The following is a 72,089-nucleotide window of genomic DNA, read 5'->3' as shown; positions in this document are numbered from 1 at the left end:
GTGAGTGCACAGGGATATTTAAAAAAGAGGGGATGGGAGGGACTCTTTTGCGCAGAAGAAAGCCAGCTTACAAACGTAAAATGAATAATAGAATTGAAAAATCACTGCTCTGGGCTTCCCTGGTGGCGCAGTGGTTGAGAATCTGCCTGCCAATGCAGGGGACACGGGTTCGAGCCCTGGTCTGGGAGGATCCCACATGCCGCGGAGCAACTAGGCCCGTGAGCCACAACTACTGAGCCTGCGCGTCTGGAGCCTGTGCCCTGCAACAAGAGAGGCCGCGATAGTGAGAGGCCCCCGCTTGCCGCAGCTGGAGAAAGCCCTCGCACAGAAACGAAGACCGAACACAGCCAAGAATGAATAAATAAATAAATAAATAAATGTACTATTCAATTAAAAAAAAAATCACTGCTCTACAACCACCTCTATTATCAATTCAGGCAAGGATTATCAATGGATGTGAAGCCCATTATGTAAATGTTTGTGGGGGAACAAGATAGTCACACAGTCTTCACGTGTTACCCACAGATGATGCGTTCAATACAAACAGGGAAAAGGTACTTTTACAATGGATAAATCTGACACATATTGTGTTAAAGAAGAGGTCAGCCTTTGGCTCATCAACGATGGGATCGACGCACATGGCATGCCTGCTGATGTGATGCAAGGAAAGTAGAAACCGTCACCCACGTAGCACTGAAGCTTCCAAAGAACGTTCAACCTGATACAGTCACGAGGTAAGAATCAGAAAAATCCAGATCAGGAAACGGTCTACATCTGCAAGACAATTAGCTGGATTCTTCAAAAATATCAATGTCATGAAAGACAATAACAGACAGACCTAGGGCCTGTCCTAGGTTACAGAGGACGAAAAAGAGGCCTGGCAGCCAAAAGTAAGGGGGATTCCTTGGTTGGATTCTGGATGTCACACACACACAGAGCACAGCTGTAAAGAACATTTTGATGACAATAGGGAAATTTGAATGAGGACTTAATAATATTCTTGTGTAATATTACATGTATTTCATGTGATAATCATGTTGTAGTTGGGAAGGAGAATGCCTTTGCTCTTAGGAGACACATAGTGGGGAGTTTAAGGTGAATTATCATGTTTGCAGCTTATTTTTAAATAGTTGAGAAAAATGGAAATAAATATACACATGTGTGTATGTGTGTATATATATATATATACAATTACGAAATACAAATATTTGGGAGAGAAATAAAGCAAAATACTAATCTGTTGAGAATTGGTAAATCTAGATTAAGGACATGTGAGTGTTCATTATATTACTGCAACATCTTTGTAGGTTTGAGAACTTTCAAAATAAAACATTGGGGAGATAAAGAAGAGTTTAAGTCTAATGGGAACTTAATTAAAACAAAGTCATTCCTTTCCTTGTAAAGGGACGTATAAACAGGCCTGGGTCACAGTGTGAATGAGATCGACTCTTCTTCCTTCACACACCTCACCTTGTTAGAGATCTGGCCTTTATGTATAGCATAAGAAATTACAATGTTCATCAAAGTTAGGGTCACTTAGCTAAAAGGAATGACAAAGATACTATCTGTTCTAATTCCTCAACTAAAGGCAAGTAATGGAAAAAACATATTATGATTAGTCATTTTTGACTTTCCTCTTATGGCTCTCATTAATTTATCTTCGTCTCTACCAGTGAGCACTCGGTGTCAAAGCTGTGTGCTGGGCACCAGGGCCACAGAGATGACCAAGATGGGGCCTGACCATCTGGAAGCCCAGCTCTCTAGTGAGAGCTAAGTCACATTGAGAAACATGTAAACACACCTTAACACTTAACGAGTTGCCCCAGCTTGTATGAATTTTTTTAAGAAATCATACTTTCATAAATTTTATAATATTAACTATTTGGTGTCTGAAGCATCAGTCTACTAATGTCTGTAACAGAAAAAGGATGTGGAGGCATGGCATTCTTTGAAATTGGCAGGTTCTAGCCTTTGTTGTCTGCTGAGATGAAACTGTGGCTTGGAATGGGGGATGTAGACGTGTTTATCTCGCTCTGTAGAAATGTTTATTAAAAATCTCTCAGCTCTCTCGTCAGGAGTGGCCATCTGAAAACCAAGAGTAACTCCCTTGGAGAAAGAATTTGCTTACTGAGAGATAGAAGCCAAGAGTGTCTCAAATTTGTGGCGTGGTACCCTGCATGGACATAGTCCCTTAAGAAGACAGGGTTATTTCTAAGCTAAGTGGACGGAATGGAGAGGTTGATAAGACAATGGCTGTAACATCTGTCCCATCTTCATCAGATGGTTTATGGAACCGGTCTAGCTTTCTAAGTTGGTGTTTCTTTTTTTTTAAATAATAATAATTTTAAAATTCTCATTTATTTTGAAAATGGGTAAAATTAATATTGAAATTATGATGAGGAAACATATACACTGTGTTGACATAGATACTATTCTAGTTTTCAATATATTTATCTTGACAATCCAATGTACATGATCTTTTTAAAAATACATGTATGTTTTATTTAAAATTTTTATTTTATATTGGCATACAGTTGATTAACAATGTTGTGTTAGTTTCAGGTGTACAGCAAAGTGATTCAGTTATACATATACATGTATCTATTCTTTTTCAAATTCTTTTCCCATTTAGGTTATTACAGAATATGGAGCAGAGTTCCCTGTGCTATACAGTAGGTCCTTGTTGGTTATTTTTTTAAAAGTACAAGTTTCTTTTTTTGTATTTAAAGATTTATTTGTTATTTATGTATTTATTTTTGGCTGTGTCGGGTCTTAGTTGCAGCACACGGGATCTTCGTTGAGGTGTGCAGGATCTTTCATTGTGGTGCAGGCTCTTCGTTGTGGTGCATGGGCTTCTCTCTAGTTGTGGTGTGCAGGCTTCAGGGCGTGTGAGCTCAGTAGTTGTGGCGCACGGGCTTAGTTGCCCCGAGGCATGTGGGATCTTAGTTCCCTGACCAGGGATTGAACCCCTGTCCCCTGCATTGTAAGGCGGATTCTTTACCCTGGACCACCAGGGAAGTCCCTGGTTATCTATTTTATTTTATTTATTTATTTACTTATTTATATTTTTGGCTGTGTTGGGTCTTCGTTGCTGCGCGCGGGCTTTCTCTAGTTGTGGTGAGTGGGGGCTACTCTTCGTTGCGGTGTGCGGGCTTCTCATTGCGGTGGCTTCTTTTGTTGTGGAGCATGGGCTCTAGCTGCGTGGGCTCAGTAGATGTGGTGTGCGGGCTCAGTAGTTGTGGCTCACGGGCTTAGTTGCTCCTCAGCATGTGAGATCTTCCCGGACCAGGGACTGAACCTGTGTCCCCTGCATTGGCAGGCAGATTCTTAACCACTGAGCCACCAGGGAAGTCCCCCTGGTTATCTATTTTAAATATAGCAGTGTGTATATGTCAATTCCGAACTCCCAGTTTATCCCTCCCCCCCCATCCTTTTCCCCTGGTAACCATAAGTTTGTCCTCTAAGTCCGTGAGTCTGTTTCTGTTTTGTAAATAAGTTCATTTGTATCATTTTTTTTAAGATTCCGCATATAAGTGATATCATATGATATTTGTCTTCCTCTTTCTGACTCACTTCACTTAGTATGATAATCTCCGGGTCCATCCATGTTGCTGCAAATGGTACTATTTCATTCTTTTTTATGGCTAATGTTTCATTGTATATATGTACCACATCTTTTTTTATCCATTCCTCTGTCGATGGACATTTTTAATTCAATAAAAATGTATCGAGCACCAGTGAAATGTCAACACTATGTTAGATACTGGGAATGCAAAAATAAATAAAACTAATTTCCCACCTTGGAAGAAACTACAGACCCTCGAGATGAAGGGAAAGAGGAAGCAGACACGTAAACTAAATAAGTGTAAAGGTGCTATTCATCCTATAATAGAAATACAGGGCTTCCCTGGTGGCGCAGTGGTTGAGAATCTGCCTGCCAATGCAGGGGACACGGGTTCGAGCCCTGGTCTGGGAAGATCCCACATGACGCGGAGCAACTAGGCCCGTGAGCCACAGTTACTGAGCTTGCGCGTCTGGAGCCTGTGCTCTGCAACAGGAGAGGCTGCGATAGTGAGAGGCCCGTGCACCGCGATGAAGAGTGGTCCCCGCTTGCCGCAACTAGAGAAAGCCCTCGCACGAAACAAAGACCCAACACAGCCATAAATAAATAAATAAATAAATAAATAAAGAGTGGGTGAAGGACTGAGAGTCATCAGAGGGGACCCTGAAACCCAAGAGTACCTGACCCTCCTTCACATCACAAGTGAACTCAATTGAGAGTCTTAACTGGTAGGACTGTTGAGGGTCCAGAGTGTATCCAAAGGCAGACAGCCAGCAGAGGGTCACTACCGTAGTGCCATCTTACAGCTACCTGGTATGTCTCCATTCAGACACTGATGTATTAGAAAAAGCTCTGGAATTAGGAAAGCCGGATTGAGTTCCAATTCTTCCATTTGTCATATGACCTTGGGCATGGCGTTTAACTTCCGAGCCTCGGGTTTTCATCTGTTAAATTGGGACTGGGGTAGCGTATAATGCCTGTTATACCTATTTCATGGGGTTGTGGACAGTCAGATAACACATTTGGTAATGATTTGTGAACTGCAAAGTGCATTAGAATTGAAGGGCTCTATAATCACTCTTGGAGCTTTGGAGTTTACCTCGGCTGATAGTCTTGGACCAGAATGGAAATGGAGTAAATCGGCGCAAATTGGGGCCAGAGTGTGTCCAAGGATTTGCTCAATTTTCAGTCTTTTCTTTAAGTGAAGGCCTTCTTGAAGGAATGCAAAGCAGGCAGCCGGGAAAAATATGCTATTTTATTTCCTTGTTTGACTTTTAAACAGTTAATCCCTTATAGTTGTGAATCAGCTCCCTCACGAGGCTGGGCTCATGGGTACCAGGTCAGCTGTGTGATGGAGTAGATGCTGCTCAGGGCTCTGGCCAGGTTCCCTTAGATCCCTGTATTCTTGGACTTCTGCTGGGTACTCATCTCCCCCTGCCCTCCACCCCCTTACTACCCCCCTCCCACTTCAGTGTGTCTGGGGTTTTCACAGCCCCCCATTCTTTCTGGAGGGCTGCCCTTGGGCCACTGGAGCTGCTTTGTCCACTTACACAGAGTCCAAAGCACCTGGAGTTTGCATTCCCTTTCTGACCCCCAGTCCACAGCCTGTAGCCAAAGACCAAAGGGTGCCACGCCTAGCTCCCTTGCCTTGAGCAAGGATTAACCCAACCCCGGGCACAATTCGTACGTCAGAGCTCCCCTGCAGGATCCGGGAGGGGCGGGGCTTGACCTGAAGTGGCCCCTTCTTTGCTCCGTCCCCTTTCCTATGCTGCTTCCCTGCCCCCCCTTTCTGGTTTTCCACGGGGGTGCTTCCCTAATAAACCCCGAGCTTATGCTTCCTCCTCTCAGGGTGGGGTCTGCCTCTGGGGCACCTAAGATAAGGACACTAACTTGAATACCTGAAGATATTTCCACCTGCTCCCTTCTCATACCAAACCATTTGGTATTAAGTTTCAATGTACATAAATAGTTTTGTTCTTATTTTCTGTAATTTTTATATAAAAGTTAGAATGGTGATATGGAGAAGTCTATGAATAAATTGATAGACCTAACCTAGAGTCGTATAAAATATCCCTCACAATTTTGAAAGTCTAAGCCAAAACATTATAATTATGCAATGTTTTGGTTTAAACCTATAGTGTGAATCCCATGTGTTAACGCATGCTGTGTGTCAGACCCTGCGATCACTGCTTTGCATGCATTATCTTATTTCATCTCCTTAGCAAATCTATAAGGCTGGGCTTATCCCCAACTTACAGATGAAGAAACCGAGGCTCTGGAAGTGAGGTAACTTGTACCAGGTCACACAGTAGGTGGCTGAACACTGAGTTTGAACTCTGAAACCCATGCAGTTGCCATCAAATTTTATTGCATCCAAATGGATAAAATAACAAAAAACATTTCAATCCAGTTTGTTCCTTGTTAATTAGAGTTAAACAGGAATGCGTTCTTTTGCAGCATTCTTGATTTAAAGTTGTTCAAAATCCCATGAAAACTTTTATACAATGTAAAGTGTTGGAAGTTACTCATAAATAATCTTTTTCCTTCTGAGTGGTTTGGAAAGGAGATCGCTCTAGTAGTAATGAGAGATCCTGTCATGAAAGACTCCTGGACAGTCTGTCTAAGTGAAGATAGAATTCTTTGAAAAATGATCATTTTGGTATTTTAGGCCACTTAAGAATATTACATCAGTTCCCTTTGGACATTTGACTGATGAGATAGTAGAAAAGTTGAGAAAGACAGTCCTTTGAACCACTAGACTCTTTGTGTCTCCAGCTATCTGCACAATGGATTAAATAGTGCTTTTCTTTTGAGAGTGTTTTAAGAATGATTAAACATACTGTTTTCATAATTTTAATCAGTTTTCCTATTTCCTTGGCCCCAGGAAAGGCTATGGGTAGAATTCAATCAGGCTGAGAAAGAGTCACGATACTTGCTCTGGGAGTTGTTTGAAAATTCTCAAAGGACATGTGGTCAAGTCCACTTTTGTGTGATGACAGATGGACCATATATTTCTCTAAAAAGTGAGCCATGTCTCTGAAAAGGCTGCTAAGTTATAGCAATGAAAAATGCAGAAGTTTATCAAGAGGAATGGTGTGTAACCTTACAGAATACACGGCAGCTAAATAAAAAGTGTTGCAGGAAATACTGAAAAAAATATCCATGTGCCAATGGAGGAGAAGGCTAAAGGAAAGGAAGGTTCAGAGACAGCCTGGCCCTGAAAGTCTGATTTAGCCTCTTGCCTGCGAACTGAGCACGTAAATGAGAGAGGCATGCTCTCCAACGTGCTGAGTGGCAAAAAATTAAGAACAGCTGAGTTTCTGTGAGAGACAAAATGGCCTTCCAAACCCCACTCCTTTCTATGGGAAGTAGCTGCACAAATGTTTTACCATTCCATAAAATTTCCCAAGCATGTGCTTGCTTCAGTTGTTTTTAATGTGCTTCTTGAATACTGTACCTGAAACAGCTTCTGTAGACTGGTAGCTGAGATGTGTGCGTTTTAAATGGAAGTAGTCCTGCGAGCCGAGGTAGCAGGGTGGGCGTTTGTGAGAACAGAGGCATGAACGTTGACTCATTTAGAAAAACGATGCATCCCAGCGAGCCAGAGAAACAATGGGATGGTGAGGAAGAGACGGAGGAACGTATAGAAAAGAAACGGGGACCAGAAAGCTGAGACGGAGGTTGAAAGACATTGGAGGGAGGTGCCAAAAATATCTAATCAGACTTGTGAAGGAAAGCTCCAATTTCAGATGGTACCTTTTTAGTTTGAAATCCATCCTCATGGACTCAGCAGACCTCTCTGTGTTTTCCAGTTTTCCCTGTATTGGATTCTTTGGCCCATTCTAAATCTTTAGCCTTCCATCCTCAAAATTTTACTTAAGATGCTTCAAATCTAGGTAGATCTTGCTCAGGGAGAAACATATCCAAATTCATATGACAGATTTGAAATCGTATTTATTTAAATAGACACTCTATTTCCATGAGACTACTCTGGACACTAAAAAAAAAAAAAGAGAGAGAGAGCGAAAAAAGAGCCCAAGTAGCTCTGCTCATTAAAATATCTCTTCCTGTGTGTGCTGAGAATGTCAAATGGCCACTGCATTCTCCTCCAGGGAGTTTATAATCAAGCCCAGGACCCAGTTAGATGAGAAAAAAAAAAGGCTTTTTTTTTAGTCTTAACAAAGTCATATTCTTTCTTCCACCAATCCTTGCCCTCTGTAAAAAATAAAGTAAAAATTTTAAACCTGTTTATAAAAAAAAATGTTTCCACCTATTAGGCCATAATAAGGAACAGGAGTTTTATTTAGTATGGCGGCAGAATCAAGTCATATTTTCCCTCTGTCCTGAACACATGCCTAAGGAACTCTAAGAAGCAGACTTTTTCTGATAATCATTTTTTCCTCAAATATTAAGTGTTTGTTTGCCAAATCCATAGAATGCTCAATGCCTAGCACTGTTTTAGATGTTAGAAAACATGTGGTAGATATGAGACCATCCTACCTTCAGCTTGAAATACAACAGAGAGACACACAAATCTGAGGGTCGATATGGGAATATTTTTGCATAAAATTCAGGGATGCAGATTCAAATGGCTACAGGGGCCAGACAGGCAATATAAAAGTGTGAATGTTAGCCTACGTAAGGCATCTGGTTTTGGTGGGACCTATGGTGAAACTGAAGACTTTGAAATTAAAAAAAAAAAATCTTAACAAAGCACTGACCACAAAACACATCAGATTTGGCAGATATGGCCTGCAACTCTTAAGTAGGCCAGGTCTGGCCCAGATACATGGAATACTTAAGTGATTATATGAATGACCTGGGGAGAAATAAGGAAAGTCTTAAAAATCATGCCAGCAGCTTGAAGATTAAGTAGCCTTTATCAGGGAAGGTTTTCTAGAAAAAAAAAATCATTAGGTGTGGTCTAAAATAAGGATGCATTTTACTGCATTGAAGACCCAGAGACTGCAGGAGAGCCCAGCAGACTGAAATGACCTGTTCAAACTAGTATTTCTCATCTAAGTATCCCTCTTACACCATCACATGCTCTTAGCTGGTTCTAACACATTTATTTTGAGTCTGGGAAGGACAAAGAAGAGAGATGGAGAGAAGGGATGGTGGGGCTGAGACCAAAGGGAAGGACCTTTTCCTCCTCTTCCAACCAGGTAAATAAGAGGGCTGGTTCTAGAGAAGGGCATCCAATTTCACAATCCTGCTCACCGGGGGTACCAAAATCAGCTGCACACTGCAGCAGAAGTAAAGCCAGGAGTGGAGTGCTCGTTCCTAATTCTCTGATGATGAATCAAATATATTTATTTCAGTGTCAGAGAAAAATTTCCTGAGAACCTTCTGTGAGCATTAAGATGTCATCTATTTCAAGGGGGAAGAAGGCCCCAGTCTTTCTCTCTCTGAAGGCACATTATTCTCCAGCACATTAATTGGTCCTGTTAGATTGGTTTTTGAAAGATGAAACGTTGCTGAGGAAAAATTCTGATTTCCTGGTGCAATTATCTTCTGAGTACTTATCTTTCTAGGAAAAGCTCTTTACCAAAAGCTCGTTCGTGGCTGGTTTCAAGGAAGGTTTTTTAAACTGTGTTTTAAAATAGCATTTTAAAGAAGAGATAAGAATGGTTCTGTTGAGGGTTTAAATTTTTCTTTAAAAGAATTTTAGGTGTTGGCAATTGCCTGAAAAGCAGAGGCCTGAAATAAATGAGCAGAGATGTCTCAAAAATCAGAGTGTGAATCTGACAAGTAAGAACCTCAATATCTGAAGCACCTTAGAGATGATACACATGGTCTAACTCTCCATCCAAGGCTTGCGTTTCTTCTGTGATACAGTATTTGTTGATAATCTATCCTCTGTTTGAAGTCTTCTAGTTTTGAGGAAATTTAGTCTCTTAATGAAACTCACTCCATTTTTCTTAACTTCCCAAGTCATTCAGAAATTCTTCCTTAAACTAAAAAAGATATATATATATCTTTTTATTACTTCCAGTGACTATGGTACACACTAAATAAATTTAAATCTTCTTGCAAATAGATTTCATATACTTGAAGGTAACTATTATCATACTCTAGACAGAATCATTAAATCCTGTTTCCCTTTCTGTTTCATTTTTCTAGTTCAATTATAATATTGCTAGTATAAAAGATGTGAGAATGTTTTCCGTGGTCAGATAGCTGTTTTTTCTAAACTCAGTGAGGGGCAGGATGGAGTGGATGTACATAGTATGTATCTACCAAGATCTCTCCCGGACTAGGAGTTGGAAGAAGAAGTAAAATTCGTAATAGATCTGATTTCTGGGCTTGCAACCTCTACAAATCTAAAGGAGGGCTTTACACTGCTAAGAGCTATGTCATGAAAGAGTACATGAGGATGAATGGCATGTCAACTCTTAGATGGGGGTAATCTGGGAAGACTTCATGAAGGAGGTGAGATACACTCAGGAGCTGGAAGACCAGAAGGTACATTGTCATAACAAACTGTGGATCACAATTCAGATGTCAAGAGTTACTCTTGGGACTTCCCTGGTGGCGCAGTGGTTAAGAATCCGCCTGCCAATGCAGGGGACACAGGTTCAAGCCCTGGTCCAGGAAGATCCCACATGCCACGGAGCAACTAAGCCCGTGCACCACAACTACTGAGCCTGCGCTCTAGAGCCCACGAGCCACAACTACTGAGCCCGCGTGCCACAACTACTGAAGCCCACGCGCCCCAACTACTGAGCCCACGTGCCACAACTACGAAGCCTTCGTGCCTAGAGCCTGTGCTCTGCAACAAGAGAAGCCACCACAATGAGAAGCCCGTGCACCGCAACAAAGAGTAGCTCCCACTCGCCGCAACTAGAGAAAGCCCGCATGCAGCAACGAAGACCCAACACAGCCAATAAATAAATAAATAAATAAATAAATAAATTCATAAAAAAAAAAAAAAAAGAGTTACTCTTAAAGGAGTGGCTTTCTTACTACCTGCTTAAGACAGAGACTGATAAATAAAACCAAAGCAAATTTAGGCCAAAATACTTTTCACTCTTTGACAGCAAACTTTTGTGTGTCTACAAGCTTTTGAGAATTTGTCAGGTGGTTCCAAATGTAGTTGGTATTCTTTTAAAAATAACGTAATTTATTAAAATAATAAAGGAAATATAATTGTAGCCCTAAATTTCAGTTGTAACATTAAGAAATATGAGATGGATAGGGTAACGTTAAGATACAAACAATACAGTCGAAAATACAGCCATTGAGAAAATATACAGATTAACTACCTGCATTTAATCAATCACATGAGGCAACTACTTGGATGCAGTTTGCATTGCCCATTCAAAGTATGAGAATAACAGAATTTTAGAATTGGAAAAAGAGTTAGAGTTTTATGAAGAAAACATTTCCCACCCAAAATAGGAATCGCCCAATGTGGAAATAATAGTATACTTAATTGATGGCATTGAAAATTTGTTGGATGCACCCTCCACCCACCGATTATAGTTTAGTTCCTAATTATTTTATTCAACAACACCAAATGTTGTTGGTATTCTTATTCTGAGTATACGCCAACATGGATTTTTATCTGAGTGAAATAAATTTTCTTAAATTACTTGATAACTTTTCTTAGTATGTAACAAATTCATGTAGAGATTTTAACATAAATATATTAGATTAACTATGCATCCCCCAAATAATTGCTTTATGATAAAATTAAAAACATTTTTTCACCCTTCATAAATCATTAGTCTTTGTTGAGCGTTTTCTTCAGCTTTCCATCAGTGTTTCCCCTTTGGGCTGAAACCAAGCATGGAGAATTTCACCTTACCAGACAGGCCTTTTTGGAAACCATAAGCAGTGGTAAGGGAGTTTAAGTTTATATTTAACTTCACATGCTTTTTTACCACAAATGATATAATATGGGGTACTGAGCAATCATTTTTTTTTTTTTTGGTATAATTGAGCTAGCTTGCTGGTTTGTTCAATTTTTTATGAGCCACTTACAGATTTATTTAGGTATTTCAGTACACTCTGGCTTTTATCTCCCAGAATTGAATGTCTAAAGGTTTTTTTTAACCCCCTTTTTGGGTACATAAATAAGAGGATTTCATATCGGCAAAAAATTTCCATGTTGCAAAACAATAAGGTGATTATGTATTATATGAGGTTATTTGGAACCCCCAAATATAAAGAATTTGGAAATAAAATGACATAGATCTCAAATATACTCTACATTGATATGATTTGAGACCAAATTAAAAAAAAAAAAAAAAAAAAAGAGGTGAGGGACCACGTTGGGAGGGTAAGACATTTCCTTCCTTTTTATTTCCTTATTTAAGGTTTTATGGTTTTAAAAAATGGACAAAATAGGGATTTGAGAAGTTGGAAACATTAAATCAAAAGTGACAAACTTAAACTCAATAGGAGTACCAGAAATTAAACACTGAGATTGGGATCCTGATTATTTATTTATTCACTTATTTACTTGTATGTATATATTTATTCATCACTTTGAGCCATATAGGATAAAAATTAGTATCACATAGGAATTAAATCTTTCAGAAGAGAAGGGGAGAGAAAAAAGTGGCTAGAAGTAGAAAAAATTAAGAAGTAGTAAAGAAAACTTGGTGAAAGTCTAGAATACTTATGATTACATACAGGAGGCAGTGGGAAGTAATAACTTTGATGGGCATTGCCTTTTTGTTATAGGTGTTCTGGAATTCTTTGGAAAGGTGTAGACAGAGCGAGCTCGTGGAAGTCATAAGTATTTGGAATGAAATGGGGAACAATGCTAGGGGAGCAATTGCCACTTCGAACTGCTGGAAGGTGTGCCCTGAATCTGTCAGCAAGATTTCTGTCTGGGTTGAGTTGGATAAACAAGCAGGGCAAGGAGATCAAACCTAACTAATTTTTACTCTGGGTCTTCATTGGCCCCTGGAGAAAGCGACAATCTCACATTATTTTTTATTATGACTTTTTGGCCTTCATTCTGCTTAAGTTATTCAGTGAGAGTCTTAATATCGGGGTTTTCAGCCCTCATGCCGGATTAGCACCTTCTTAGGTAGACAGTTTTTACTGAGCTGCCTACAGTTTTATCACAGCATCAACGATAATTTGTTAATTTCAGAATTTTTGATCACATCACTTATGGGATTTCACCTGTTGGTCCGTAGTTCAGCTCTGATTATTTTAGGTGATGTATTCATTCACCATGGCTTTGTGTGGCTGATTCTCTCCATGCCTCCCTTCCCCACGGTCCACTAAGTGAAGGCGCTCCTTGAAGAAACTTTAGAATAAAAGAGAGCATAAAACTAACCCCCGAAGTGTCAAAAAGGTAGAGCATATCCTGAATGACCTCTAAACAGAGTTATTTAAATATATCAAAGAGAGAGGAATAAAATAACAGCTATAACAACAAAAACATCACAAGAAGACAGGATTTGGATACCTTTTTTCATACTTTAGTGCAGGAATTTAATGCATTAATATGCATTATGGAGGATCAAGAAAGAAGGGATAAATAAGTGTTCCACTTTCCCCAGACTTATTTAAGATTAAAATAATTTTTGGCAGAGCATCTAATAGAGACAGTATTTGGCACCACATGCTTTGAGAAGTGTTGTCCTATATTAACTGATTAAAGCTTTTCACATCCAGTGAAGAGCCTTGCTTTTAATATAAGAAAATTCAGTACAAACTTCTATCTATAAGACAAGTAAGTCCTGAGGATGTAATGCACAGCATGGTGACTATAGTTAATAATACTGTATTGCACATTGGAAAGTTGCTGAGAGTAGATCTTCAAAGTTCTCAGCACAAGAAAAAAATATTATAGCTCTGGTGACGGATGTTAACTACAATTATTGTGATCATTTTGCAATACATACAAATATCAAATCATGATGTCGTACACCTGAAACTAAAATAATGTATGTCAATTATACCTCAGTTAAGGAAAAGAAAGACAGTTCAGTGCAGGAACCTGGTTATCGCACCCATGCACAGGGTTTGCCAAGTGTGTTTAGCTGTGAATGGGCAGGTCTTCATTTCCGCTCGTCTTTGGGTCTGAGATGGGCTCAGAGCTCACGGGGAAAGCCGAGGGACTCCAGCCTTGGAGGTGTGTTTTATGTCACCTGCATGGCTTTCCTGGGGGGTCTCTCTCCAACATGGAGGCAACGTAATGACCTGATGACATTTCAACCAAAGCCAAATTTGCAAATTTGCCAATTCACCCAAGAATCAGTTTACCCAGGGGCCAGTTTTCTAAATGTACTCTTTTCTAAGCACTTTTATGAGAAACAGATTCATAATCTTTAGGGATATTCATGCAGAATGAAAGGCTTTAGAATGTGTTTTTGAGAATTTTGAAAAGTCCTCGTGGGTAGGTTTCCGTGACAGTGTGTGACTGTTTAACCTGCCTCTGGCTCAGCCTTCTCCTGCTCCATATGCGGGACCTGGGCACAGAGGGGACTCTGTACTGGGGACACCAGAGGACTGAGAAGCAGAGGCAGGGACGTTGAGCCTCTGAGAGAGGAGGAGACCAAGGGTCAGAGAGGCGGGAGAGGAAGGTCAGAGGAGGGGGGAGAAGGTCAGAGAGAAGAGGATGCATGTTTAGGGCAGGGAGGAGGGTTTGATGTCTTATTTTCCTACATATTTCACAGGCTCTGCCAAGCCGTCCAGTATGAATTTCTGTGCCCTTTAGAAGTACTTTATTTTTAAAAATGCAGTAATGTAGCGAATTGGTAGATTTGAGGAATAAGGTCTTGCACGACCACTTTAGTTAACTGGCTTTTGGTGACTTTACCCAGAGCCTGAGGCCCTCGACCTGCAGTGTTATTGCCAAACATCAGTGTTTTGTTTATGATTATATTCCCAGGGCCTTGCACTGGGTCCTCTCCTCCCACCCCGAGGAAGAGGAGGAAAAGCAGGAGCTATTTGAGAGAATAAAGGCAAGAGTACATACGTCAAGGTGCGAAGTATTTAGAGCTGAGCTGTCTCTAGGTGCCACCTTGTTTGTCCTCTCCTACGCGCAGACCTACTGTGGGCAGTTGGACACACTGTTTTTGTTCGGACTTGTTTAGTGGTCTTAAGAAGGCACCTGAAAAGCAAAACAGAGACAATATGTTGATATAATGTAATTGCTATTTAAGGAGAGACAGTGCGGTGTTTGGCAGTCTTTCAAAGTATCTCTGAAACGAAATTGATTTGCTCATTTCTCCATCTTGTCCCTTTATTTATTCTATATTGTTAATAGAATTGTTTCTACTTCATTGATAAACAACTGCTGTGACTCCTTATTTAACAGAACTTGCCTTTCCAAAGGAATTTGATTGTTTAAAAATCACTGCTTTCAGCAAGTATCTCAATTCAGTTCAAACAGGACACCCCCCTGCCCCCAACCCTCCCCGCCATCTTGGTGACAATCTCAACTCTGAATATCCAGACTCACTCAAAATTCTATACTTTCATTTGCTTTCATCTCAGTGGTTTATACCCATTTAACTTTATGTTTTTGATGATTGTTGTTGCTTCCTTTTCAATAATGTAAAACTCTGTTATGAACCAAATGAGATTTTATGTATTACCAAATAAGCTAAGTTTTTAAAAATAACTTAATCTTATAATGACTTCTTTCACCACACTGCTTATAATATACAATAATGCGGAATGATTACTCTGTAGGAACTCTTTTGGAAACAAATAGTTTTTAAGTACTTTCAATGGGACACTTCAGAAATTCACAAAAATGAAGAGAATAATATAATGAACCCACATGTGTCCATCCCTCTGCTTCAACAGTTAATAACCCAAAGCCTGTCTTGATTCATCGATAGTCACCCACCCCCACTGGATTATTTTGAATTCATCCCCAGACATATCATTTTATCCCTGAATATTTCAGAATGTATTGTTATCTCTTAAGGGTAAGAATTCTTTTACAAAGTATAACCATAATACCAATTATAAAAATTTAAAATGTTGTTAATATCAACTTTTCCCTGACTATGGCATGATTTTTTTTTTTATGGGGATGACAAGTATTTATAGAACAATTATTTATTTATTTATTTTTATATTTTTTATTTTTGCCTGTGTTGGGTCTTCGTTTCTGTGCGAGGGCTTTCTCCAGTTGCGGCAAGTGGGGGCCACTCTTCATCGCGGTGCGCGGGCCTCTCACTGTTGCGGCCTCTCTTGTTGCGGAGCACGGGCTCCAGATGCGCAGGCTCAGTAGTTGTGGCTCACGGGCCTAGTTGCTCCGCGGCATGTGGGATCTTCCCAGACCAGGGCTCGAACCCGTGTCCCCTGCATTGGTAGGCAGATTCTCAACCACTGCGCCACCAGGGAAGCCCGGCATGATGTTTTTTTAACAGTGTGTTCCAATTAGGATCCATGGCAGATTGAATAGGCTTGAAATTCCAGATTTAATTTCTGCTTGTTAATCCATTCCTGTTGAAATATTACATGTTAAATATTTAATGGGCTTATTTTCCAGGTGTATAAGGACATAGAAGATTATCTGGAAGGACAGGTGTTTTTCAGAAGTCTTTTGTTATTGTTATTGTGATACTTGTATTAGTACTTGTTGTTGTAGTGGCTTTTACTAATTTGGTGTAGTTTTGCTATTAGATTTAGAATTAATCTTTTGGGCTGTTCTGATGGTTCCCAAACCTTAATTTAGAATCAGCTTTAGTTATGTTTTTACTGTGCAGTGTAATTGAATACAACTAAAGCACCCATGCAACAGTTGGAAACATATTTATCTACAAGGAGGGCTATTTATATCAGTGATTCTGGGGCAAGCTCTTCAGATTTTAATTACACCCAAGGGAGATAGCGGTACTCAGCAATATCTCAAACTTTTCATGCCTCTGGAGTTCATTACCATACAATAACTACATTATCTGTCACACCTTATTGCTTAGTTTTTGCCTTTCAAAGCTTCTTTATTAACTGCAATAGTTGGTAGTAACAGAAAACACAAAAGGGCCACTATAATTGTAAATCTAGTCCTTTATGTGGGTGGAGTGCTGAAATTATGTGTGGGAACAGTTCTTTTTTTTTTTTTTCAACTCAAAAGATGCTTGTAGTTTTAATCTAGATTTTGTTTATGAAAAATAGGCTTGAAAACATTGTATGCAGCTAAGTGGACATCAGTAATTACCTCCTTTTTCCACAAAACCTCCCAAACTTTCTCTATGATGCAAGCAATACAAATTCATTATAGAAAAATTAGAAAATACAAGTGAGCACCTAAAATAATTGTCAGAGATAACAACTGTTAATCTTTGGTTAAGGGGTTAGAATTTTTCTAATATGATATAAGGTAATATAGCAAAATAATAAAAATCAGGTATATCTCTATATTCATTTTATAACAATTCAAACTCTACACAGTATTCTTAACATGCTTTTTTCCTCTCAGCAATATATTATGAACATCTTTTCATGTTAACACACTGGTACTCAATCATTCGTTACTGCTATGTAAGAGTCTGCTGTTAGACTGACATGATATATACATTTATACTGATTCTGATTTTTTGATCTTATAAAAAACTGTACAAGAAACATTCTTGTACATGTGAGATACATTCTTGTGTATTGTGGTCCAGTTAAATTTTTGTGATAAATTACTAAAAGGAGAATTGGCAAAAGGTGGCAGTTTTAAAGGGTTTTGAATCACAATGAAAAATTGACCTCCATGGAGTTATTCCTCAATATTCCTCTAGACTTTCTTGTGGATAAAGGGATTCTGTTTCCCCTCAGGCTCACCAACTGGGTAATATTATTTTTAATTATTTTTTAATTTTTTAATCTTTGTCAATCTGATAATGAAAATTTTATCTTGTGTTTTAATGTGCATTTGTTGAATCAATAGAGGGATTTTTGGTACATTTATCGGACATTTGTATTTTTTCTACAGTGCATTGCTGCTTTGTATTTTTAGAGTTGCTTTCTTCTAGAGCATTTATAATTTTTCTCATTAATTTGAAAAGCTTTTGACATACTGAGGAGTTAATCTTTTAAATACAATACATTTTATAAATGTTATCCTACTTCATATTTTAATTTTGTGGATTTTGTTGTTATATAGAAGTTATTAGCTCTAAGAGAAAAATTTTACCAATTCTTTTTTCCAACATGATAGAGGCAGCGGTTTTATGTATATGCCTGTTTCTTGGATTTCTGTTTTAACCAACCCTAGTGCTTTAAACATATGTTTTATTGTCTGATAGGCAAGGCCCCCTCTGCCTACTGCTTCTTTGAATTTTTTGTTTTGCTTTGTTTTAAAAAATGTTTTGACTACTTGGCAAATTTATTTTTCCCAAATATTTAATTTTTTCAGATAAAATTTAGAAACTTTACATTGATTGGAATTGAAGCTGCAACTGAGTTCATTTAATAGTTAAATTTGGGTAGAAACAAGAGCTTTATTATATTAAGCCCTCTAGTGAGGAAACATGGAATGTCTCTGCAATATCCGAGTTTGCATTTTTGACTCCCAGGAGAGTATGAGAGTTTTATCTTCATGGGTTGTCTTTATTCCCTTAATAAATATTTATCGAGCACTTACTCTGTGCCAGGCGCTGTCCTAGGTGCTGAGGATCCAATGGTGAACCAGACAGTCAGGCTTGCATCCTGGCGTAAGGAGATGGAAAGTAAACATATGAGCACGCTAATAAATTTTAAAAAACCCAGAATGGGAAGTAGTAAGAAAGCCATGAAAGAGGTTAGTGTGATAGAGGGCAGTGGGGAGAGGGAGCAGCTTTAGCAGGTGGCAGGGGATCCCCTCTGGAGAGAGGATGCTTGAGCAGAGATTTGATTTCTTCTGACAAAGACCCAGTTACCTGGGAGAATATTTCTGCGGGGGGTGGGGCAAGCAAATGGGAAACATGGATTCAATTGTGCTTGTTCCTTTGGGGTCAGCGAAATGGGGTGATGGAGCAGATGAGCGAGGGCACAGGTTGTAAGGAGTTGAGATTGAGGTGGGCAGGATCAGATCAGATCTGGGAAAAGGAGCTTGGCTTTACCTTATTGCATCAGGAAGTCTCTGAAGAGCTTTAAGCGAGGGAAGGGTGTGACCAGGTACATGTTTTTAAAAGATCATGCTGGCTATGCTGGGGAAAATAGACTGTCAAATGGCAAGGGAGCACGTGTAGAGGCTTGTCAGGAGACTGTTGCAGAGTGGAAGGACAAGCCAACAGCAACAGTGGGCAAGAACAGGTCGCTTAGGTAAGCCGAGTGCTTAACTCACCGGAGGAAACTCAAGATTGTGCTTTCCCGGGAGGTGGCCTCCAGACCACCTCTGCTGCCTTACAGGGCAAGAGACAGGAGGAAAGGACCCAGGAGACAGGAAAGGACCCAGAGTTTTGGTAAGACAACTGCAGACTCACTCAATGATAACAGGTAGTTATTTTAAGAGTATTTATACTGTTTTAAGGTGAGATACTTAATTATTTTTCTAAAACTTGCTCTGAATTTTTCAATCTCTCATATCTATTAATGACTAGTAATTAAATCTATAAAGGTTCAATTTAATGAAGATGGTTGTTAATATACCTAAATTCCCCAGACTGCACATATCAGAGGAGAAAACAGCAACAACCCTGGAAAGCAATGCTACAAAGAATGAAAGAGTATCAGCCAAAGACAATTTTAGAGCTTACAGGTGCTATGACTTCACTGGGGATTAAAAAAAAATCTGTGATGGATAGTGGTGCAATTTATCTATCTACAAAAATACTTTTTCTCATTACAGTTTTAGAGAACCTAAAATTTCTATCATTCATTTCATTCTTCCTTAGTTATCATTATTAATAATTTTGCATTACTTAGTACTTTATAGTTGACACATTTATTTAATCTTCTCTGTTATGATGTCAGCTTATACTTTATTATTTTTATTTCACAGAGAAGAGAAGATTCAGAGACATGAAATAACATGTCCATTAAAGGTCCCTCAGTTGGAAAGTGGCTAACAGGTCATATAAATCCTGCCTTCTCTTTCCAAGACCAAATTATGTTTCCACCAGTCTGCTAGCTAAAGATATTGGTATAATTTTATTTTCTATGAGAACATAACTCAATATTTATGGTTATTTGTTTGAAATTAGCTCTCCTAATCTAGTAAGCAAAATCCTGAGGGCTGGGGCAGGTTTTACAGTGGGGTGGGGGTGGAACAAGCAGGAATTCTGAGGGTGAGAAGGCTGGTGATATTTGGATACGAGGCATTCAACAGCCTTGTAGGCCCCTTGGGCTCCATTTGAGACTAACCTCTGTGGTCCAAAACCCTCACCTGAGAACCTACTGGTACTCTCTGACTTATATGGGGCGGGGGACAGGAAGGTATGTTTGTGTTGGGTTGAATATTGGTCTCTTTCATTGAGCTCCTCAAATGCTAAGTTTATTTTTTTCTCCTAGGAGTAGGGCATACTTTTTAGGAATCCTTCGGTTATCTGATTAGATTTGAAAAAAAATTTATCCCTGGTGGAAATCTACCTTATTCCTAACAACATTACTGTTTGTCTGTCCTTGACATTTTTGTTGTCTGTCAGTAAGAGGAAAGTTCATAGGGAAAAGGATGGATGTAGGCCCTGATATAAGCTTGTTTCCCAAGCCACCCCAGGAACTGAGGTGTTGAAAAGATTTCTTCTCAGACTAGCATCTTTTGGACAAATTTTATCCATATTCGCTCCTCAAATTCTGTGTGAATTTTCCCCTATCTTGCTTGGCTTTGTTCATGAGAGCCTGGTTCTGGAAGACGGTTCCTCTCCAAATCTCTTGTTGGGGCTTTGTAATTTTGTAGGGGGTGGTAGGGTAGAGTCTGAGTCACAAGCTTTTGCAGCCTTTTTGACCAACTTTTCCCACTCTTAGGATTTGTCTCAGTCTAAACTTAGTTCCCGTGCCCCTTGGTTTTCTTCTAAGATATACCAAATGACAAAAGTTGTCTAGTTGAGAAGTGCCTTAGATCAAAAAGAGTATAGAATTTCAAAAATCCAATATGGTCTACATTTTCTCATAGGTATGAGGAAGTATCCAAAAGAAATTCATATTTTAAATTGTGTCCTTAAGATATTCCTCAGCCAAAGCAAAAGAACATTGTGCAAATCTTAAAACTCTCTCTCTCCCAAATCCCCTTATATCACAGCTTGGATCTGATAACCTTTACTGTACTGTTACTGCATTATTCCTCTTCCTCCATCCTATGTTCCACTCTTTCCTGTGCCTCCTTCTCTCCCTCTGACCAGTTCTCCATCCCTCCTCAACCATCAAAAGTCCTGCTGATTCACTTTGTTATGCAGCAGCAACTAACACACCATTGTAAAGCAATTATACTCCAATAAAGATGTGAAAAATAAATAAATTTAAAAAATGTAAACAATGTTTTTTTGTCTTTTTAATTTTTGTTTTTTGAGTAATTAAAGCATTTCTCATTTAAAAAAATTTGTAAACATTAAAGAAAACAAAAGTCCTGGCACTCAGTTACCTCCTGAAGTTAAGCACCCATCAGACAGAGAAAACTTCTTAAAGTTGACTGTAAGCCCTGGTCTTATCAGAGCTGAAGGACATTGTGAAGACTTGCCAAAGTTTAGACAGGATAAAGAAAAATTACCAGGGGGATTTAGAATAGTTTTAGGAACCTATAAACCAGGTTAGTTCATATGTTAGCAGAAACCTCCATGTTAAAAATGGTATGGATGGACTTCCCTAGCGGTCCAGTGGTTAAGACTCCGTGCTTCCATGGCAAGGGGCACAGGTTCGATCCCTAGTTGAGAAACTAAGATCCCACATGCTGTGCTGTGTGGCCAAAAAAAAAAAAAAAAAAAATTGTATGGAAAAGGCAGAACGGGAAACCACAAGGGTGACTTAAAAGATCCTGAACTGCATAGGAAACTGGAGGGGTTTAGAAAAGCTATAGATGGTGGACAAGGTGTCTTAGAGGCACTCCTCAAAGTCTGTTCTGTGAAAATAGATGAGACTCTAATCCAGTCCTGCAAGCGAAGAAAGGATGAGTCTGTGGACGACTTCAGGACAGGCTCTTACACACTTTCCGTCAGCACTGAGGAGCAGACGGCACAGCCAATGTGACTGCAGCTCTCTCCCCACTTTCTGTAAATGACGTCAAGCCCAAAATGGACAATTCAGTAGCGAGCACGAACTCTAATGGGAAATAACCCCCACTGCCAGAATGCCAGCATCTCTCTAAGCATTTTGAAAGAGCTTTAGGACTCATAATAAACTGATGAATTTATACATACAACAATTATAGGTTCCCATCCCGGTCATTTAACCCTGCAGAAGAGAGTCTCTCAATAGCTACGTTTAGAAACTATAAACAAAAAGAACCTGGGGAAAAGAGTTGCCTTGCATCAGTCAAGGAACTAAAGGAAGCAATGAAGCAAGTGATCAGAAAAGGTGCTGGAAGAGGGGGAATAAAGCACCTAATCTCCTATTTTGCCCTTAAATTCACAAGGTGAAGTTTGTATAAATATTAAAAAGATAAACTTGTAATTTTTAAACTGATATAGGCACTCTGATAGATTTATCAATCTTAATTCTTAACTGTTACACAACCTCACGCTTGGAGTTAACAAACTACCCATGGCATGGATATCTGCCTACAGTAAAGGTAGTATATCAACCATGTACAAAGCTAGTAGGAGGGCCAAAAGACAAAAGTAGTAAAATCATCTATATCCACGATAAGTAGTTAAGGAATACACACAAAAAAGATGCAAAATATGATGGGGGGAGGAGAGTAAAAATGCAGGGTTGTTAAAATGCATTTGAAATTAAGAGATAAGCAATGTAAAATAATCAATAGCTACATATAAACCTCATGATAACCACAGGCCAAAGATCTATAATAGATATGCACACAAAAAAGTGAAAGGAATACAAACGTAACACTAAAGATAGTCATCAAATCACAGGGGAAGAAAATAAAAGAAGAAAGGAACAAAAGAAACCTACACAAACAACCCCAAAACAATTAACAAAATAGCAATAAATACATACCTATCAACAATTACTTTAAATGTAAATGGACTAAATGGCTCCAATCAAAAGACATAGAGTGGCTGGGACATCCCTGGTGGTCCAGTGGGTAGGAATGCAGGCTCCCAGTTCAGGGAGCCTGGGTTCGATCCCTGGTTGGGGAACTAGATCCCGCATGTACGCCACAACTAAGACCTGGTGCAGCCTAAATAAATAAATATTAAAAAAAAAAAGACAAAGAGTGGCTGAATGGATTTAAAAAAAAAAACCAAAAAGTTCAGTTCTAAAGACACACACAGCTACATGTAAAGGAATGAAATTATAACATTCTCTCGCACCATATACAAAAATAAACTCAACATGGATTAAAGGCCTATATGTAAGACCAGATACTATAAAACTCCTAGAGGAAAACACAGGCAGAACACTCTTTGACATAAATTGCAGCAGTATTTTTTTGGATATGTCCCCTAGAATAATGGAAATAAAAGCAAAAATAAGCAAATGGGACCTAACTTAACTTAAAAGCTTTTGCACAGCAAAGGAAACCATAAACAAAACGAAAAGGCAATCTATGGAATGGGAGAAAATATTTGCAAACGATATGACTGACAAGGGATTAATTTCCAAAATATACAAACAGCTCATACAGTTCAATATTAAAAAAACAAACAACCCAATCAAATAATGGACAGAAGACCTAAGTAGACATTTCTCCAATGAAGACATACAGATGGCCAACAGGCACATGAAAAGATGCTCAATATCATTGATTATTAGAGAAATGCAAATCAAAATACTGGGATTAACATATATACACTACTATATATAAAATATACAGCAAGGACCTACTGTATAGCACAGGGAACTATATTCAATATCTTGTAATAACCTATAATGGAAAAGATTCTGAAAAAAAAAATATCTGAATCACTTTTCTGTACACCTGAAACTAACACAACATTGAAAATCAACTACACTTCAATAAAAAAAATGAGCAGAAGACCTGAATAGACATTTTTCCAAAGAAGACTTACAGATGACCAACAGGTACATGAAAAGATGCTCAACCTTGCTAATTATCAGAGAAATGCAAATCAAACCACAGTGAGATATCACCTCACAATGTCAGAATGGCTATCATCAAAAAGACTACATATAACAAATGTTGGCGAGGATGTGGATAAATGTGAACCCTCCTACACTGTTGGTGGAAATGTAAATCAGTGCAGCCACCATGGAAAACAGTATGGAGGTTACTTAAAAAACTAAAAATAGAGGTACCATATGATCCAGCGATTCCACTCCTGGGTGTATATGTGACAAAAATGAAAGCAGTAATTAAAAAAGATACATGCACCCCATTGTTCATAGTATCATTATTTACAATAGCCAAGATATGGAAGCAACCTAAGTGTCCATCAAGAGATGAATGGTTAAAGAAGATGTGGTATATATACACAGTGGAATATTATTCAGCCATAAAAAGAATGAAAATTTGCCATTTGCAGCAACATGGATGGACTTGGAGGGTATTATGCTAAGTGAAATAAGTCAGACAGAGAAAGACAAATACTGTATGTTATTTATATGTGGAATCTAAAAAAATAAAACGGATGAATATAACAAAACAGAAACAGACTCACAGATATAGAGAATAAACCAGTGATTACCAATAGGGAGATGGAAGTGGGGAGGGGCAAGATAGGGATAGGTTATTAAGAGGTACAGACTACTATGTGTAAAATAAATAAGCTAGAAGGATACACTGTACAGCACAGGGAGTATAGTGAATATTTTATTATGACTTTAAATGGAGTATAATCTACAAAAATTTTGAATCACTATGTTATACACCTGAAACATAATGTAATATTGTAAATCAACTATACCTTGATAAAAAATAAATTTAAAAAGAAAAACAGGAAAAACAAAAATAATATTTTTCTTAAAAGGAATGCTCAGCAAACTAGTGAACTTTAGAGTGCTATAAAGCTTCCTAAAGAGATGGCTATTATAAAAGTAAGTGCTCATATAAAAGTAGGTGCTCTTATAAAAGTAGGTGCTCATAGCTGGCATGGAGGTTAAAAAAAGAATTAAATAAAATGCCTTGGCTGATCATTATGCCAGGCAGGCAGCCCTCACTGAGAGCCTAACTAAATTTTTGGAGAGGTTCAAAAGGCTATTATAGAATGCCTGCAGCCAGCTCCAGTCAGAAAGTAGGTACTGGGAGAAATATGAGTGTAAATTGGATGTAAACAAGCTACCCCTTCTCCTCTTTTGCTGATTTAAAGCTACTTTTATCTATGTTAGTTATAAAACCACTATTTTTTTAATTTTTTTTTAATTTAATTTTTATTTTTGGCTGCATTGGGTCTTTGTTGCTGCGCGTGGGCTTTGTATAGTTGCAGTGAGCGGGGGCTGCTCTTCATTGCGGTGCGTGGGTTTCTCATTGTGGTGGCTTCTCTTGTTGTGGAGCACAGGGTCTAGGCACGCGGGCTTCAGTAGTTGTGGCACTCAGGCTCAGTAGTTGTGGCTCAAGGGCTTAGATGGTCTGCGGCATGTGGGATCTTCCCGGACCAGGGCTCGAACCCGTGTGCCCTGCATTGGCAGGTGGATTCTTAACCACTGTGCCACCAGGGAAGCCCAAAGCCACTATTCTTAATGCTGCTTTTTGCATCCTTAGTCACTGCTTTATATGAGCCCGGTACCCAGTTGCAGCTGACTAGCAAACTGATGGTTTGTATACGTTTTCGTTTGGGAGTGTATTAGCTTGCTAGGTCTGCCATAACAAATGACCACAAATTAGGTGGCTTAAAATACGATATTTATTTTCTCATAGCTCTGGAGGCTAGAAGTGCAGAATCAAGGTGCCAGCCAGGTCTGCCCCTTCTGGAGAAGGAGGGGAAATCTGTTCCACGCCTGTCTCCCAGCTTCTGGTGGTGGCCAGTGGGGCTTGCAGCTGCATCACCCTTATCCCTGCTTCCACCATCATGAGGGGAGCAGAATAGGTGACCCCAATATGCGCCACTTTGGCACATGCATTGTTTTGGGCTGAAGGTGAGAAAGACTCAGCTGACACAGGAAAAGGTTATTTGGCCTCTCCCTTAATTGCCTGAAAGAATTTAGATAGAGGCCCTGTACCAGGAAGAGAGCAAATACCAAGGATAACTTTTTACATCAGAAAGACTTATTTGCATGGCATGGCAAACATTTGTTTACCAAATATTTGCTCATCTTCCTATGAATTGTCTTCTTCCCCTTTGAACTCTGACCCCTACCTGCGTCTCCTTAACTTGGGATGGCACATAAGCCTCAATTGCCTGACTCTCTTTGTGGTCCCATATATATATAATATGTTTTTCTTCTTTTAGTCTGTCTTATGCCAATTTAATTATTAGACCAGCCAAGGAACCTAGGAGGGAAGGAGGGAAGAGTTTTCCTCCCTCACAATCCCATGGCATTTTCCCATGAGTCTCTGTCCAAATCTTCTCCCTGACAGCACCTGGTCATGGTTATTGGACCACCCTCATGCAGTACAAGGTCATCTTCATTCGATTACATCTTCCAAGGCTCTGTTAGCAAATAAGTTCACATTCAGGTTCCAGGTGAACAAAAATATTTTTTTGTGAGAGAGCACTACTTAACCCAGTGCAGGGGCCCCCCAGCCTCCCTTGGTTCCAGCTGCCTGTACTAATCGGTTGGTTTTCTGGGTAAACGAACTCAACCATTAGGTGATTTTTAGATGAAAAACAACACAACAGACTAAGTAACCTAGCCCAAACTCCCTATTGTGTTGTACTTAGAAAAGGAGGTTCCTGTCTCCACTGGAAAATAGTCAGCAAACTTTTGTAGGAGCTGGCTTTTGTAACTAGACTTTTATAGAAATAGAATTGAAAGGGGGCTAGAAAACAGATGGTGTTTGTTTGGAGGATATCTCACTTTTATAGATCTTACAAGTAAGATGCACTATTTGTTTTTGATTTACCTAATGATCTCCACACTACAGATTTTATTGCCCAGCACCAAAAACTATTCTTCGTAAGTGATGCCAAAATATTACAACATTATTTGACAATCGAGTAAGGGAATTTTGGCTGCAAACAGGTCATTGGGCGACCTCCAATGACTGGTTTTGGATTTGTAGCCTACGAGCTACTACCCATAATCTGGACAGGAACTTGTTATTTTGGTAAACTGATGCCTCCTTCCTTCCTTCCTTCCTTCCTTCCTTCCTTCCTTCCTTCCTTCCTTCCTTCCGTTCCGTGCGGCTTGTGGGATCTTAGTTCCCTAACCAGGAATTGAACCTGGGTCCTCGGCAGTGAGAGTGCAGAGTGCAACCACTGGACCATCAGGGAATTCCCTGGTACCTCCTTTCAGTGTAGCTCCTGACATCAATATAGTTTCTTCCTTTGGCCCATACATTTCTCCTTTAGGAGAAAGACGTCATTAGAAAACATAATTCAAGGAGAAAAACTCGACCTTGATTTTGAACCTAAACCTTAACATCTCAAGGGGAATTCCAGGTTACATTCTTGTCTCCTCAAGCTTCTTCATTCATGCTTTACAGAAGGCCCAGAAAGTGGGGAACACACCTAAGTGCTGTGGTTAGGAGGATAGCAGACAAGTTAGATGATACCTGCTTGTGTGAGAGGTGCATAAACTTGGCAGGTGGCGGTTAAGAATGGAACCACCGTAGCCACAGCATTGGCTTCTCAAGGGTGGACCTGTGCTGCTTTAGGAGAAGAACGTTGTACTCCCACCCCTGCAGATTACTGTTAGTAAAAAGAGCTGGAATATAGCAAAGAAATTAGGAGATTAGGTAATTTGGTTAATAACCCCCTACCTGGTTCTGCAGGCTCTTCAGACTGGGGCTGGAATCTTTTCTCTTGATTAAATCTTGGAACTCTCAGGTCTTGGCTGAGAAGTGGACGCAAACAGATCAGAATCTTTCTCTTAGTATTGATATTTGTCAGTAGTATGGTGATTAGATGTGTGATCTCCAGAATTTTAACACGCTGCTGTACAGTTGCTATCCCATGAAATGATCCAACAAATGAAATTGCCCAGCAAAAAGATCAGGAAAGCCTGACATTTATGGAGGGTGAAACAACCCCTAGCGTTATGGGTTGAGTTGCATCACCCAAAAAAGGTATGTTGGACTCTTAACTCCCAGTGCCTCAGAATATGACCTTATTTAAAATAGGGTCTTTACAGAGGTAACCAAGTTAAGATGACGTCTTAGGGTGAGCCCATATCCAGTATGACTGGTGTTCAAATAAAAAGGGGAAGTTTGGACACAGAGGCAGATGTGCAGAGGGAGAACACCATGTGAAGATGAAGGCAGAGATTGAAGTGATGCTTGTGCTAGCCAAGGAATGCTGAAGATCGCTAGCAAACAACCAGGATCTAGGGGAGAAGCATGAAAGAGTCCTCACAGCCCTCAGAAGGAACCAATCCTGCCAAAACCTTGATCTTCTAGCCTCCAGAGAGGTGGGGCAATAAATTTCTTTTTAATCCACCCAGTTTGTGGTACTTTGTTATCTAGCCCTAACAAATTAGTGCGACTGGAAATCTTATAAGTGATCATGACACTTAAAATAGCAGAGAAGGGGCTTCCCTGGTGGCGCAGTGGTTGAGAATCTGCCTGCCAATGCAGGGGGCACGGGTTCGAGCCCTGGTCTGGGAAGATCCCACATGCCGTGGAGCAACTAAGCCCGTGAGCCACAACTGCTGAGCCTGTGCGTCTGGAGCCTGTGCTCCACAACAAGAGAGGCTGCGAGAGTGAGAGGCCCGCGCACCGCGATGAAGAGTGGCCCCCGCTCGCCGCAACTAGAGAAAGCCCTAGCACAGAAAAGAAGACCCAACACAGCTAAAAATAAATAAATAAATTAATTAATAATAAAAAAAAATAGCAGAGAAGATCTAGATGGATCCCACACGGAGGTGTTAATGGTCTATCCTTCAGCTCAGGTTGAAGATACTGGGATCCTATAATTGGAACTACCTATCCCTACACAATTAACTGTCCACATTGACACAACTTCACCATTCCATTGTCTTCATTAGCATAAATTTACTATTTTAGGAAACTCTTTCCTGGGAAAATAAAAGTTGGAAATGGTTTTATTGTTTATACCAAGAAGTTCTCCAAAAAGCCATCAACTCTTCAATAGAAAGCATCAACCAAGGACAGTTTATGCCCTAAAAATCTTTGAAACCATGTCTTCAAAATCCTTGTCTTGCTAAACTACTTTAATCCTACCACCAGTCCTAAAGTATTATATCATGTCTCTTACCCAATATTAATCAAATCCCCACCCATATTAAAAGACCCACCTTGAACCAGACTGCAAATTCTCAGTAAAATCGACCTTGCCCTTCCTTGTTTGAGATACTTCCAAAGCTCTGTGGGGTGGTGGTCTACCTTGCCAAGGCTGGCAATGAACTTAGCTCTGTCTTATCAGCAAGTTGTGTTGTGATATTTAGGAGCCAACATTCTAGAGAATGAGGCAGTTTTTTAAGCAGTTGGAACTCGTAGTGATTCTGAGCGAGAGGAGGGATGGTTGAGGTAGAGTGACAAATGGTGAGTTTCAGCCATCCATGTACCTTCACGCAAAGAGAACCAAGGACCAAAGAAAACCAAAGAAACTAACAGGTGGGTGTAGTTAGAGGCGGGGGGGTGGGTCGGGGAAGTGATGACAAACATCAATTATGTTAAAAATAAATCTTTGACCTTGATTGCAATGCTATTTACTTATTGTCTCTGTTCAGGCTGCTAAAACAAATTCCTACAGACCAGGTGGCTTAAACAACAAACATTTATTTCTCAGTTCAGGAGGCTGGAAGTCCAGGCCAGGGTGCCAGCATGGTCAAGTTCTGGTGAGAGTTCTGTTCCAGGTTGCAGCCAACTTCTTGTATCCTCACATGGCAGAAAAAGAGGGCTAGCTAGCTCTGTGGCTTCTTTTTTAAGGGCACTAATTCCATTCATGAGGGATCCATCACGATGACACAAGTACCTCCCAGAGGCCCTATCTCCAACCAAATATCATCACATTGAGGATTATATTTCAGTATATGAATTTTGGAAGAACACAAACATGCAGTCGATAACACTTACCTTGCAATTTAAAATTCCTTGTAAGTATGCTCTAGACTTGCTATTCAAAGTATGGATGTTTGTGGATGAGTAGCACCAGGATCTCCTGGGAGCCTGTTAGAAATTCAGCAACTCAGTTCCTACTCAAAAAGTGCTGAATCACGGTCTGCATTTTGACAAGAGTCCCAGGCTGACTCAAATGCACATTAAAGTTTGAGAAGCGTGAGCCCAGTAGATTTCAAATGGAGGTGAGGAACTTAAATAATCAGGCCCTCCTGGGACAGGTTGTACTAGAATTTCTGTGTGGAAAGTCCCAGAAAATGAGGATAAGTTTAGGTCACCCTTGGAAATTTTTTTTAAGTCTTCATTGAATTTGTTACAATATTGCTCCTGTTTTATGTTTTGGTATTTTGGCCCTGAGGCATGTGGGATCTTAGCTCCCCAACCAGGGGTCGAACCCACACTCTCTGCATTGGAAGGCAAAGTCTTAACTGCTGGACCACCAGGGAAGTACCCCACACTTGGAAACTGAAGCAAGTAAATCACCACATTATATGTGGGATTTGTCATTACTGGAGGGAGGTAGCAGAGTAGAAAAAAGCGAAATCAGAGGATTCAGACGTCAAGTTCTCTTTTTGCCGTTTACCATCTATAACCTTGAGTTATTCTTTACTAAAATTTTGAGCTTCAGTCTTATCTCAATACAAGAGAAATAGCAATGTCTCCTCAAGGAAGGTCTTACAAGAGTTAAATGCAAATCTAGGGGAAAAGTGCTTTGCAAGCTATAAATTCTTATACACATGTAAATCTGTTAAATCATGTTATTTGGCAAGTAATTTACCATGGAGATGGTTTACAGTTATGTTCATGATAATGGTCTGTTTTTAAATTATCCATCTGTCGTCTTAAGGTGAGAAAATTTTAGTATAACTTACATTTTCCAGATATTTTCTAAAAGCTAGTTGTTGCCTTCTGTAGATTTTCTTACAGAAATAAAACTGCATGGACTGATTTCCTTCCTTCCTCTCTCCCTCCCTCTCTTTCTTCCCTCCCTGCTTGCTTGCTTGCTTGCTTGCTTGCTTTCTTTCCTTCCTTCCTTCCTTCCTTCCTTCCTTCTTTCTCTCTCTCTCTCTCTCTCTCCTTCCCTTCCTTCCTCCTTCTCTCTCTCTCTTTTCTTTTTCTTCCTTCCTCCCTCCCTCCTTTATTTCATTTGATTTCATTTAATTTCATTTCATTTTTTCATTTCATTCAGCAATTATTTATTGCCATGCACCTCACTGGAATACGATGGTGAACAGTGTTGTCAAGGTTCTTGTCCTCATGGAACTTGTATTCTAGTGAGGGAAACAGATGATTAAAAGCAATGAGAACATAATTTCAGCTGGATGAAAATTCTATGGCTAAAGTAAAGCAGAGTCAGGGCATAGAGAGCGATGGAGGCGTGTATGCATAGGAGGAAGGGCTATTGTAGACAAGGTGGCCAGGGCAGGCCTCTCTGGGAATGATTTTCCACCGGAGGCTTGAATAAAATGAGGGAGCCAGAGTAAGCTCTGAGTGAAGAGGACTTTAGATGGAGGCAAAAGCAATTGTAATGTGCTCCTCACTCACGGTATTTGAGGATGAGCAGGGATGTGGTTACTGGCCAGAGTGGAGGTAGCAGCAGGGGCGGGGGAGGAGGGCAGAGGGCACCGGCCATGGGGGGTGCGTCTCGCAGCAGCAGTAAGGAGTTTGGAATTCTTCCTAACTGTGAAATTGGGGTGGGAATTTCTGTTTATAAATAAGTATACTGCCTTTTGTGCATTTGTCTGATGTGAATTACTTCCTGAAGAGTGTAGGCGACGTTTGATAAAAAAAAAAAAAAAAAAAAATTGAGCGCTTGAACCTGAAAAGCTGAGGCCTTGACCCTGAACTTGACTAAACTGGCCATGGTGCTGCTCAGCGATGTGACCCTTTCCTGAGTCAGCCAGGTCATTGCCCTCTTAGGTTTTTAAAAAATTCATCAGTATTCTTTTCATTTTAAGACATACAAATCTATCAAAAAATTTGTCCTAAAGAAGCTAAGCAAAGAAAGAGCTTTATCAGCTCATAACTGAAGAGCCCGTAGGTAGTTGGGCTTCAGATGTGGCTTCATCCAGCTCAGTGACTGCATCACGTGACCCCAGCTCTGCTTCAGCTCCATTCCCAGTCCCCATAACCTTGCTTCCTAGAAGCTGGAGTTTCACGGCCGCAGTGATTCTGAGTCTGAAATCCTCATTCCTTGCAGTACCAGCTAAAAAGAGAGCCTCTCCTTTGACAGATGGCATGGGATGCAGAGCAGATAGGGGGAGAAGAGAGGAAACGTCTTTCTCAGAAGTCCTAGCCAGTAGTCCTTCAAGTGTCCCTGGACTGAATTCCATCATGGGTCCACTCCTGAATCAACTCTGTGGCCAGGGAGATGGAATTTTCTTATTGGCTTAAACCAACCACATCCATTCCTAGAGCTAAGGGTAGTGTCCATCCACCCAAACTGAACAACATAGGGTGGGGAAAGGGGTGACTCGCTGGAGAAAAGTCTGAGTGTGTCGGCAGAAAGGAAGGATGGAATCTTAGACAAGCTGTAACCTGTTGAGCATAGCCCTTGAGCTAAAATGGTTTTTATGTTTTTAAATGATTGGAAAAAAACGAAAGAAAAATAATATTTTGAGACACATGGAAATTATATAAAATTCAAATTTTGGTGTCCCCAGTAAGAGTGTTATTGGGGACAAGTTATTGTAACAAGTTATGCTTGTTTGTTTATGTGCTGTTTGTAGCTGCTTTCACGTTACAGCGAGAGTAGTTGCAACTGAGAGCGTGCGACATGCAAAGCTTAAGTGAAGCCTATTCACTATCTGGCTCTTTAGAAAAAAATTTGCAGCCTGCGGTACCAGACCATCTAAATTAGATTAAGCAAAAAAACAAACAAACAAACAAAAAAAACAGGAGTTGATGGCTAACATAACTGGAAACTTCAGGGGTGGACATGTGTTCAGGTCTGGCTGGAACTAGGAGCCTCAAACATGGTCTCATTGTTATTCTCACCACCCTTCCTCTTGCACTCTCTTTTTCTTTTTCCATCCTCAGCTCTGCTTTTTTCTATGTTAGATTTGTTGTCAGGGGTGCTCTTCCCAAGTGGTAGCAAATATACCACTAGACTTACATTGTTCTCACGGCTCATGAACCCAGAAGGCATGTATTTCCCAAGGGCTTTTCCGAAAGCACAGAGGAAAATTCTGCTCGCTCTGCTGGTGGAATTACAGCTCACTGATGGCATGAATCGCTAGGCCTGGAGAGGTAAGGATTTCGACCAGCCAGCCTGGGTGACGTGCCCACCCTTTCATCTGAGGTCCTGAGGCCAGAGGATACATATAACCCCGAGAAGGGCATTGGGAAATTCCCAAAAGGGGAGGAGGCTGGAAGACAAAAAGCATCAGATGATTACTAACCCCTCCCCCCTTTAAATTATTTAAAAGACGATTTTATTCTGTTTTAATAGATATTAATCAAATCACTGATTTCATTTCATAAATTTGTTTTTGAACGTGTTTCTTTCTTTCAAAAAAAAATTTCTTTCTTTCAAAAACGCCGGTTCAAGGGAATCTGCGTCTGTTTCTCCAGTCAAAGCATAAAACAAAAGGGAATGTTTTCACAGCAAACAGCTTTTCAGAGAGAACAGTTGCTTGGGCAGTTTTTTGGAGCAATGGGATTTAGATGTGGTGGAAAAGGCGTAAGGTCCAGATACCTGATGAAACTTGTCAACGCTTTTAATTCTACATCTGTTGTTGATCACACTGTGGGACTTGTTAATACGTTTATGATCATGTCGCCACAATGGGAAAGCACCGAAGTAAATGGTCGCGTCTAGTCAGGTGGGGCACTGGGTTCTTCATATATATATTTGATGACAAACAATCCCACGAAAACACGGCTGGGTTATTTCATTAATGTAACTCCTAGGAAGGCTTGTCTTTGGTTTTGTTATTCTTTGTGCCCCAGGCGTAAGCAAGTAGAAAAATTCAAGACATTTAAGCCAAGGAAGTGGCATAGTAATTAGCTCTCCCGTTAACAAAGCATCAGTTTTATGTGAAGTGCCAGTTGGGCTATCAGGGTTGTCACCCCTCATCTGGTTAGCGAGTGAACAGAAAAGCTGGCTTTTTGACATGGCATGTGCCAGAGTTCGGGTATTTGTTAAGCAACTCTAGTTGTTCAAATGGAGCAAATCCTGGGGGCGTGTAGTATCCTATGACAGTTGATGTTTCCTATCAACACTAAAGTCAACCTTTCGTAACAGTAAATTAAAATTGGAGTCTTTCCTAGTCTGTGATAGGTCTGCCCTCCCGTCCCCCCACCAATCGCCTTTGAATGAGTTGTGAGAAGTAGAGTTGCCGTCCCATGAAGCCCACAGGCTGACACACCACACGGGAAGTCTGGTAGGACGTCACGCTGGAAATGCTTCATGCTTTGATGAAATAATGACACGAGAGCCATTTAGAGTAAGCAAAGAAAATGAAATTCGGGGTAGCACAGCCAGGCGCCATTTGTAAGCTTTGTGTACAGGAACTCCCATAAACTTCAGCAAGCCGAGACCTCAGAGGGACGGTGTCTGATCCACCTTTGTATAGCCAGTGCCTGGCACAAGAGCCACATAAGTGAATGCGTGTGTTCTACGTCTGTGAATAAGTTCGCTTTGGTTGCCAAAGGGGAGAGGGGGGTGGGCGGAGGGATAAATTAGGAGTTTGCGGTTAACAGATACACACGCTACTATATATAAAATAAACAACAAGGACCTACTGTACAGCACAGGGAACTACACTCAAGATTTTGTAATAACCTATAATGGAAAAGAATCAGGTTCACATATATATGAACCTGAATCACTGTGCTGCATACCTGAAAGTAACACAATATTATAAATCAACTATAATTCAGTTTAAAACATTTTTAAAAAATGAGTATGTGTAACTATATCTCGTCATGCAGACGTCAACTCACATCTTACTGTTAGAGTTTTACACATACTTTCACTACACTAAAAGCCATGGTCCTTGAAAGCAGCATCTATTAGCGACCATAGTCTAGTGCCTTTCTTGTCAAGTATGCATGGAATATCCATTTTAAAGTGAAAATATGACATTTATTACATCAAAAATATTTTACCCACAGAAAGTCAAAAGTGTGTCTGTATAGTGATTTCTGTATATTCTGATTTCCTCTTAATAATGGCTTATGTTCTCATGGGGACTATTTTTTTATTGTCTTCATTAATGATCTGGACAGGGTAGAGGGATTTAAGCAGATGGTACCCATAACTGGTCTTTCCTTCTCAACATTTAAGATAAAATGAAGGGTGGGATAAAGCTGTAAACTAGGGAGGCATGGGATCCCAACTTGAAATACCCCCTGGTGTTTTTCAGTGGCTTTATTTGGAAATGATCTTTACGCTAATGTTTACTGGCTGGAAGTTGGGAATAACTCTCTTAGAACAATATCTAGGTAGAAAATCAATATCCCGAAGAGAAAAATACCAAGAATGTATTTAGGAGCCTTGATGATGGGTAGAAAATAGGCAAGGAAAATGAAATGGATGGACACCCATTAAAACCATCCGGATGGCAGATATCCTGGCCCAATGAGGAAAAACCAAAACCAAAACCAAAACCAAACCAAAGCGTCACAGAATTTATAGCAAAGAGTCACACAGTAGTATCTTGCCAATCGGGGTTGTATAACAAAGAGTGTTTGGTTTCTTGACTGAAGGCTCAACGAGTTTGGGGCAGTGCCCGTATTTGCTCACGGTATTTCACCCAGGATCTACGCCCACACCTGGGATGAATGAATAAACGATTTGTAGACTCAAAAACTATAGTCTCAAACTCTGCTTCGCCTGGATAATGAGTTATGAAGCGCCTGGAGATAGGGAAGCCTCCACAGCAGCTAAGTGTTGGGAGGAAACTTGTTACTTTTTTGTGTTCCTGTCCTTTTCAGCGTTTTTCTCATTTGCATTCTTTTTTCCACCTCCTCAACCCTCTTATTCCTTTTTTACATAAAAGATATTTGCAAATGCTTGCAAAAATATTGCTTAAGGAGAGCAAATTTCCTTTCAAGATCCATGTAGATTTCTGGTAGTATGAACATGCACTTTGAATAATTAATTTTTTTTTTTTAGATGAGTGTAACACTTTTCCACTAGAGAATATTGTTTTGGTTTGAGAATTTTCACATTTTCTGTAAATAGAAAAAAATGATTCTCCTTTGTGGCAAGGACTTGAAAAAAGAATTATTCCCAAATAGGTCTCATTAAGACAACAAAATCAGTTTATGTCCCAAGAGCTTCTCTCTCTGCACCATCTTGCAGGAATCCCATCTGTTTTTGACTGTTGATGTAACAGTGAAAGTAATCTTTTAAGTTAATGCCTAGCAACAAGGTGATTTAGCAGACATGTTAAAACAATACGTTTTTATAAAAGTTTGCTTGTCAAATTTGATGGAGTTTGACTAAGAAAAATGGTCAAGGAAGATCTAGCCATTAAAACTAATGTTTACCTTTACAAGGACTCTCTGTAACAGGAAAGGAAAGAGCCATCATAAACTGATGATTTAAAATGGAGAACACGTTCCTAAATGCTCATTTCATGTGAAATGGCCCCGCACTTAAATTTATTGTCAGTGAAATCATAAGATCGGGCTCACTTGTGCTCCTGGTACTATGCTAGATTCAAAGAATAATGTCTTGAACTTCCTCCTCTTTCCTTGACCTCTTTCCATAAAGCATAAGGGTGACTAAGCACCAAGAAAGTCTATCACCATTTTTCAAGCCGACGGAGCATTTAACATAAACAAACCTCGCAATTCTTTGCCGGTCTATGGGTGAAACCTTGCCAGAGTGTTTTATATTGGCTCGTGTTTGAAGGTGATCATTATTTTCTGCCTTCAAAATTATCTTAGTGAGTGCTATAAATTTAAGATATGCAAATCTACAGAGAACAGGTACTATCTGAGAAGCAAAGTGGAACGTGACAAGTGGAATAAGATTTATTACTTGAATCATTTCTAAATTCACAAGAGGATTTAAGGCAGAATGTTCACTTACCTCACTTGAAAACGGAAGAAATAATGCCCACGTTGCTTATTTCCAAAAGATGTAAGGAGCAAATGACATATGTGTCAAGTACTACACAAATGCCGGATATTGTTATATCTAATTAAATAATACTAAATAAATAATGCGAAATGTCTTTAAAAGGCTTTTTAACTGTATTATTTTAACTCCTCGAGTCCAGAACCAAAGTTTAGGTGTGTGTTGGGAAATTTGGAGTTTTGGGGTATCAGCTGGGACTGTATTTAGGTTGGATGATTTTAGCTCAAAATATCAGAAACCCTCAACTCAGTATGACTAAAACAGCAAGCTATTTGTTATTTTACAAACCAAATGGCCCAGAGTTACTGCAGAATGGTCCAGGGTCTTCTTTGCCATTCATTTTTTCTGCCCATCCTCAGATCCTCAGAGGTGATTACGTGTGTTACCGACCAGGGTTCTTGGCCTTCCCCAATCAATAGAAATTGTCTAGAGGCCAGACAAGAAGTTCAGGCAAGGCTTTATGGGGGTCCCTGCTGCAGCAAGGGAGGCGAGAACAAACAACAGGTTCCCTTGCTTGCTCGCTCCCCGAGGGCGGGTAACCTTCTTTCTTATATGGGATGAGGGGTGTGTCCAGGGGTCAGGCCAGAGCGGTAGCTTAGGTGGTCTGCCCACCCCTTAGGTGCTGTGTGTGTGCAGGGGGCACGTGCAGTACCCTCCTTTTGCTCCCGGCACCCTGTTTTTGCTCCAGGCTCTTCAAAAGTGGCAGTTGGGTTTTTTGGTCTCTTTGTATCTTTTTGGTCCAGAATTTGCTGCACATGTGCATGCACGCAGATATTTTTAGTCCTTTATAGTTTCTTTGTATTTTGTTGCTTGAGGCAAAGGGTCCCAGGTCCCAGCAAAGTGTCCCAGGTCCCAGCCTGTCCCACATGCAAAGGGAAAAAAAGGCATGATGTCTTCCTGCCTATTTACAAGGAGTGAGGAAATCTTTCCTAGAAGCCCTGACAGACTTCACATGTTGTCTCCTGACAAGAACGATGATGTCACACACCCATTCAGTGCCTGTGGGAAGAGGACTCCGTGACAGGCTTAGACAAACCGGCTCCAGCCCTGGATGTGGGTCAGGGCCCATGAACGGAGCGGGGGTTCTGTCAGAAAGGAAGGGGTGGGGGAATGAACACCGGGTAACTAACCAACAGAATCCACAGTACGTGGTTCCGTGGTCTTAGGCCCCTTCTCACTAAATTTTAATTTACTCCCAGTTAATTTTCTCATTGTTTTAATTAACTCATGAGTTTATTATTTCTCTGGGAATGACTCTTTCTTAAATCTCAGATTCATGTTGCCAAGATTCTGCTAGATACCACAAATGTGATATTTACAAAACAAGTCTCATCATCGAAACCCTCAAGCCTGGGTATCCTTGACATTGGTTACTAATGTCACCATTTTCACAGTGTGGCCGTTTAAAAACATAACCTCGAATTCTTTGACACTCCTCTCATTGAAGGGTGGGGTTTATATTCCTACCCCTTGTATCTGGGCTTATGCCTGCTTTGACCAAGAGAGTACCGTGAAGGTGATGCTATGCTACTTTTGAGGTAGATCATAAAAAGCCTGGGACCTCTTCCTTGTTGTACTGGGACACTTGCTGCTGGAGCCCTGAGCACTATGTAGGAAGCCTGACTTCACAGAGGCAGCCATGGAGAGAGAGACGGAGAGGGAGAGAAGGGGCCCAGTGAGCTCCAGACATTCACGAGTCAGCCTAGCGTAGGTGCAAGACTTGAGAGTGAGACGCTTCGACATGATTCCAGCTCCCAGCCATCAGGTCAGTCCCAGTTATTCATTCAGCTCTTCTTGGCTGAAGCTCCAGACGTTGTGGGCAGGACCGGGCCTTCCCTTCTCTACCCTGTCTGAATTCTTGACCCACAGGATTCTTGAATGGGAAGATCCTGTCTTCCAAAGATGACTGCAACAAAGTCCCATTCCAGTTGCGCTTCTGTACCGGGTCTCCTCCTACGTTGCGGCGGGGTCTGTGTCCTCTCTCCTTGAACCTGGGCAGGCCTTTGACTGCTGTAACCCCCAGAGCACAGAAGAAGTGATCCAGGTGGCTTCTGAGGCTGGGCTGTAAAGCACCTTTCAGCTTCTGCCTCGGTCTATCGGTCTCTCCCTCTCCAGATGCTCGTGTTCAGCTTCTTCCTCCCACAGCCCAGCCTTCATGCTGAGAGGACCCTCAGCCGCATGGAGAGCCCACATGTGGGTGCTGCGGGCCACCGTCCCGGCTGATCCAGCCTTTGAGTCATCCCAGCCCAGGGGGCAGATACGTGGGTCAATCGCCTTACCAATGGCTCTGTGTCTAGTCATTCCCAGACAGCAGACACCTCCCAGCTGGGACACCGGATATTGTGGAATGGAGTTCAGCCGTTCCCACTGCGCTCTCTCTAAATTCCTGACCCACAGAATCCAGTAGTATAACAGAGTGACTGCTGGTTTGTGACATCAAGTTTGGGATGGTTGGTGATGCAGCAGTGGATATCCACAATAGTAACTGAGTTAGTTGGTTATTGTTTTAAACCACGAAGGTTTGGGATGGTTTGTTATGTGGTGATAGATAACAGAACCCCCAGCTACTCAGGTTTGAAAATGTTTCACCCTTTCCTTTCTTTTGTTTCATATTCATTCAGAATTCTTATTCCATGAATTCTACTTTTGTCACATCCCTTGAATTTATCCTCTTCTTTTCATTCCCACGGCCACTGCTATGTTCAAGCATTTCCACCTTTCTCTAGATCGTTGCAATAATCCCTTAACTAATCTCCCTGTTCCCCACTTTCCTACCTACTGTTTCTCGGTCCCCTCTACCCAAACTCTCCCACTCATGGCCCCCGGGTTGTCACAGTAAACAGAGAGCTGAAGGGTCACTCTGTACTCCTGCTCAGACACTGGCCATGACTCCTCGTGGCTCACAGAACCAAGTCTAAATTCCTCATACAGCGTTCAGAACTCCCTGCGAGTCTACGCTCTGGCCAGAGGATTGTAGCTCTTTGCTACATGCTCCAGTCTTGGTTTTCTCCAGAAATGTCTTTTGCATCAGCGCCCTTCCTCTCCAGTGTCCCCTCCTCATAGTCCCGTTCAAACCCTGCCATCTTCCAATACGGTCAGTAAGACTTCCTGGATCTGCTGTGGACAGAAATTGCCTCATGTCCTTAGAAGACTTCATTTTACTACTAATAAAGGCTTCGTCACATCTGCCTCATTTTACAATTACCTCTGTAAATGTTCTGTCATCACTCACCATGTTGCCGAACGCAAGTTCATGTGCCCCACGCACAATGAGGCCAAACAAACAGAAATGTCGGAGTTTGGAGCAGAGAAATATTTATTGCAGGGCCATGAAGGAGATGGGTGGCTCATGCTCAAAAAACCCCCAAACTCCTTGAAGGGTTTTCAGCAAAGCACTTTTAAAGGCAAGGTGAGGGAGGAGTGTGGTTAGTTGTTGCAAAGTTCTTGGCGTCAGAATCCTTTGTTCTTGTTGCTGTCCAAGTAGGTCAGGTCGTTCACGATGTTCCTGTAAACCTCCAATAAAACAAATGTTATTCTCTGTTCTGCAACTTTTTATCTCTATATGAATGGACTGTTAAAGGACAGAGCCCTGAGAATAGGCTATCCTGTATATATATATATATATTTGTTTGTTAACATCCATTAGCTCCAAAGGAATACAATGTTTTCCCTAACGTTATCCAGCTGGCATTTTCTTTTTTTTTTTAAAACGTTTTCATTGGAGTATAATTGCTTTACAATGGTGTGGTAGTTTCTGCTTTATAACAAAGTGAGTCAGTTATACATATACATATATCCCCGTATCTCTTCCCTCTTGCATCTCCCTCCCTCCCACCCTCCCTATCCCACCCTTCTAGCTGGTCACAAAGCACCAAGCTGATCTCCCTGTGCTATGCAACTCCTCGCCACTAGCTATCTATTTTACATTTGGTAGTGTATATATGTCCATATATACAATACCACTTTCTCACTTTGTCCCAGCTTACCCTTCCCCCTCCCTGTGTCCTCAAGTCCATTCTCTAGTAGGTCTGCATCTTTATTCCCAACTTGTCCCTAGGTTCTTCATGGCCTTTTTTTTTGTTTTTTAGATTCCATATATATGTGTTAGCATATGGTATTTGTTTTTTCTATCTCTGACTTACTTCACTCTGTATGACAGACTCTAGGTCCATCCACCTCACTACAAATAACTCAATTTTGTTTCTTTTAAAGGCTGAGTAATATTCCATTGTATATATGTGCCACATCTTTATCCATTCATCTGTCGACAGACACTTAGGTTGCTTCCATGTCCTGGCTATTAAAATAGAGCTGCAATGAACATTGTGGTACATGACTCTCTTTGAATTATGGTTTTCTCAGGGTATATGCCCAGTAGTGGGATTGCTGGGTCGTATGGTAGTTCTATTTTTAGTTTTTTAAGGAACAGCCATACTGTTCTCCATAGTGGCTGTATCAATTTACATTCCCACCAACAGTGCAAGAGGGTTCCCTTTTCTCCACACCCTCTCCAGCATTTATTCTTTCTAGATTTTTTGATGATGGCCATTCTGACCGGTGTGAGATGATATCTCATTGTAGTTTTGATTTGCATTTCTCTAATGATTAACGATGTTGAGCATTCTTTCATGTGTTTGTTGGCAGTCTGTATATCTTCTTTGGAGAAATGTCTATATAGGTCATCTGCCCATTTTCGGATTGGGTTGTTTGTTTTTTTGATATTGAGCTTCATGAGCTGCTTGTAAATTTTGGAGATTAATCCTTTGTCAGTTGCTTCATTTGCAAATATTTTCTCCCATTCTGAGGGTTGTCTTTTGGTCTTGTTTATGGTTTCCTTTGCTGTGCAAAAGCTTTTAAGTTTCATTAGGTCCCATTTGTTTATTTTTGTTTTTATTTCCATTTCTCTAGGAGGTGGGTCAAAAAAGATCTTGCTGTGATTTATGTCATAGAGTGTTCTGCCTATGTTTTCCTCTAAGAGTTTGATAGTGTCTGCCCTTACATTTAGGTCTTTAATCCATTTTGAGTTTATTTTTGTGTATGGTGTTAGGGAGTGTTGTAATTTCATTCTTTCACATATAGCTGTCCAGTTTTCCCAGCACCACTTATTGAAGAGGCTGTCTTTTCTCCACTGTATATTCTTGCCTTGTTTATCAAAGGTAAGGTGACCATATGTACGTGGGTTTATCCCTGGGCTTTCTATCCTGTTCCATTGATCTATTTTTCTGTTTTTGTGCCAGTACCATACTGTTTTGATTACTGTAGCTTTGTAGTATAGTCTGAAGTCCAGGAGCCTGATTCCTCCAGCTCCGTTTTTCTTTCTCAAGATTGCGTTGACTATTCGGAGTCTTTTGTGTTTCCATACAAATTGTGAATTTTTTGTGAGAAATGCCAGTGGTAGTTTGATAGGGATTGTGCTGAATCTATAGATTGCTTTGGGTGGTATAGTCATTTTCACAATGTTGATTCTTCCAATCTAAGAACATGGTATATCCCTCCATGTATTTGTATCATCTTTAATTTCTTTCATCAATGTCTTATAATTTTCTGCATACAGGTCTTTTGTCTCCTTAGGTAGGTTTATTCCTAGGTATTTTATTCTTTTTGTTGCAATGGTAAATGGGAGTGTTTTCTTAATTTCACTTTCAGATTTTTCATCATTCGTGTATAGGAATGCAAGAGATTTCTGTGCATTAATTTTTGTATCCTGCTACTTTACTAAATTCATTGATTAGCTCTAGCAGTTTTCTGGTAGCATCTTTAGGACTCTCTATGTATAGTATCATGTCATCTGCAAACAGTGACAGCTTTACTTCCTCTTTTCTCATTTGGATTCCATTTATTTCTTTTTCTTCTCTGAGTGTCATGGCTAAAACTTCCAAAACTATGTTGAATAATAGTGGTGAGAGTGGGCAACCTTGTCTCATTCCTGGTCTTAGTGGAAGTGATTTCAGTTTTTCACCTTTGAGGACAATGTTGGCTGTGGGTTTGTCATACATGGCCTTTATTATGTTGAGGTAAGTTCCCTCTATGCCTACTTTCTGCAGGGCTTTTATCATAAATGACTGTTGAATTTTGTTGAAAGCTTTCTTTGCATCTATTAAGATGATCATATGGTTTTTCTCCTTCAATTTGTTAATATGGTGTATCACATTGATTGATTTGCGTATATTGAAGAATCCTTGCATTCCTGGGATAAACCCCACTTGATCATGGTGTATGATCCTTTTAATGTGCTGTTGGATTCTGTTTGCTAGTATTTTGTTGAGGATTTTTGCATCTATGTTCATCAGTGATATTGGCCTGTAGTTTTCTTTCTTTGTGACATCTTTGTCTGGTTTTGGTATCAGGGTGATGGTGGCCTTGTAGAATGAGTTTGGGAGTGTTCCTCCCTCTGCTATATTTTGGAAGAGTTTGAGAAGGATAGGTGTTAGCTCTTCTCTAAATGTTTGATAGAACTCGCCTGTGGGGCCATCTGGTCCTGGGCTTTTGTTTGTTGGAAGGTTTTTAATCACAGTTTCAATTTCAGTGCTTGTGATTGGTCTGTTCGTATTTTCTATTTCTTCCTGGTTCAGTCTCGGAAGGTTGTGCATTTCTAAGAATTTGTCCATTTTTTCCAGGTTGTCCATTTTATTGGCATGTTGTTGCTTGTAGTAAGCTCTCATGATCCTTTGTATTTCTGCAGTGTCAGTTTTTACTTCTCCTTTTTCATTTGTAATTCTGTTGATTTGAGTCTTCTTCCTTTTTTCTTGATGAGTCTGGGTAATGGCTTATCAATTTTGTTTATCTTCTCAAAGAGCCAGCTTTTAGTTTTATTGATCTTTGCTATCATTTCCTTCATTTCTTTTTCATTTATTTATGATCTGATCTTTATTATTTCTTTCCTTCTGCTAACTTTGGGGTTTTTTTGTTCTTCTTTCTCTAGTTGCTTTAAGTGTAAGGTTAGGTTGTTTATTTGAGATGTTCCTTGTTTCTTGAGGTAGGATTGTATTGCTATAAACTTCCCTCTTAGAACTGCTTTTGCTGCATCCCATAGGTTTTGGGTCGTCATGTTTTCATTGTCATTTTTTTCTAGGTATTTTTTGATTTCCTCTTTGATTTCTTCAGTGATCTCTAGGTTATTAAGTAGTATATTGTTTAGCCTCCATGTGTTTGAATTTTTTACAGATTTTTTTCCTGTAATTGCTATCTAGTCTCATAGCATTGTGGTCGGAAAAGATACTTGATATGATTTCAATTTTCTTAAATTTACCAAGGCTTGATTTGTGACCCAAGATATGATCTATCCTGGAGAATCTTCCATGAGCACTTGAGAAGAAAGTGTATTCTGCTGTTTTTGGGTGGAATGTCCTCTAAATATCAATTAAGTCCATCTTGGTTAATCTATCATTTAAAGCTTGTGTTTCCTTATTTATTTTTATTTTGGATCATCTGTCCATTGGTGAAAGTGGGATGTTAAAGGCCCCTACTATGATTGTGTTACTGCCGATTTCCCCTTTTATGGCTGTTAGTATTTGCCTTATGTATTGAGGTGCTCCTATGTTGGGTACATAAATATTTACACTTGTTATATCTTCTTGGATTGATCCCTTTATCATTATGTAGTGTCCTCTTTGTCTCTTGCAGTAGTCTTTGTTTTAAAGTCTATTTTGTCTGATATGAGAATTGCTACTCCAGCTTTCTTTTGATTTCCATTTGCATGGAATATCTTTTTCCATCCCCTCACTTTCAGTCTGTATGTGTCCCTAGGTCTGAAGTGGGTCTCTTGTAGACAGCATATATACGGGTCTTGTTTTTGTATCCATTCAGCCGGTCTATGTCTTTTGGTTGGAGCATTTAATCCATTTACATTGAAGTTAATTATCAATATGTATGTTCCTATTACCATTTTCTTAATTGTTTTGGGTTTGTTTTTGTGGGTTTTTTCCTTCTCTTGTGTTTCCTGCCTAGAGAAGTTCCTTTAGCATTTGTTGTAAAGCTGGTTTGGTGGTGCTGAATTTTCTTAGCTTTTGCTTGTATGTAAAGGTTTTAATTCCTCCGTCAAATCTGAATGAGATCCCTGCTGGATAGAGTACTCTTGGTTGTAGGTTTTTCCCTGTCATCACTTTAAATATGTCCTGCCCCTGCCTTCTGGCTTGCAGAGTTTCTGCTGAAAGATCAGCTGTTAACCTTATGGGGATTCTCTTGTATGTTATTTGTTGTTTTTCCCTTGCTGCTTTTAATATTTTTTCTTTGTATTTAAATTTTTTTTTATAGTGAATACAGAGAGATGTCAGAGGAGCTAGTTAGAGTAGCAAGTATTACATTTATTTATTTATGTCTGTGTTGGGTCTTCGTTTCTGTGCGAGGGCTTTCTCTAGCTGTGGCAAGTGGGGGCCACTCTTCATCGCGGTGCGCGGGCCTCTCACTATCGCGGCCTCTCTTGTTGCGGGGCACAGGCTCCAGACGCGCAAGCTCAGTAATTGTGGCTCACGGGCCTAGTTGCTCTGTGGCATGTGGGATCCTCCCAGACCAGGGCTCGAACCCGTATCCCCTGCATTGGCAGGCAGACTCTCAACCACTGCGCCACCAGGGAAGCCCTGTATTTAATTTTTGATAGTTTGATTAATATGTGTCTTGGTGTGTTTCTCTTTGGATTTATCCTGTATGGGACTGTCTGTGCTTCCTGGACTTGATTAACTATTTCCTTTCCCATATTAGGGAAGTGTTCAACTATAAGCTCTTCAAATATTTTCTCAGCCCCTTTCTTTTTCTCTTCTTCTTCTGGGACCCCTATAATTCGAATGTTGGTGCATTTAATATTGTCCCAGAGGTCTCTGAGACTGTCCTCAATTCTTTTCATTCTTTTTTCTTTATTCTGCTCTGCAGTAGTCATTTCCACTATTTTATCTTCCAGGTCACTTATCCGTTCTTCTGCCTCAGTTATTCTGCTATTGATCCCTTCTAGAGAATTTTTAATTTCATGTATTTGGTTGTTCATCTCTGTTTGTTTGCTTTTTAATTCTTCTAGGTCTTGTTAAACGTTTCTTGTATTTTCTCCATTCTATTTCCAAGATTTTGGATCATCTTTACTATCATTATTCTGAATTATTTTTCAGGTAGACTGCCTATTTCCTCTTCATTTGTTAGGTCTGGTGGGTTTTTGCCTTGCTCCTTCATCTGCTGTGTGTTTCTCTGTCTTCTCATTTTGCTTATCTTACTGTGTTTGGGGTCTCCTTTTCACAGGCTGCACGTTCGTTGTTTCCTTTGTTTTTGGTGTCTGTCCCCAGTGGCTAGGGTTGGTTCAGTGGGTTGTGTAGGCTTCCTGGTGGAGGGGACTAGTGTCTGTGTTCTGGTGGATGAGGCTGGATCTTGTCTTTCTGGTGGGCATGTCCATGTCTGGTGGTGTGTTTTGGGGTGTCTGTGACCTTATTATGATTTTAGGCAGCCTCTCTGCTAATGGGTGGGGTTGTGTTCCTGTCTTGCTAGTTGTTTGGCATAGGGTGTCCAGCGCTGTAGCTTGCTGGTCGTTGAGTGGAGCTGGGTCTTGGCGTTGAGATGGAGATCTCTGGGAGATTTTCGCTGTTTGATATTACGTGGAGCTGGGAGGTCTCTGGTGAACCAGTGTCCTGAAGTTGGCTCTCCCACCTCAGAGGCACAGCCCTGATGCCTGGCTGGAGCACCAAGAGCCTGTCATCCACATGGCTCAGAATAAAAGGGAGTAATAATAGAAAGAAAGAAAAAGATAAAATAAAATAAAGTAAAAGTTATTGAAATAAAAAACAAAAATAATTATTAAAAAAGATTTTTTAAGTAATTAAAAAGAAAAAGAAAGAAAGAAGAGAACCAAACCAAAAAACAAATCCACCAATGATAACAACCGCTGAAAACTATACTAAAAAAGAAAAAGAAAAAAAAGGACAGACAGAACACTAGGACAAATGGTAAAAGCAAAGCTATACAGACAAAATCACACACAGAAGCATACGCATATACACTTACAGAAAGAGAAAAAGGGAAAAAATATGTATATATCGTTGTTCCCAAAGTCCACCTCCTCAATTTGGGATGGTTCATTGTCTATTCAGGTATTTCACAGATGCAGGTACATCAAGTTGTTTATGGAGCTTTAATCCGCGGCTTCTGAGGCTGCTGGGAGAGATTTCCCTTTCTCTTCTTTGTTCACACAGCTCCCGGGGTTCAGCTTTGGATTTGGACCCGCCTCTGTGTGTAGGTCGCCTGAGGGCGTCTGTTCTTCGCTCAGACAGGACGGGGTTAAAGGAGCAGCTGCTTCGGGGGCTCTGGCTCACTCAGGCGGGGGGAGGGAGCGGTACGGAGGAGGCGGGGCGAGCCTGCGGCGTCAGAGGCGTCGTGACGTTGCAGCAGCCCGAGGCGCGCCGTGCGTTCTCCCGGGGAAATTGTCCCCGGATCACGGGAAGCTGGCCGTGGCGGGCTGCACACGCTCCCGGGAGGGGCGGTGTGGAGAGTGACCTGTGCTCGCACACAGGCTTCTTGGTGGTGGCAGCAGCAGCCTTAGCATCTCATGCCCGTCTCTGGGGTCCGCGCTGATAGCCGCGGCTCGTGCCGGTCTCTGGAGCTCGTTTAGGCGGCGCTCTGAATCCCCTCTCCTCGCGCACCAGGAAACAAAGAGGCAGGAAAAAGTCTCTTGTCTCTTCGGCAGCTCCCGACTTTTTCCCGGACTCCCTCCTGGCTAGCTGTGGCACACTAGCCCCCTTCAGGCTGTGTTCACGCAGCCAGCCCCAGTCCTCTCCCTGCGATCCGACCTCCACCGAGCCTCAGCTCCCAGCCCCCGCCCGCCCCGGCAGGTGAGCAGACAAGCCTCTCGGGCTGGTGAGTGCTGGTGAGCACCGATTGTCTGTGCGGGAATCTCTCCGCTTTGCCCTCCACACCCCTGTGGCTGCGCTCTCCTCCGTGGCTCTGAAGCTTCCCCCCTCTGCCACCCGCAGTCTCCGCCCGCGAAGGGGCTTCCTAGTGTGTGGAAACCTTTCCTCCTTCACGGCTCTCTCCCACTGGTGCAGGTGCCGTCCCTATTCTTTTGTCTCTGTTTTTTCTTTTTCCTTTTGCCCTACCCAGGTACGTGGGGAGTTTCTTGCCTTTTGGGAGGTCTGAGGTCCTCTGCCAGCGTTCGGTAGGTGTTCTGTAGGAGTTGTTCCACACGTAGATGTATTTCTGATGTATTTGTGGGGAGGAAGGTGATCTCCGTGTCTTACTCTTCCGCCATCTTGAAGCTCCTCCCTATCCTGTATATTTCAGGCTATAGGCAACACTCTTTTACAAAAGGTGCAGAGCCAGCATGACGTAAGCACAGCTGACAGAACAGATCTAATAGGGAGTCAGATTTGCTCTTCCTTATTACAATACTGTGATCTTCTAAAGGCAGGAATTATGTCTTATTCGTCTTAAGACTTCTGACCTGGGGAAGCACATAGGCCTTACTCAATAAACATTTGCTAAAATGAATGGAATTTTGTGGGGTTTTTTTTGTTTGTTTGTTTGTTTTATCCATTGTCAGGAAATTCGTTTATCATGCATTGCTTCTTCCGTCAACTCCTTGTATTAGTTTCCCAGAGGTGCCATAACAAACGACCACAAACTTGGTAGCTTGAAACAGCAGACATTCTCTCCCAGTCCTGGAGGCCAGAAGTCTGGAGGCTGTAATTCCTCAGAGGTTCAAGACGGGAGTCTTTTTTTTGCCACTTCCAGCTCCTGGTGGCCGCCCAGCTTTCCCTGGTGCTCCTTGGCTTGTGGCCACATCACTTCAGTCTGCTTCTGTCTTCAGAGTATTTTCCTCTGTGTCTGTGACGGAGTTCCTGCCTCTTTTTTTTTTTGAGGACATTCCTCAAGATCTTTAACCTAATCATATCTTTTACAATAGAAATTAATATTCACAGGTTCTAGGTATTTGCCATTCTTTGACCTACAACACTCCTTAAAGCTACTGAGATTTGCTCTCTTTACATCCCTTTTCCTCCTCTTGTGAGTTTTTTTTCTCTTTCCTTGGAATTCTTATTGAATAGTAAACATTTGCAGGTTCTTTGTCAAGGTTGCTTTTCACCTTAAATCTCCTGCCAACCCTTTCCATGTTTAAATTTTAAGAACTGATATCCATTGTGTGGCATATTTTGGTGGCAGTGATATATATATCACTGCCACTAAATATGCATATGAATATATGTGTATATATATACACATATATACATATATGTATCTGTGTCTCATTGGTCTTTTCCTGGCTTTCATGAACGAATGTAACAAAAGAAATTTAGTTGCAGTATGGTGCCTGCTAAATTAGCTTTTGGATTTCCAATCAAAACATAAACTTCATAGAGCAAAGCCCGGTAGCTCTTTGGCAAGTGAAAAGAACTAGAAGAGTGTTTAGAAATCCCCCGTCTGCAAGTAACATGAAACCAACTTACGGTGGCCTAAATAGATGGGAATTTCTTGTTTTTACAAAGAGTTTTGTTGGTGGCCAGTCACTGAGATGTCAGTTAAGGATTTCTTACATTCTCTTGGATTTTCCTCAGAGTCAAGAGATGACTTCCCCAGCAGCTCCCAGCATCCTATCTATGTTCAGGGCAGGAAGGGAGTGCGCACTAGGCACGTTTGCTTCTGTTTATAAGAATAAAAAACAAATGTTTCTCTAAAGTCCCCAGCAGAATTGCAGTTATATCTTAATGGCCGGAATGTCTCCTAGTTTTAAGGAAAGTAGGGAAACTGGTATTTATCTTGTAATAGTGCAGGTGTGAAGGAAAGCAGCATCTACTACCCCAAAATATGCCTCTTTGGCATAAGGATGATCTTGAGCTGGTTATTTTTGAGAAATAGCAGACACAGAAGAAGCTCTGAAAACTGAACCGAAGTTACCCTTTTGAAAGAGAAATTTACACTTATCAGGGGTTAAATATCCATTTGTAACTGTGCCTTTTTTCTCTGTACCAGGAAGAAGCAGATGACTAGAGCTCTAGAAACTCTTATCAATGGAGAAGGCACTGACTTAAATTTGCATAATGACCATACCCTTGCTTACTGTGCTTTCCTGGGTCATCTCCCAGGAACAGGCCTCCTCCCTCACCCCCCACCCACTAACACCCTTCTTTGTCTTTAGCTGGAGATGGTATTTAAGGTGATGGCTTGGGCCATTGGTGAGAGTTACTCAGTTTTCCTGGGCCTCTCCCACATATACAGGAAGTATCCATTGTTATTAAACTTTTGTTTTTCTCCTGTTAATCCATTTTTTATGATAGGAGGGTCTCAACCAAGAACATACAGGGGTAGAGGGAAAATTATTTTTCCTCCCCTATAGTGGCAAAGTAGGAGGAGGTTCAGACTGTCTTGCTAGAAGAGCCTAAAACTAGATTCTGCCTTAGAGTTAAAACTGAGCTTCTTGTTATAGAATTAGCATCCTGAGACCTATATATCAAGGATAGGACTGGTCCCACATTTTCAGTTTCATGTAAGTATTGACCACAGAGAACCCTTGTAAATGTTAGAGTTTCGCCTTTGTCACTTGAGATGCCTGCCAGAAGACCTCCTCTCTATGGTGCAAATGACAAAATTATCACATCAAAGGGCTTCTCCTGCTCATATAGTGAAGGAACACTCTATGTCAAGAACTGGGAATGGGCTGAGATTTGACCCTACTTGCAGGGAATCAGGTAAGCCTGCCACTCCCTGGATGCTGGCAGAAGACACGAGACTTCTGGGTCAGAGACAAAGGACTTTCTTACTTACTCATGGCAGCAGGCACATTCCTGCTTCAGTTCCCTGAGCCCCATTTCCCACTGGCTGATGTGAAGAAAGTCAGATGACACCTGAACACTCACTGGGTTGGAATAGGAGTTTATGGAACCAGAATCTTTTATACTGCAGAGTGAATATGCCTGCCCTTTGCCCTGGTGGAAAGCATTGTTTCTCCCTTCCAAAGATGTTTGCTAGGAAGCATCCTTGAAATGACAGTCTGAAACAAAAGCAGTCAGGGCCTGTGTTTGCAAGACATGCGGAAATATAAGAAACTCAAGGAAAATTGTCACCAGACTCGAGTCCATCACCTACACCCTAGTCTGCTCACCCTGCTCTAACTGACCTGTACCACCGCTATTTCAAGAATCAACAGAATTGGCTTGCAGAAGGCATATCAGTTTTGGAAGCTCACTAATTCTTTCTTTTTTTTTTAAATTTTTATTTTATACGGGACTGTAGTTGGTTTACAGTGTTGTGTTAGTTTCAGGTGTACAGCAAAGTGATTCAAGTTATACATATACATATATCTACTCTTTTTTGAATTATTTTCCCATTTAGGTTATTACAGATTGTTGAGCAGAGTTCCCTGTGCTATACAGTAGGTCCTTGTTGGTTATCTATTTTATATATAATAGTGCACATATGTCAATCCCAAACTCCCAATTTATTCTCCCCCCCCGCCACTCTTCCCCTTTGGTAACAATAAGTTTGTTTCCTATGTCTGTGGGAAGCTCTCTATTCTTGTTTTACTGCACCCCAGGATGGCCATGTGCTCCTGTGCCCACCCCCTTCTTCCTTGCCCATCCTTCCAAGCACCCTGCTCCCTGCCTCTCACCGTGTTCATAGGCACTTTCCCTAGCACCGAGAAAGGCATTACTTTCAAATTTGTGTACTGAACAGGTTATCTGACTGAAAGACAAAAGGTTCTAACCTGAGCAAAGAGTATAAAAATTACACTATAGGTAATGAGTGAGGTGCTGATGAGGTCTTCTGACCATTGAGGGGTGAGAATCCACCAATTCTGTAAAAAGACAACGAGTGGTTTGGGAGCAGGCAATGCAGGCTTGACTTAAATGGGTTCTGGATGAATCTGATTATAGAAGCTTCACAGCAGGTCACCTTCGGCTAAGCAGTATAGCTGCCCATTGACTAATAATGATGTTGGATTTCTGTTGAAAGCATCGTATGCTACCAGCTGGATAGGATTTTTTTTTTTTCCCTGAAGGCTGGAAATAGGTTTCAAAAAGCTAAATTGACTTCATTTCATCACAGGTACAGGCCAAATTCTTTGTTAATGATAACACCTGTGGGAAAAGAAAACTATCCAGTTATCCTTAAGATACAAAGAAGATCATACAGATTATACTATAGAGAAGACCTTTTAAGATTTTAAGCTAAAGGGCTTCCACTAGAAATTTCAATAGCGCCAGAAGTTAAGGGGTACTAGGAAAGCCAAGCATATTGAGATCAGGACAGGCTCTGCGACATCGTGGAGGAGTGAGCATTTAGTGGGAACCACCAGCCAGTCAATCATGATTCACGGTCAACTGCAAGGCCTTAACCAAAAACTGGATCTGCATGCCCGCGTCCAGCCCCTAGGATTTGTCGGGACTCATGCCTGGGAGGAGAGGGGCACCTCTTCCATCACTTCATGGATAGATTCCCGCTGTGACCCCAGATGTCCAGGGCTTCACAGGTAGCTTTTCCACGCTAAGAGGTCAAGAGCCTTACTCCCAACAGCCATCTAGATGAAGGCTTCCCTAAGCCTGCTGACGGATCTGACCTCGAATATTACTATTCGCGGCCACGTCCATTTCCTCACTGTCCTCTCTCTGCACCACACACCTCACCTTCCACCCCACGCCTCTGCTTCTGCCGGTTTTTCCCCTGCTTGGACCACTCTGCCATCTTCTTTCCACCGGCAGAAGCCTACCATTTGCACCAATCTCAGCCTCCCCTTCCTACCTCCAAGATACCTTACTGTGTCTTCCTCAGCATCGTGATTACAATTTGCTACACTATCAGCTCACATTTCTCTGTTGCTGCTGTTGGCACCTCTATCTGTTGTCTCTCTCGCCCACGACAAAGCCTCTGTGTCTATTATCATGCTATGCACTTAACATTTAAAAGTCTTTTTCTTGCAAAATGAATGCCTTTTAAGTCCACCAAGAGCCAGGAGGTGAGCACAAAAGCAAAAAAAAAAAAGCCCAGCCATCCCTCTGAGATCAACAGAGCAGCTGAAGAGATTCTCACCTTTGTAGAGTCACGCTCCCCTGTGATCTGCCAACCGCAGGGAGGTTTGATGCCGATGGGAGTGCAAACGAAGACTAAAACGCAGTTTCTTTGCAATATTCTTAGGAAGCATTAATTCCATTTTTTCTCATTTTTTTTATAGTTGAGCTTTTGGTGCTGGGTCAATGCCACCTATTTTCGGGTGGTACTGTCCACTAGGGCAATGAACTGCCATAGCTTTTTTTCTGGAGCAACGTTCATATCTGCTCAAGAAAGGAACACTCCCACCTGCACTGCCTGTAAGGCAAAGGGAGAGATACACGACCATGAGCCAGTATGAGTGTAATGGACAGAAGATGCCAGAGAGGAGGAGAGATCAAAATACATTTGTTTCTCAAGGCAAGAGATCAAGGGAGAGAGTTCATTGTCAAGCTGTAGTCCTCCAACTTGAGGTACAGAAGAATCGTATATGGAGTATCAATGAAAAAAATATTGCCTACTGTATCAATAAACAAAAAATTTTGCAGCCATCAAGCCATCCCATTACAGCCGCCCCTATGGTGAGCCCTGCGGGAACTCAGAGTGGAAACGGGGTGCCCGCCATCAAGCCCTCAGCCACTGTAGCCACACACCCCCGTCACCCCCTCAGCAGTGCACCCCGAGGAGACTCAGGATGAGGAAGCACAAGATGCTGGCCCCAGACAGCTGAGGTGCATATCAAAAGAGGGATTTCAATAAGCCCAGATGCTAGTATCTTCCCATATATAGAAAAGTGCTAAATTCCTTAACTTGAGATATCTGGTTTTCTTTAATTAACAGTCATCTTTTAGATTGTGCACTTTTTTCCAGTCGACAGGAGCGTATGAAAAAAGATTCCTGAGCCTCAACCCAGGCCCATCATATAAGAATATGTGGGAAGGGATCAAGGGGCGGGGGTGGGAGAGACAGAGAGCGGGAATCCACATTCTACATTTTTAAGAAAAATCAGGAGCTTTTTATCCAGAGGGTCTGAAGACCACATTTTAAGAAACAGCATGACTTTTGAGACAGATAAACCCAGTTTAGTCACCTTCTAGCAGCACAGACTTAATTACACAGAGCCTCAGTTTTCCATCAAAGGAAAGTAATATCAATGCACCTCACGGGGATGTTCACGGGGATGTTAGGAAGTTTAAAGCACTGTGTCCCACATGGTGCCAGGCACAGGTGTCTTTGGAAATATTTACAGTTGTAACATTTTAGAAAAGATAATACATGGATCTATCTGAAATAATCCTCCATTTGAAGTGAGGTGAGTTGGCAGGATCTCTTTCACACGGACCCGTGTGTACAGTAAAGGTCCAAATGTCTGTTCTTTCATTTTTGTGTTTGTGGTGAGGCAAAAGCATCCCTCGTTACAAAATTCACCAGGAGATGGGGGAGAAGATAATCTGCTTATTGTAAGCATCTCCATTCACTTTTTTTTCTTCTTCTTACTCTTCATGGAAATAATAGAGCTGAGAATTAGTTTCAAACTCGACAGTAAAAATGCTCAACATCACACTGGTTCTGGACAGGGGTTTCTTTAATAATGTAGAGCTAAGGGGGTATTCTGGAAGAGCACAGAAGTCTTCTAAGAAAGCTAAATCCCAAAGTGAAAAAAGCTATCCCAAACCACTCAGCTTCTTTATAACCTATTAGGACCCAACTGTTACATGACTTTATATGAGCCTCTAAATCTACAATAATGCCTCATGATGGGATGCTACTATATGAAACAAAACACCTGGAAAACTGGTAATTTAAAAGAGATTGAGATTCTTTAGAAAAATAAGACAAGTTTAACTTCAAATAGCCAGTTGTCGTAGTACATTTAATATGACAGTGTTTCCCCAAATTCAATTTGTAACATATTCCCACGGACATTGCTTTTGTAAAACATGGCATAACTATATTTAATTTTGCAGCTTATACAGTCCCTTGAAGAACAAACTACATTTTAATTTTCTGTCAGATAAAGTAGTATTTTATTTTGTGTCTCTTGTTATATCCTTCCAGTTTCATATATTTGTCATTTTTCTTTATTTTGTCTTGAGCTTCAGCATTAGTCATCTCAGTCTGAGGGACAGTAATCTTCATAGGAAGCCACTGAATCCCTTAGGTCATTTTGTTTAGTTTCCTGGACTATTTAAATTATGATTTTTAAAAAGTAAAGTGATAGAATGTGATACCTTCATTTTGCTTTTCAGTGCATTTTGACAAAATCTTTACCTGACGTATTACTTCTTAAATGTTAAAAAACACTAATTATATTTATTTCACAGGTTAAAATATAAATACCAAAAATGAATTCACGGCATTTGATTGTATATTTTCAGAACTTGCTTTCTTAGAAAAATATTCAGCCTGCGAAACTGAAGTTGAATGTAAATGCATACAGTCAGAATATTAGAGTTGAAAAAGACCTTAACGGTCATCTGAGCCCTATTTTTATAGGAAAAATAGTTTTAAAATGCCAGTGTATCATTTTGGCCATTTATTTATTAATTTTTTTGACTTTTTTTTTTTAAGCCTCACTGTTTACAGATATCTTAGCTATTAACAGCAATTCCCTATCAAGAGAGTTATAACAGTTTTTGGATATCCCCAATCTGTCACTTTCTTTGCATTGTTTCATGTTATGAATTGTCAGAGGTACGTTTTCTCTGTTTAGTAACTGTGTCTGATATTTAGATATTCTCACTGCAGATGTCAATCACCTTCACCAGTATTTATGCAGCTATTTAAGTAAAATATAATGTAAGTAACAGATATCAAGATAGCTTAGAGATGAGAAATGAAACATAATTTAAAATGTTTTAAAAATAGCCCTTTTCTTATTATAAAAGTAATATTTGTTCATTTGGGAAAGTTAGCATAATGCACAGAGAAGAAAATAAATTTCCAAGAATAATTCTACTATCTTAAAAAAAGTAATACTTTAATAGCTTGATGCATGTATGTGTGTGTGTATATATATATATATACACACATATATAATTTACACATATATAATGGCTATATAGAAATATATTTGTCCAGTATTTTGTGCACTCATGCACACATTAAAAATGCTTTCAACATTAAAAAGTTGATACATGTGCATCCTAAATTATTGAGAAACACTTTTTTTTGAGTTACAGTGGACTACGCTTTTAGATACTAGCATCTAAATCTAAATAATGGAGCTCAGACCTGAATTTTCCCTATTATAATAGGGAATTAAATTCTTGACTAAGGGCCAGATGTCTATTTTGTTGTGTAAATAATTACAAGCATTGTGTTAAAACCAACTAGAAAAAAATGCATCCATACACTGGTTACCATAGAATTTTCTGGTGCATCTATGTTTAATGTAAGGAGACATTGTAGATTGATTTTATTTAATAATACATTATCATCAGTTACTAGATAAAGTTCTTACTTATGTAATTTTTTTAATAGCCACAAATGAGCAGGTAAAGTGAAGTTGAACACCTTCATTAAGAATATAGCATTTGGACTTCCTGGTGGCACAGTGGTTAAGAATCCACCTGCCAATGCAGGGGACACGGGTTCGATCCCTGGTCCAGGAAGATCCCACATACTGTGAGGCAACTAAGCCCATGTGCCACAACTGCTGAGCCCACGTGCTGCAGCTACTGAAGCCCGCATGCTTAGACGCTGTGCTCTGCAACAAGAGAAGCCACCGCAATGAGAAGCCCACACACCACAACAAAGACCCAATGCAACCGAAAAAAAAGGAATATAGCATTCAAGAAACACCCTTTAGATTTTAGAAAGATTTCATAGGCTTTAGAGATTTAGGGTCATTTGTTATTTTTAATAAAAATCTTCATGTAAGTTGATTTTACTCACTTATTTTTCTCATTATCATTTTTTTTCATTAAAAATAAAGTCTCCTGAAACATTGAGATAGGCTTTTTCCCCACATGACTTGGACAATCACATTCTTTTTTTGGTGCTAAGATATTAGAAGAGCTTTGAAAGTGAGAACTGCCTGTAATTTCACTTTACTTAAAAATTTCTATCGTCTTTAGAGCAGGGGTCCCCAACCCCTGGGGACCTGTTGGGAACCGGGCCGCACAGCAGGAGGTGAGTGGCTGGCGAGCGAGCCAGGCTTCATCTGCCGCTTCCCATCGCTCGCATTACCGCCTCAGCCATCCCCGCCCCCTTGCCCCCCCCCCCCCTCCCCCCACGCCGCCACCACCGCTGTGGTGGAAAAATTGTCTTGCATGAAACCGTTCCCTGGTGCCAAAAAGGTTGGGGACTGCTGCTTTAGAGAACGATTTCATTGCCTTTATAACCCTATACCTCAATAGTTAGACACCCCACAGTTTATATTTTGCCTTCCTCTCAGCCTGAGGTAATCATGATCTTTTCTGATGGTTTCCCAGATGAGTATCCAGCTTGCTTTTCCATCCTCTTCCCCTGCTATTTCCCCAGCTCTCTTCTATACATCTTTGCTGAAAAACAATTTAGAAATAGGCTGATTTTGGAGGTCCCTGAAGAGGCTTCTAGGATCCCATGGCAAGGTTAGACTGAGAACAGCCTGTGTCATACCCTCATCTGGCCACCTTTCCAAACCACTCTGGTCATTAAATACCCAGTAGCGGGTTAACTGGGGGCTGGTGATTGGTGAATAATGATGCTGAAATGCAGGGGGGTGCTTAGATACTGGGAGATGACAGAACCATATATGCCATTTCTTTTTGCTTCAGAGTTTCTTTTCTTGAGAGAAAATATAGTAATCTTTTGGGAAGGAAGTTGCAAACTATCTCTGAAAGCAAAGTGTGTATAAGACAAAATTTCCAGCCTGATATGGAGCGGTGACGGTGACTCAGAGTGTGCTCTTCAGAAGAAAGTCCTAAGTACAAACGTGGAAATAATGTTATAAATACATTCAGGAAGTGGGCGATCTGGAGGTCATCTGAGAAGTGTCTAATTGAATGTTCGCATAAAATGGATTTGGGGTCCCTTCTCTGTAAACAGAACATGATCACTGTAGCTATAAGATTAGTCATGATCTTAAGTGTGGAGGAGACTCAAAGCTCATTTCATCACCCAGGTCTGTCAGAACTGAAGCAGTTTTCCCAGTTCATGTCAGGAGAAGCTTCGTATGGTCGTGTTGGGATTAGAACCCATGTCTTCTGTTTTGCCTTCAATATTATGTTTTATTCATCTAGGAAGGAATGTGCTGTTTATTACTTTTCTCCCTGTTTTCCCTTATTACATTTACCCAAATTCCCAAAGAGTTAACCCACTGCTGATCCAGCAGAGTCCAAACTGCTCTCTTTAGTTGTCTACGTAATATAGTGGTTAAACATGATGGTTTTCAAGTAAGACAGACTTGAGTCGTAGTGCTGTCTGTACCTCTTCGTAGTTATGTGGCCCTGAGTGAGTCAGTTTACCTCTCTGTGCTACACTTCCCACATCTGTAAGATGTAGATCATCTATAGGGCTGCCTCACAGCTGTATGTGTCATCCTTGTCATTGCAGTTATGTTTCATGCCACATGACCACGTGAATTATTTCTTAAGTAGGAATTTAAAACAAGAGTCATAATTTTTTTTTAAAGTGTGATCAAGGTTTTAAAATCTGCCTTGAAATCTTAAATTGCCAAAGGAAGTCCATCCTGAGTGTGAATCGAAGCCACTGCAGAGGAGGCAACATGGGTCAAAAACCTCACAGAGAGTCCTCGAGCCCTTAGAGGATCCCAAAGAGGCAAGCTAGGTGAGCTGTAGGTATCCCGCAGAACCAGACTCAAATCATAAATCCCCGTATAACTGTGCGGGTTTCTACAAAGTGGCATTCCGTGCACCGGGTAGAGAATATGATGTAAAGAGCCATCAAACATTATGAGACCCACACCCTGCAGTACATAAACAAAGTGAGGTGGAAAACAAAACAGAAAGTTTGCATGATAATCCTCAGCCATATACTGTGTCATGAAAGGGCATTTTAGTTCAAATGTGGGAAGCGTCGCCAAAAAAAGCTGAAGGCAGGCAGGCTGAGCCAAATTAGAACAAAGTAGAAAATTTGTCATACCTTTGTAATTCACACAACAGCCCATGCAGCCCGACCACAAGCTGGCCAGATGTTGGCCATCTGACTCTTTATAGCTGTGGTCTGTTTTTCCTTTAAAACCCCCTTTCCTCTCTGTGTTCCCAGACACTTGGCATTTCTCTTGAAGTGCAACTCAAGTGGAATACAGAAGAATTAGTCTTCTTCTCAATTTTCAGGACAACAGCTCTTCAAGAGAAATATTTTGAAACCTACAAAGTCCTTGATTGAATTTACATCACAGCAAGGAAATTCAGCCAAGTGATTGACGGCCTTGGAGTCAAACAGGCCTGGAACAGAATCTTGGATCAGTCGCTTATGGGTAGTTCTCAGGCAAGAGATTTAATCTGTCTCTGCCATAGTTTCTTCCACAGTAAAATGGAGATAATAATAATAATAGTAGTAGTAGTAGTAGTAGTACCTATCACATAGGATTAAATTATATATTTAAAACATTAAGGGACTTCCCTGGTGGTCCAGTGGTTAAGAATCTGCCTTCCAGGGCTTCCCTGGTGGCGCAGTGGTTGAGAATCTGCCTGCCAATGCAGGGGACACGGGTTCGAGCCCTGGTCTGGGAAGATCCCACATGCTGCGGAGCAACTGGGCCCGTGAGTCGCAACTACTGAGCCTGCGCGTCTGGAGCCTGTGCTCCGCAACAAGAGAGGCCGCGATAGTGAGAGGCCTGCGCACCGCGATGAAGAGTGGCCCCCGCACCGCGATGAAGAGTGGCCCCCGCTTGCCGCAACTAGAGAAAGCCCTCGCACAGAAACGAAGACCCAACACAGCCAAAAATAAATAAATAAATAAATAAAATTAAAAAAAAAAAAAAAAGAATCTGCCTTCCAATGCAGGGGACGTGGGTTCGATCCCTGCTGGTTGGGCAACTAAGCCCACTCGCCACAGCTACTGAGCACACAAGCCACAACTAGAGAGCCTGTGCGCTCTGGAGCCCACCCGCCGCAGCGAAGACCTGACGCAGCCAAAAATAAATAAATAAATAAATAAATAAATAAATATTAAAAAAAAATTAGCCATTATACTTGGTGCATAGTAAGCTCTCAGTAAATATTAGTTGTTACTTTTATTGTAGAATCTATTTTATTCCTGAGACCATTACTTCCTATTTGTTCCACAGACCAAATCTTCCAAGCCAAAGAAGAAAAAGGTAGGATAATTTTGTATCAGTTTATTGGTGACTATGCCTTTTTATAAGTATTGACTTCAAAAGAGGATGCAGCTCTACTTTTGAGCTCTGAAGAACACGTATGTGCATCGTATGTATCTCAGCGCTAACACTGTGCACCTGAGAATGCATAGCTGTCCCACGGCAGGTGCATACACCTGCCCACATCAGGAGCCAGATGCCTCCATCTGACCCAGGATCAGCCTCATCCAATCTTCATTAAGAGGATGACTTGGAAAATGGAAGCAAGACCCTAAACTCTCCCTATTGGTAAGAAGGGTGAAGTGAAGGCAGAAAGTTGTGCTGATACTTAGGGTCATGGGTCAGAATTAGTTTATGCAGAATGGGTCATTTTATAATTTTGAATTTATTTTTATGTTTTAAGAAATGATGAATGTAAATCACAAAACTCAACTACTGTTTAGAACAAGCTTCCCCCACCAAAGAAAGTGGAGTTCTCCCTAAATGTAATGTATCAGTGTAATTGCTTTTGAGAAAGCTCAGGAGGAAACTGGAGATGTTTTCAGTGTAGGAAGACGGAATCTCCCACTTCGGTGATGTTGAATGGCGACACGTTTCGATGGTTAGCATAAGGTCTGCCGGCACAAAAAATGATCATATCTAGTGACACGTGCGGCAAACAACAGCTGTGATTGTTTTAGGGAGCGGAAAAATGATCCATGTATAATGTGCTATGCTGAAAACATTTGCAGTTAATCACAAAAAATACAGTAACATTCTTCCGCAAGTTTTAAAATATGTGGGCCAAGCAAAACTGAGGTGGTTCCCAAGTCTACCTAATCATCAGCATTATGTAAGGGCTCTCCTAGAAAATGCTGACCCCCCGGCACTGCCCCCTGAAGGCTGTGATTCAGCAACTCTAAAGAGAAGCCCAGGACGACCCACTTAGGGACCACTCCCTGGACTGGCCCACGCTGCTCTGCTTCATAGGTCTTCTGTCTTTATTGGAGCTTCTTCACGGGGTCTTAAACCAAGCTGTGAGTCCAGATTTGTGTGTGTCATCAGAACGAGTGATGACTGAGGTTTCAGAGTCGGAACGTGGTTATGATGACTGTGGAAGACCTGTTTTTCTCCTCAGCTGGTGTGGAATAATTGAAGTTCCTCAAGTTCACTCAATAAATATTTACTGAGCACTTCCTCTATGTCAGACACTGTTCTATGTGCTCGTGATATGCAGAGAATACAATAGAAAAACATCCTTGTTCTTCCAAAGCTGACATTTTAGTACAAGGAGACAGGAGAAAAGTAAATACATACGATGTAGAGAAATAATGATATGAAAAATGTTCAGGGAGATGGCAAGTCCAGAATGTGTGTGTGTGTGTGTGTGTGTCTGAGTATGCCATGTGGATTTTAAATAGGGTAGTTAGGGAATGCCTCCCTGAGATTATATTTGAGCGAAGACTTAAAGGAGGTGGGGGAACTAGCAGAGCTGTACTTAGTGGAAGGACATGGTAGGCAGAGGAAACAGCCAGCGCAAAGGTCTAGAGATGAGCCCACTGGTTTCCTGTGGCTGCGATAACAAAGGACCACAAACTTGTTGGCTAAAACAACGGACAGGTATTCTCACCATTCTGGAGGCCTGATGTCCGAAATCCGTATCAATGGGCTGAAATCCGGGGATCGGCCAGGCTGTGCTCCCTCTGGAGGCTCCAGGGGAGAATCTGTTTCTTGCCTTTTCAAGCTTCAGGTGGTGCTGGCCTTCTCTGGCTCATGGCTGCATCACTTTAATCGATTTTTGGCTTGAGAAACTTCAAGGTCGGAATCGCCATTAACTGAGTGGGGAGAGCTGGTTTGGAGGAGACCAGGAACTGGGTTCCGGACAAGTTCCATTTGAAAGGCCTATTATAGTTCTAAGAGGAAGTCTAGGGGAGAAGTGCAAGCTAAAGATATCAATTTGGGGTCATAGTTATTCTCTTTCTTAGGGCATCCCAGTCACTAAGTCCACAAAATTTTAATCTCAAGTGTATAAAGTAGCAGAGATGGTCTTTGCGACATCACTGGACAAGGATATTAACACCCATGAGAGATGCTCGTGCGGTGATGAGAATGCTTTATGCTCATGTGTTTTCTCTAAAGTTGAATAAAGGTGTCATTGTGCAAAGAAAATCCAAGACTGTCTAGACAGTGCAACTGCTGCATCCGGTTAAAATACTGATAAAATATATTTCTGGCAAAGCAAAAAAAAGATATGAATTTGGGAATTGTCAGCACGTGTACGGTGTTAAAGAGTAGGAAACTGATGAGTTTCCCAAGTCGATGAGTGAAGAAATGTGATGCAAAAACTGAGCCCTGGGGCATCCCGTGGTTGAGAGGTTGAGGGGGAACCAGCAAGTGAGACTGAGAAGCCCCTGATGTGATTGGAAGAAAAAGAGTGGTGTCTAGGCAACAAGTGAACAGGTGCTTTCAAGGGGAAAGTGATGACTGTGCCACGTGCTTCTTAGAGGTGATGTTAAGATGGAACAATTATAAAAAAGAAGAAGAGGACAGGATTGGAGAGAGGGAGAGACCCAACAAAACTTTTGAGAAATTGCTATAAAGAGGAGAGGAGACACAATGGGGTCATTGGAGAGGGAAGTGGGATTCTTTGAAGTTATTTTTTCTAAAGATCTTTATTGATGATAAGAATGACCTAATATAGAAGGACAAATGGATGACTCAGGAGAGGAGAAAGAGGGAATGGAATCCAATGTGGAAGTGGATGGCATGGCTCTAGGCAGGTAATAGTGCAAGGAAACAGAGATGCTGGTAGGTGGCAGGTGAGGTACGGAAATTCTCTTCTCACTGCTTCCGTTGTTTCTCTGAAATAGGAAGTCACCAGGTGAGAGTGAGCATAAGAGAGCCGGTGTTGGAGGTTTGAGGAGAGAGAAGGTATGAAATAATTGGGAGATCAAAGTGAATGCACTAGGGATGTGGGAGTGATGCCGGCAGCATATGGACCTCCATGAGGTTCATGGTCTCGATTTAAAGTCAGACAAGTCAGTGTCCTTTTGTGGTTGGTCTCCCACTACCTTCAGCAACAGAGATACAGGTGTGGGGTCCATGGAAAGATGGACAGAACCAGAGTTGTGATTTGGACAAACCCATCATATAACTTAAGAGAATAGCACAGAGTTGAGGGTGAATGCAAGGAAATGATGCTGATGATTGACCATGGAGGGGAGTAAGGACACGAGAGGGAGAGGTTACATTGGAAAAGTGGGCTTGATGGATTGTAGGTGGTGCTGTGGAAGGATGTAGAGTCAGAGTTGTAGAGGGAGGCAGTAGACTGATTGCAAAAAAGTGGCCCTAGGGACTTACCGGTGGTGCAGTGGTTAAGAACCCGCCTGTCAATGCAGGGGACACAGGTTCAAGCCCTGGTCCGGGAAGATCCCACATGCCGCGGAGCAACTAAGCCCATGACCTACAACTACTGAGCGTTCTCTCTAGAGCCCGCGAGCCACAAGTACTGAGCCCACACGCCACAACTACTGAAGCCCACACGCCTAGAGCCTGTGCTCTGCAGCAAGAGAAGCCACTGCAATGAGAAGCCTGCACACCGCAACAAAGAGTAACCCCCACTCGCCACAACTAGAGAAAGCCCGTGCACAGCAACGAAGACCCCATGCAGCCAAAAAAAAAAAAGTGGCCCGAATTTTCTATTCCTCCTTAGATCCAGACCTCTCCCCACATCAAAAGGAGGATTCGTGGTGGTCCAGTGGTTAAGACAATACACTTCCATTGCAGGAGGCTAGGATTCGATCCCCGGGTGGGGAAGATCCCGCATCCGCCTGGCGGTGTGGCCAAAAATAGGAAAAAAAAAAAAAAAAAAAAGACGTATAAAAGGAGTCCGTTTTCCAGCTCCCCTTGTTTGGTCAGCTTTATTGCAGTATAATTGACCAATAAAATGATAAGATATTTAAAGTCTACATTGTGGTGACTTGATATACACATACCTTGTGAAAGGATTCCTACCATCTAGTTAATGAGCACACCTGTCACCTCACATGTTTACCTTTTTTTGTGTGTGTGAACATTTACATTCTCTTAGCAAATTTCAATTACATAATACAGTGTCACTATGTTTTACATCACCATGTAAAACATTAGATCACCATGTTTTATATCAGATCTTCAGACCTTATTCATCTTATAGCTGAGAATTTATACCCTTTTTACCAACCTCTCCCTATTCTCCCCCATCCCTGCCTTTCCGGCCCCTGGCAACCACTTTTCTACTCTCTACTTCCATAAGTTTGGCTTTTTTCTTTTAGATTTTACATATAAGTGATACCACGCAGTAATTGTCCTTCTCTGACTTATTTCACTTAACATCATGCCTTCAAGTTCCATCCATGTTGTTGCAAACGACAGGATTTCCTTCTTTCTCATGGCTGAATAATATTCCATTGTATACACATTCCACATCTTCTTTATCCATTCATCCATTGATGGACACTTAGGTTGTTTCCACATCTAGGCTGTTGTGAACAATGCTGAAATGAACATGGGAGTACACATATCTCTTAAAATCCTGATTTCAATTCCTTTGGATATATGCCCAGAAGTGGGATTGCTGGATCATACGGCAGTTCTATTTTTAGTTTCTTGAGTCCATACTGGCTGTACCAATTTCCATTCCCACCAACAGTGCACGAAGGTTCCCTTTCCTTCACATCCTCGCCAACGCTTGGGGCCTCTTTGGCTTTGTGAGGACAGCCATTCTGACAGGTGTGAGGTGATACCTCATGGCGGTTTTGACTGCAGCCTCTTGGGTCCAGGCTGGCGTTGTGACTTTCCCCCGCTAAAAGAATGTGGTTCAAGCAACCAAGCTTCATCTCAGGACATAAGGCCTGAAGCACTTCTGCTGGTTCTCTTTGTCCCCTGCCTCTGCTGTGAGAAGAAGCCCGGGAAATGGGAGATCAGGTGAGGCAGAGCTGAACCGTCCCAGCCGAGGCCCGCCTGGCTGGCCCACCGCCGGCTCGCCAGCTGGTCACAAATGAACAAGACTATCAGAGCTGCCCAGCCAACATGCAGACTCTGACATAATGAACAGCTGTTTTCTCAAGCCACCAATGGGAGGCTTGAGGAGATGAGGAGTGGCCTGAAACTTTGGTGGTAACTGACATAAACCTGGGTAAAGAGGGAGACCACACATCCCAAAGTTCCCAGGGTGGTCTTGGTTTGTGCCTATTGTCCCAAAGTCCTTTCCAATTTAGTACTTGACCTCGATAAGTTCTCTGCTTATGATAATTTATGTGGGTATTTTACAGATAAAGAACTTCATAACAACCGCCCTGGTGAGGCCAGTGATGGTGGTGGAGCGGTGAATGTTGGTGGGTAGGAAAGAGTGAATTCCCAGATCCTTTAGATGGAGCTGTGGAGAACTGGGGTGGTCTCACACCAAGCAGGAGGGGGTTCCCGCTTAACTCAAGCAAGGGGAGGGGTCAAGGGTTAAAAGTGAAGCTGAATGTGGCTTTATATATGAGTATTTATGTTTTTATATAAAATATTTTTTACTTGGAGTTCCTTAATTGAAAATGGATTAAGAATGAATAACCGGAGCTTAATATTGGAAAAAGCTTGACATATTCTGAGTCTGTTGTAGATCACAAGCCCACTTCTCCCACAGTCAGCAAGTGACACCACCATTCATCCGGTTATGGAATCCCCAAACATCCCCACTTTGGAATTTTAATAGGAATGGCATTGAATCTCTAGTTCTCTTTGGGTGGTATGGACATTTTCACAATATTAATTCTTCTGATACAAAACATGGGATATCTTCCCCTAATTTGTGTTGTCTTCAATTCATCTCATCAGTGTCTTATAGTTTTCAGCATATAGATCTTTCACCTCCTTGGTTAAGTTTATTCCTAAGTATTTTATTCTTTTTGGTGTTATTGTAAACGGGATTGTTTTCTTAATTTCTTTTTCTGAGAGTTCATTGATTTTTTGTATAGAAATGTAATTGATTTTTGTACACTGACTTTGGGCCATGTATTGTCGTCGAGGCTGATGTCTCTGTTGGGGGGAAAGAGGGTCTGTGGCTTTCAATTTTTTTTTTTTTTTAACATCTTTATTGGAGTATAATTGCTTTACAATGGTGTGTTAGTTTCTGCTTTATAACAAAGTGAATCAGTTATACAAATACATATGTTCCCATATCTCTTCCCTCTTGCGTCTCCCTCCCTCCCACCCTCCCTATCCCACCCCTCTAGGTGGTCACAAAGCACAGAGCTGATCTCCCTGTGCTATGCGGCTGCTTCCCACTAGTTATCTATTTTACATTTGGTAGTGTATATATGTCCATGCCACTCTCTCACTTTGTCCCAGCTTACCCTTCCCCCTCCCCATATCCTCAAGTCCATTCTGTAGTAGGTCTGTGTCTTTATTCCCATCTTGCCACTAGGTTCTTCATGAACTTTTTGTTTTTTCCTTAGATTCCATATATATGTGTTAGCATACGGTACTTGTTTTTCTCTTTCTGACTTACTTAATTCTGTATGACAGACTCTAAGTCCATCCACCTCATGACAAATAACTCAATTTCGTTTCTTTTTATGGCTGAGTAATATTCCATTGTATGTATCTGCCACATCTTCTTTATCCATTCATCTGTTGATGGACATTTAGGTTGCTTCAATGTCCTGGCTATTGTAAATAGTACTTCAATGAACATTGTGGTACATATCGCTTTTTTTTTTTAATTAATTAATTAATTAATTTTTGGCTGTGTTGGGTCTTCGTTTCTGTGCAAGGGCCTTCTCTAGTTGTGGCAAGCGGGGGCCACTCTTCATCACGGTGCGCGGGCCTCTCACTATCGCGGCCTCTCTTGTTTCGGAGCACAGGCTCTAGACGCGCAGGCTCAGTAATTGTGGCTCACGGGCCTAGTTGCTCTGCGGCATGTGGGATCCTCCCAGACCAGGGCTCAAACCCGTGTCCCCCTGCATTGGCAGGCAGATTCTCAACCACTGCACCACCAGGGAAGCCCATGTCGCTTTTTGAATTATGGTTTTCTCAGAGTATATGCCCAGTAGTGGGATTGCTGGGTCATATGGTAGTTCTATTTTTCGTTTTTTAAGGAACCTCCATACTGTTCTTTATAGTAGCTGTACTAATTTAAATTCCCACCAATCTGTATATCTTCTATGGACAAATGTCTATTTAGGTCTTCTGCACATTTTTGGAGTTGGTTGTTTGGTTTTTCGATATTGAGCTGCATGAGCTGCTTGTATATTTTGGAAATTAATCCTTGGTCAGTTGCTTCATTTGCAAATATTTTGTCCCATTCTGAGGGTTGTCTTTTCATCTTGTTTATGGTTTCCTTTGCTGTGCAAAAGCTTTTAAGTTTCATTAGGTCCCATGTGTTTATTTTTGTTGTTATTTCCATTTCTCTAGGAGGCTGGTCAAAAAGGATCTTGCTGTGATCTATGTCATAGAGTGTTCTGCCTATGTTTTCTTCTAAGAGTTTTATAGTGTCTGGCCTTACATTTAGGTCTTTAATCCATTTTGAGTTTATTTTTGTGTATGCTGTTAGGGAGTGTTCTAATTTCATTCTTTTACATGTAGCTGTCCAGTTTTCCCAGCACCACTCATTGAAGGGCTGTCTTTTCTCCATTGTATATTCTTGCCTCCTTTATCAAAGATTAGGTGACCTTATGTGCATGGGTTTATCCCTGGGTTTTCTATCCTGTTCCATTGATCTATATTTCTGTTTTTGTGCCAGTACCAAACTGTCTTGATTACTGAAGCTTTGTAATATAGTCTGAAGTCAGGGAGCCTGATTCCTCCAGCTCCATTTTTCATTCTCAAGATTGCTTTGGCTATTTGGGGTCTTTTGTGTTCCATACAAATTGTGAAATTTTTTGTTCTAGTTCTGTGAAAAATGCCATTGGTAGTTTGATAGAGATTGCATTGAATCTGTAGATTGCTTTGCGTAGTATAGTCATTTTCACAATGTTGATTCTTCCAATCCAAGAACATGGTATATCTCTCCATCTGTTTGTATCATCTTTAATTTCTTTCATCAGTGTCTTATAGTTTTCTGCATACAGGTCTTTTGTCTCCTTAGGTAGGTTTATTCCTAGGTATTTTATTCTTTGTGTTGCAGTGGTAAATGGGAGTGTTTCCTTAATTTCTCTTTCAGAAATTTTGTTGTTGGTGTATAGGAATGCAAGAGATTTCTGTGCATTAATTTTCTATCCTGATACTTTACCAAATTCATTGATTAGCTCTAGTAGTTTTCTGGTAGCATCTTTAGGATTCTCTATGTACAGTATCATGTCATCTGCAAACAGTGACAGTTTTTCTTCTTCTTTTCCAATTTGGATTCCTTTTATTTCTTTTTCTTCTCTGAGTGCCATGGCTAAAACTTCCAAAACTATGTTGAATAATAGTGGTGACAGTGGGCAACCTGTCTTGTACCTGATCTTAGAGGAAATGGTTTCAGTTTTTCACCATTGAGAACGATGTTGGCTGTGGGTTTGTCATATATGGCCTTTATTATGTTGAGGTAAGTTCCCTCTATGCCTACTTTCTGGAGAGTATTTTTTGTCATAAATGGGTGTTGAATTTTGTCAAAAGCTTTTTCTGCATCTATTGAGACGGTCATATGGTTTTTATCCTTCAGTATGTTAATATGGTGTATCACATTAATTGATTTGCATATATTGAAGAACCCTTGCATTCCTGGAATAAACCCCACTTCATCTTGGTGTATGATCCTTTTAATGTGCTGTTGGATTCTGTTTGCTAGTATTTTGTTGAGGATTTTTGCTTCTATGTTCATCAGTGATATTGGCCTGTAGTTTTTCTTTGTGACATCTTTGTCTGGTTTTGGTATCAGGGTGATGGTGGTCTCGTGGAATGAGTTTGGGAGTGTCCCTCCCTCTGCTATATGTTGGAAGAGTTTGAGAAGGATAGGTGTTAGCTCTTCTCTAAATGTTTGATAGAATTCGCCTGTGAAGCCATCTGGTCCTGGGCTTTTGTTTGTTGGAAGATTTTTAATCACAGTTTCAATTTCAGTGCTTGTGAATGGTCTGTTCATATTTTCTATTTCTTCCTGGTTCAGTCTTGGAAGGTTGTGCTATTCTAAGAATTTGTCCATTTCTTCCAGGTTGTCCAATTTATTGGCATGTAGTTGCTTGTAGTAAGCTCTCATGATCCTTTGTATTTCTGCAGTGTCAGTTGTTACTTCTCCTTTTTCGTTTGTAATTCTGTTGATTTGAGTCTTCTCCCTTTTTTTCTTTATGAGTCTGGCTAATGGCTTATCAATTTTGTTTATCTTCTCAAAGAACCACCTTTTAGTTTTATTGATCTTTGTTATTGTTTCCTTTATTTCTGATCTGATCTTTATGATTTCTTTCCTTCTGCTAACTTTGGAATTTTTTTGTTCTTCTTTCTCTGATTGCTTTAGGTGTAACGTTAGGTTGTTTATTTGAGGTTTTTCTTGTTTCTTGAGGTAGGATTGTATTGCTATAAACTTCCCTCTTAGAACTGCTTTTGCTGCATCCCATAGGTTTTGGGTCATCGTGTTTTTATTGTCATTTGTTTCTAGGTATTTTTTGATTTGCTCTTTGATTTCTTCAGTGATCTCTTGGTTATTTAGTAGCATATGGTTTAGCCTCCATGTGTTTGTATTTTTAACAGTTTTTTTCCTGTAATTGATGTCTAGTCTCATAGTGTTGTGGTCGGAAAAGATCCTTGATACGATTTCAATTTTCTTAAATTGACCAAGGCTTGATTTGTGACCCAAGATATGATCTATCCTGGAGAATGTTCCATGAGCACTTGAGAAAAAAGTTTATTCTGTTGTTTTTGGATGGAATGTCTTGTAATTATCAGTTAAGTCCATTTTGTCTAATGTGTCATTTAAAGCTTGTGTTTCCTTATTTATTTTCATTTTGGGTAATCTGTCCATTGGTGAAAGTAGGGTGTTAAAGTCCCCTACTATTATTGTGTTACTGTTGATTTCCCCTTTTATGGCTGTTAGCATTTGCCTTATGTATTGAGGTGCTCCTATGTTGGGTGCTTAAATATTTAAAATTGTTCTGTCTTCTTCTTGGATCGATCCCTTGATCATTATGTAGTGTCCTTCTTTGTCTCTTGTAATAGTCTTTATTTTAAAGTCTATTTTGTCTGATATGAGAATTGCTACTCTGGCTTTCTTTTGATTTCCATTTGCATGGAAGGTGAGGAATTCCATCCCCTCACTTTCAGTCTGTATGTGTCCCTAGGTCTGAAGTGTGTGTCGTCTCTTGTAGACAGCATATATATGGGTCTTATTTTTGTATCCATTCAGCCAGTCTATGTCTTTTGGTTGGAGAATTTAATCCATTTACACTGAAGGTAATTATCAATATGTATGTTCCTATTACCATTTTATTAATTGTTTTACGTTTGTTTTTGTAGGTCTTTTCCTTCTCTTGTGTTTCCTGCCTAGAGAAATTCCTTTAGCATTTGTTGTAAAGCTGGTTTGGTGGTGCTGAATTCTCTTAATTTTTGCTTGTCTGTAAAGGTTTTAATTTCTCCAGTCAAATCTGAATGAGATCCTTGCTGGGCAGATTAATCTTGTTTGTAGGTTTTTCACTTTCCTCACTTTAAATACGTCCTTCTACTCCCTTCTGGCTTGCAGAGTTTCTGCTGAAAGATCAGCTGTTAACCTTATGGGGATTCCCTTGTATGTTATTTGTTGCTTTTCCCTTGCTGCTTTTAATATTTTTTCTTTGTATTTTTGATACTTTGATTAATACGTGTCTTGGTGTGTTTCTCCTTGGATTTATCCTGTATGGGACTCTCTGTGCTTCCTGGACTTGATTAACTATTTCCTTTCCCATATTAAGGAAGTTTTCAACTATAATCTCTTCAAATATTTTCTCAGACCCTTTCATTTTCTCTTCTTCTTCTGAGACCCCTATAATTCAAATGTTGGTGTATTTAATATTGTCCCAGAGGTCTCTGAGACTGTCCTCAATTCTTTTCATTCTTTTTTCTTTATTCTGCTCTGCAGCACTTATTTCCGCTATTTTATCTTTCACGTCACTTATCTTTTCTTCTGCCTCAGTTATTCTGCTATTGATTCCTTCTAGAGAATTTTTAATTTCATTTATTGTATTGTTCATCATTGTTTGTTTGCTCTTTAGTTCTTCTAGGTCCTTGTTAAATGTTTCTTGTATTTTCTCCATTCTATTTCCAAGATTTTGGATCATCTTTGCTGTCATTACTCTGAATTCCTTTTCAGGTAGACTGCCTATTTCCTCTTCATTTGTTTGGTCTGGTTGGTTTCTACCTTGCTCCTTCATCTGCTGCATATTTCTCTGTCTTCTCATTTTGTTTAACTTATTGTGTTTGGGGTCTCCTTTTCGCAGGCTGCAAGTTCATAGTTCCTGTTGTTTTTGGTGTCTGCCCCCAGTGGGTGAGGATGGTTCAGTGGTTTGTGTAGGCTTCCTGGTGGAGGGGACTAGTGCCTGTGTTCTGGTGGGTGAGACTGGATCTTATCTTTCTGGTGAGCAGGGCTGCATCTGATGGTGTGCTTTGGGATGTCTGTGAACTTAGTATGATTTTAGGCAGCCTCTCTGCTAATGGGTGGGGTTGTGTTCCTGTCTTGCTAGTTGTTTGGCATGGAGCATCCAGCCCTGGAGCTTGCTGGCCGTTGGGTGGAGCTGGGCCTTAGTGTTGAGGTGGAGATCTCTGAGAGAGCTCTCGCCAATTGATATTACGTGGGGCCAGGAGGTCTCCAGTGGTCCAATGTCCTGGACTCGGCTCTCCCACCTCAGAGGCTCAGACCTGACACCTGGCCAGAGCACCAAGGCCCACTCTTGTTTCCAACACACCCTGCAGGCAGAGATCCAGGAGACTGACTTATGTGGTAGGAATCCTCACCTTCTGCTGGCTTCTGTCAGGTGCCCAGCTTGTCTTACTGCAACAGCTTTGGGGCAAGTAGTGTCCAGCCAGTAAAGTTGCACAACATTCTCATCCCAGCTGTTGGGTAGTAAGAAATTGCCCTGTACCCTTTTAGGTTCTTCTGGCTGGTCTAAGAATTAAATTGACAAGAGAC

This window comes from Balaenoptera borealis (assembly GCF_965194805.1).
Source record: "Balaenoptera borealis genome assembly, chromosome: 1".
Classification (NCBI taxonomy): Eukaryota; Metazoa; Chordata; class Mammalia; order Artiodactyla; family Balaenopteridae; genus Balaenoptera; species Balaenoptera borealis.
The sequence above is the reverse complement of the archived record's forward strand: the minus strand, read 5'-3'. Positions refer to the sequence as shown.